At 39.4% G+C, this 72089-nt stretch overlaps 4 protein-coding genes and 1 pseudogene across 4 annotated transcripts in view; all 5 read left to right on the top strand.

The window, feature by feature from the left end:
- Window positions 1-6112, top strand: part of LOC120561751 (CD209 antigen-like protein E) — a 15643-nt gene extending 9531 nt beyond the window's left edge. The window contains exons 5-6 of the mRNA XM_039804985.1: window positions 5219-5322; window positions 5399-6112. Coding sequence (XP_039660919.1) covers window positions 5219-5322; window positions 5399-5537 — 243 coding nt within the window. The 3' untranslated portion in view covers window positions 5538-6112. The remainder of the gene's footprint in view (window positions 1-5218; window positions 5323-5398) is intronic.
- Window positions 6113-6649: 537 nt separating this feature from the next.
- On the top strand, window positions 6650-15085 carry LOC120561746 (C-type lectin domain family 10 member A-like). The gene is made up of 8 exons (XM_039804978.1): window positions 6650-6853; window positions 7286-7357; window positions 12138-12209; window positions 12413-12502; window positions 12650-12844; window positions 12935-13098; window positions 14737-14849; window positions 14926-15085. The coding sequence occupies exons 1-8, from the start codon at window positions 6826-6828 to the stop codon at window positions 15053-15055; spliced, it is 864 nt and encodes a 287-aa protein (XP_039660912.1). The 5' UTR covers window positions 6650-6825; the 3' UTR covers window positions 15056-15085.
- Window positions 15086-21598: 6513 nt separating this feature from the next.
- LOC120561753 lies at window positions 21599-23992 on the top strand (annotated as a pseudogene).
- Window positions 23993-31970: 7978 nt separating this feature from the next.
- Window positions 31971-34706, top strand: LOC120561745 (asialoglycoprotein receptor 2-like). The gene is made up of 7 exons (XM_039804977.1): window positions 31971-32071; window positions 32291-32365; window positions 32569-32658; window positions 33649-33921; window positions 34013-34179; window positions 34322-34434; window positions 34513-34706. Exons 1-7 carry the CDS (start codon window positions 32044-32046, stop codon window positions 34637-34639), a joined length of 873 nt encoding a protein of 290 aa, XP_039660911.1. The 5' UTR covers window positions 31971-32043; the 3' UTR covers window positions 34640-34706.
- An 11741-nt stretch (window positions 34707-46447) lies between these two features.
- LOC120561744 (asialoglycoprotein receptor 2-like) lies at window positions 46448-49342 on the top strand. The gene is made up of 7 exons (XM_039804976.1): window positions 46448-46548; window positions 46768-46842; window positions 47030-47119; window positions 48103-48375; window positions 48467-48633; window positions 48724-48836; window positions 48915-49342. The coding sequence occupies exons 1-7, from the start codon at window positions 46521-46523 to the stop codon at window positions 49045-49047; spliced, it is 879 nt and encodes a 292-aa protein (XP_039660910.1). The 5' UTR covers window positions 46448-46520; the 3' UTR covers window positions 49048-49342.
- The last annotated feature ends 22747 nt before the right edge of the window (window positions 49343-72089 follow it).

The following is a 72089-nucleotide window of genomic DNA, read 5'->3' as shown; positions in this document are numbered from 1 at the left end:
CAAATGGGTTTTAAGTTTAGAAACATGTTGAGTCCCCCCTCCCTTTCCTCACAGTGGTTTGGTCCACTGCTTGGTTTTCTACCTTTACATTAAAGGGGTGATAGAATGATTATATAGGGTATTTCACACTGTTCCTTATGGTCTCCTAATGGGGTATGTAACATTGGTTGGGCTGAAAATGGCCTGGTTGATATTTTATTGGCCCTTATGCATCCCTGTGTTTCGGCCCTATTTGTAACAAGAGCTTTTCTTCCAAATACGGTATGCTTGTGAATATTTAGATGAGCTGGCGGCTGATTGGTTAGCAGTGCCATACGCATGACATTAGAGTTTCGCGCTGATTGGTTGAGCGAATCCCCAATACACACACATTAGAGAAGCGACAGAATCTCATATTCCAGACACTGCAATGTTTCATTACCAAATTCACTTCTGAGACTTTTTTATGTGAGAAATCAACTATATAAAGCTCAAATATGGGCCGTTTTACCAAAATTGATGGCTAATTGCAAATATGGTATGACTGTTTGTCGGACTTCAGTGGCGGTGCTGCTGCCTCGCCGCCCGGCCAGCCTTCCTTCACAGACCCCGGCCTGCTGTGAGCTCCGTTAGGCTGGCAGCCCTGACAGAGCTCCAGGGCCTGTAACTCCCCTCTTCCTGCTAGCTAAATGGCCCGTGTGTGAGAGTGAGAGCGCGGTCAGCAATCTCTTACCACATGTTACACACAATGTCACGCCACTTAGCTATACAACATATACCTAAATGTCTTATAAAGCTAACAACGGTGTCCGATTTCAAGTTAATTAATATTTGTGAAGTTTAGCTAGGTGTTTCGTTAGCTGCGACTGTCCCTTCAATCCTAGTTATGTGTAGCTACAAATCACGGATAGTTAGCTTCATTTTTGGTCGTAATTCGAGTATATTTAGGGCCCGAGCGCCGACAGCGGCGAAGGCCCTATTGAAACTGAAGGAATTATTGTTTCTTTCTTTCTTTCTATTATTATTTTCCCGTCAAATGAATTGGCTTTTTGAGGGGCTTAATATATTCAAAAACTCACCAAATTTGGCGGTCGCATCAAGTCTGGAGAAAATGTACAAAAATGGCTCGCTAGCGCCCCCTAGAAAGTTACGAAAATTGAGCCCCTGCAGTGCGTTTAACGTAGACTCACGAAACTTGGTATACATATGTAACATGTCAAGATGTACAAAAAACTTCATTAGAGCCATACCCTAAACCCAACAGGAAGTCCACCATTTTGAATTAAATGTTCGAAATTAGTGCGATTTTGGCCATTTCCACATGTCGTACTTTAACGAACTCCTCTTAGAGATTTCATCCGATCAACTTCAAACTCGGTCTGTGCCATCTTAAGATGTTAAAGATGAAAAGTTGTTAAAAAACTTTTCGTCATAGGGCATGACCGTGGCGGGGCAGCCATTTTGTGCGTTTCGCCACCAAAACAGGAAGTGGGTGTAACTCGAGTGTACGTTGTCCGATTACCTCGAAACTTTTCAGGATTCATAAGAGTCCAACCCTGAGGACAAATAAAGGCCGCTATTTACTTAAAGTCATAGCGCCCCCTGGTGGCAACAGGAAGTAGGCCTAAAAGTCAAGGTGCTATACTTTAACGAACTCCTCCTAGAGATTTCATCCGATGGACTTCAAACTTGGTCTGTACCATCCCAACACCTTAACAATGAAAAGTTATTCAAAGAAAAACTTTTCGTCAGACGGTGTGGGCGTGGCGTGGCGGCCATTTTGAGTGTTTAGCGATGAACAAAGAAGTTGTTGTAACTTCAGTGTACATTGTCGTATCTGCCCGAAATTTCTCACGATGGACAAGGGTCCAAGCCTGAGAACACCTACAGGCCAAAATTGACTTTTGGTCATAGCACCCCCCCCTGGCCACAGGAAATGCGCCTTATATGACAAACATCATCCGATTTACATGAAACTTAGAATGTGTGGTCTACATGTGATACTGAGCCGCCTCCTATAATATGACCACGCCCACTTACTCAGGCCACGCCCCTTTCATAACATTTGAACCGTTTAAGGTAGAGTCTTGTGTGAGGTGTCATTGAACTCAGCAGAGACTTCTTTCTTCATTGGTGATGGTTTGACCCGCCCCTTATGCTTAAGCCCCGCCCCCTTTCTTAAAATTTGAACCATTTAAGATAAACCCTTGTGTGAGGTATCAATGAACTCAGCAGAGACTTCCTTATTCATTGGTGATGGTTTGGCCCGCCCCCTATGTTGAAGCCACGCCCTTTTTAATAAATGCTGACCCATCTAAGGTAGAGTCTTGTGTGAGGTATCATTGAACTCAGCAGAGACTTCCTTCTTCATTGGTGATGGTTTGACCTGCCCCCTATGCATTAGCCACGCTCCTTTTCACAGGTAATCAACCGTATGACGTAGAGTCTTGTGTGAGGTATCGTTGAACTCGGCGGGGGAGTTCCCTTTTCATTGGTGACAATTTGCGGTGTCTGAGTGCCGCGCAAATGCATGGTCGCTAGGAGCGGAGTCCGCCGGTAACCCCGACGCGCACAGAGGCGCGAGGGCCCGTCCATCGCTGCTCGCAGCTTTAATTACAGTTTGAATTTCGTCACGCCACTTACACAACATCTAACTAAATGTCTTATAAAGCTAACAACGGTGTCCGATTTCAAGTTAATGAATATTTGTGAACTGTAAGGGTTTCGTTAGCTGCGACTGTCCCTTCAATCCTAGCTGTGTGTAGCTACAAATCACGGATAGTTAGCTTCATTTTCGGTGTAATTCCGAGTATATTTACAGTTTGAATTTCATCACGCCACTTATACAACATCTAACTAAATGTCTTTAACAACGGTGTCCGATTTCAAGTTAATGAATTTTTGTGAATTCCAGATTGGAGCTAGCTCCATCCAGCCGCAGGCTCTATCACATCCAGCCGCAGGCTCTATCAATGAGACTCACGGACAAGAGGCGTGTATTTCACCGATCGTTTGTTTAAATAACTCAACACATTATAATTACACACATTATAAGATTAACTGGAACCTGTGGTAAGAGATTGCTGGCGTAACAAGCTCGCTGACCGCGCTCTCACTCACACACACCTGACATTAGGAAGAGGGGAACTGCAGGCCCTGGAGCTCTGTCAGAGCACCGGCGTTTAGTAGTCCATTAGCCCACAAAATGGTGACTTTGCGCGGATATGAAGTGCCGTGGGTTGCCAGCCGAAACGGAGCTCAATCGAGCTCACAGCAGGCCGGGGTCTGTGAAGGAAGGCAGGCCAGGCGGCGAGGCAGTAACCCAGGCAGCACTGGCCGCTGAAGTCCGACACACGGACAAAATTTGCAATTAGACATACATTTTTGTAAAACGGCCCATATTTGAGCTTTAAATAGTTGATTTATCGCATAAAAAAGTTTCAGAAGTGAATTTTGTAATGGAATAGCAGAGATCTGCGTGACCTAGATTCATAAGACTACCTGATCTCAGGTCAGTTGTGTAGCCTATGTAAAGGTTGGGGCGTGACTGCTCTCTTAATACACCCATGGCTGTGACAAAGGTTCCGGATTTTGAGATGCTTACGTAAGCAACAAGCTTTGTTGAGATTCGCCCGTTTTCAGCGGCAGTTTCAAAATATGAGATTTTCATAGTAAAGGGGTGTCAACGGGATTTTGAGCTCATATGTATGTCCTATTTACCCACTGAACTGTCGTTATTCAACTATGACAGGGTAAAATCGGTTTTGCATTCTATCACCCCTTTAAAGCAACACTATGTAACTTTTCCCGCTTCGGTCCCCCTACAGGTTGTCTCATTGGAACTACAGCTGCAGCTAAAACTTACATAGTGTTGCTTTAATGCTAGACAGAAGTCCGAGGGACTCGTGGGATTCTTTTCTCAAAAGTCAAATTCAGCTGCAAAATGTGATGTTTTAAATTCAGTGTTAACATCCGGGAACCCAAGGAAAAGCAATCGATTCTAGATTCAGAGCAGCAGTCAGAAGAGTGGGAGAGCAGCTTCTGAAGGGAGGGATTCGTCCCTACTTGTAAATAATAAATAATGCCATATGTTTCTCTGTGCCCTGTGTGTGTGTGTGTGTGTGTGTGTGTGTGTGTGTGTGTGTGTGTGTGTGTGTGTTTGTGTGTGTGACAGTCGACCAGTGAGGTCATTATGCCCGCAATTGCTTGTGAAGCTTTTTAACTCCCAAAAGGCAGATATTCACAGGTTCACGTTAATTTGTGTTGTGTTATTTAAATAAACGATGGTGGAAATAAACTCCTCTTGTCTCCGAGTCTCTTGAAAGAGCTCCAGCCAGCTGACAGCGGGGTCTGTGAGATTCAGCTGGCTGCCGCGTCCGAGCATATGTGCAAGTCACCATAAATTTTCATAAAACTGCCCATATTCTGACTCTATATAGCAGAGTAATAGCAGACGAAAATTGTAAAAAGTTTTCATGGCAATCCACTATGGCACACTCCTGATCTAGAATCTAGAATTGATTGGATTTCCTTGGGTTCCTGGATGTTAACACTGGATTTTATACATTTCACTTTGCAGCTGAATTTACCATATTTTCTATTGAATTTTAACAAGTTAAAATATATTAGTTGAATTTTATACACTGTATTTTACATTTGAATTTGGTATAATTCATTTATTTATTTGAATTTCATATTCTGAATTTGTGAAACTTAGAAAATTAAAAGTGAAGATGAGTTGTTGAACATTTGAAGACTAAAACTTTGAAGCACAAATTTGAGATGCATAATTTCAATGCATAAATATATTCAGTGCTAGAAATTCAATGGCTTTTTAAATTTAAAAATCCAATGAAACCAATTTACTTCCTTAGGATTATTAACGTTGGCTAGCTTGCTAATTCCACCCACCGTGCTTTCATGCTACACACTGGTTATAGAAAATGATCCGAACAAAGTCAGTCATCTAAATATAAAACAGCTTTGCCAGCCTACTTACTACACACATCTGCTACAAGTACAATGTTGTATGTATTATCTGTGTCCCCTTCAAAAATTGCTCTTAAGAAATTTTTATTTTAGTTTCCTCCCCATCTGTTAGATGAAATTTACACCCATGAACACAATTATTAAATTGAAATGTATTTTCTCCAGGTTTGAATACTGTGAGTCTGTAGAACACAGTGTGATTATTTAGTTATAGTGTTTAAATATCTGATAACTGTTTCTCTGTTGTCAGAATGCACTGAATACATACAGCGTGGGTAGTTCAGGATACTGGTTTGGCCTGAGAGCTGAAGGTGGGAGATGGAAGTGGATTGATGGAAGTGATCTGACTGAAAGGTAAGAAACACATTCCTAAACACTTTAAATCATAAAATCTATCAGCCTTGATCTAAACATCATGTTCTTCCCTCAGCTACTGGACACCAAAACCTCCTCCTCCTCCTGCTACTGATGGTCAGTGTGTAATGTCTGTCCAGAACATAGCATGGATATCAGTGAGCTGTGCTGAGAAAAAACAATGGATTTGCATAATGAAGGCTTTATCTGTTTAAACACTGCAGTCAGACTCTGCATGATAATATCAACTGGCTTATAAATATCAAACTGTAAAAACTTCTAATTCACAATTTAAATGTTTTGTCTTCAGAACTAAAAATGTTCAGGGGATTTATTTTTGTAGAAAAAGAATAAATATTTACAGAGAATTATTTTGTAAAAAAAACAGACACTTAGATTTGAATACATTTAGATATTTGATTATATAGGTATGCTAATGTAAGTCTGTGAAAAATACAGTGACTAGACTGAAGGGACACTGTTATCATTGATACCTGTTGAATGGGCTTTTGTTCTGCTTTGTTAGAGATGTGATGCTTATAATTTGTATATCAGCAGATTGATGACAGGGACAGAGACTGCTCAGTTTCCTGTTTCCTATGTATCATGGAACATATATTGTTGCTACTCATTGGCCGAAATGGGGGCACTGCATCACTTGTTCTCAACAGAATGTCCTCAGAGCTTTTTGCTTCAGCATGTTAGGAATATTAACATGTAAAATGTTTTCTATTTATCTATCTAGAAGCAAATTCATGTTTTATTACATTGAATAAAAAACGCTGCGACACATTGTTGTTATTGTGTTTTTCTTACCTAAAGCTGATTGAAAATATTTTCACCAATGTCAAACAAAAAATATAATTCAGGAAGTTACAGCCTATAGAACAGGATGTGTGTGAGACAAGCATATTGAAAGAAAAAATGACAATCACAACCATAAACTGAATAAAATAGGGCACAACCTCAAATCAGACCATCACAGTGGAGCAGACGGCCTCCTAACAGCTCTCATACAGGACTGCAGCAGGACTTTAAACATTTGTTCAGGATGAACAGAAATACATCACTGTGTCCATCAATGCTGCTCGTCTTAATGTAGATATTTATTCTCACCATGTTTGGTCACAAGACAACACACACCACGATCACGTTATTGATCACGGTTTGACCAAAAAGTAGAAATTAATGTTTGTCAGATGGGTCTTTAGTCTCAGCAGAAAGAAATGATTGACTCTCTTTGATTATGATAAAAGTTATGGTGGGTTGATGAAAGGTCAACTGACTGACTGACTTTGTTCCCCCTGTGGTCGTACCAAAACAGACACTGTGCGTGCAATTCACTTCCCCTTCACAACAACAAGGTTATTTAACCTGTTAATTTGGGAAAACGACAGTCACAACCTGGAAGCAGAAGTCCAGTAAAGAGCATCACAGCAGACCAGACGGCCTCCTAACAGCTCTCATACAGGACTGCAGCAGGACTTTAAACATTTGTTCAGGATGAACAGAAGACCACAGGATACAGCTGGTACTTCTACATATTCTCATGTTTATGTGTGTACCTGTAATACATTATCTACTGTATTTATGTACCAGGATGTTGTCTACATTCTTTGAGTTTTGTAATGTTAGATGCTTTTTATTGAAAAGCACCAAGGTTTATTAAAATGCCCATATTATATATGATTTTTCCACTCTGCTCAACACACTGGGAATGTTAGAATTTAATTTCAGAAATAAAACCATATCTCTACCTGTGTGGTTTTTAGTTCTGCTTTAGTTTGATATCGAGTACTACAGGTGAACAGAACAAAATGAGATCAAAATAGGCTGACTGTTTCTTAGAGAATGTAATGTCTCTTTATCTGCAGGTTGAAACTTTACTCCAGTGTGTTCTACATATTGGCAGTAAAACTGCATATAAACATATGAACATTTGTGTTTGGTGTTGATCTTTCAGAGGAAATCGAGGAAGTAGCTGACTATGTTAATGCACCAGCATGCACTGTGGGTAAAGTAGCAGCCCCTCCAGGTACTACTGTATAGTTATATTTATGTATATTATTTGTGTTTTTTGCAATGTGAGATGCTTCTGATGCTTTACAACATCAGTTTTAAAATTCCCAAATTCATTCTGACTTTTCTACTCTGCTCAACACATAGGGAATAATAAGATGTCATGTATTTGTTTCTCAGAGAAAACAGAGAGGAGCTGTCTTTTAACAGCACTGTGGATAGAATGGCAGCCAGCTCAGCTATATTTTAAATTACGGTGTTCTCATCAGAAAAAAAGATGTATTAATGAGCAGAGGTTTTTTAACCCTTGTGTTGTCTTCCCGTCGACCATGAACTTGTGTTCCTAGCGGGTCAAAATTGAAAATGCACTTTTTTTGGCGCTTTTTTAAACGTTTTTGTCACTTTTTTCAAAACTTTTTTAAATTAATGGTCAATAAACCTAACTTACATGACATTATACCAAATTTTTGAGTTAAAAAAGCAGACATTATAAATTATTTTTTACTATTAGTTAAGCTCAGAGGATATTGTGATGGATCACAGACGATACAGTTTTGAAACCATTTAAATTTTTTTTTAAATGTTATGAAATTGAATAAAACACCAAAATATTATTATTATTTTTGTTTAAATGTTGTATGGGTTCCATACATCGTACATCCATGTTATTGTTGGGCAATTTGGTTCAAGAAACCCATATTTCTGATATTAAAAACTTTGAAAACGGGTCACATTTGACCCCAGGACAACACAAGGGTTAAAGTGTGAGGCGGGCCTCCCCACGTGGACTCCAAACAGTTTCAGGGGAGGGTCAGTGAATGGAAGTGTTAACATATGACTTTTAACAAAAGAAGATCATAAAGAATAGCCTAAATGTGTGTGGTGTTGCTGTTTTCTCCACTTTCCTAGAGTCAGAAACTAATCAATGCCTTATGAGAGACTTATTTGATGTACCTGGTGTAGTCTGAAGTTATGTCAAACAGCAATATGAGGCTGTTTTGGCTCAATTGTTGAGTGTCTATGGGATCAAATAACATTATCAGGATCCTATAGGCATCACAGTCTCAGACTTTGGAAACCCCTGACTTACAGTATTACGGAAAGCAAATTTTGTATTTTTAAACAGATGATTTGATTTTGTCTCATGGGTCTTCAGTCTCAGCAGAAAGATATTTGATTGTGATAAGAAGTCCCAGTTGAAAAGCTGGAGTTGAAAGGTGAACTGCAGCAGTGTGAGGAGATGTTGCAGACAAACAGTGAGGGTTAAATCCTTCACAATGACTCAGCATTAGCTGCTAACCAAACAACAACTCTGTCACAACTTTGAAGAGGAACTGAAACATATCAGCCCCATGTGTGGTTTTTAGTTCTGCTTTAGGTTTGTATCGAGGACTGCAGGCCAACAGAACAAAATGAAAAGAAAAACAGACGATGACTGTTTGTTTTAAAAGTGTAAAGTATTGCCCAATTTCTTACACGATTACTGGACCTGTAATGTTCATAAACTTTTATACTGGATTAACAACTCAGCAGATGAAGAGCGACCAGCATGGGTGGATATGGAACTTGGATCCTCTATAGCCTACTCTAGCCGCTTTCCAACCAGGTAGTTACAGGAACGTATTATAGGAAAAGTCCACTTCTAAGCAGTTCTACTAACTACTCTCCCCCAAAACCGTTTTTTCAATTTGCATTCGCACTGGCCAGGTGGCCATAGGGACTATAGGAGGGGTAAGGGAGTAGCCTAATGCAAGCACGGCAACGGTCTTTATAGCGTTAAAATCAGAAAACAAATACACCAAAAAAGTATGAACTACATACTAAATCTAATGTATATAGCATATTTGTCATAATTTAAACAAGTCTCCGGAAGAGAAACGGGTATCTCTCTCTCCCCCGCCTCTGCCGGCTGCGTTGTGTGTGTGTGTGTGTGTGTGTGTGTGTGTGTGTGTGTGTGTGTGTGTGTGTGTGTGTGTGTGTGTCGGCCGGACAGCGAGGTTGTCAAGCCCGCAGCAGGGCACGCTTGTGGAGTTTAACTCCGAAAAGACAGTTAACCAGAGGTTCCCGTTAATCTTATGATGGACATGTGTGGACATGAGAGACCTCCAGCTGACAGCGTGGTCTCTGAGCCAGTCATGTCCGAGCGGCGAGCTTGCGGCCGGGGCAGGCGCCTGCCGTCTGTCGCCTCACTTCATGGAGCTTCTCACCTCCGAAAACTTTGACGCAAATTGTTAATTCGGCATCAATTTTCGCAAGACTACCGATATTCAAAATGTTAACAATAAATGTTAACGCCTAAAATGTTGTCAGAAGTGAATTTAGTGATGAATAAGATGGTGAAAATTGTTAAAATTGTCCCGTTGTTGGTCTGTCTGTACCGGAAACTCTTTGATCCGACCCTCGTTGACCTAGGTCCCTATGCTGAAAAGGGAACAGCGAAAAGACCCTGCTCTGAAGTACGAGCTGAAAGAGTTACAGGAACTGCAGCCAGAGGGACTTAAAAATCCCCAAGTTGGTCCAGTCGGAGCACGAGTAAAAAAGGGTTCTAGGAATTTTATGTTCTAGGAACTGCAAAAATCCCTCCAGTCGGAAAGCGGCTTCTCTCTTCATTCCCTGATTTGCTCCCAAATCCCTTTGTCTGCCTCCAACTTTACTTTGAACCCGGTGGTGGCTCACTCTTAATTAGGAAAAGCCTAGGCCTCCATAGCTCCTCAGACCTCTCCCCCATTGTAAACAATCACCTATTCCTGCCCTCTTGCACTGATTTGACTTTTCGGACTTGGTCTGACAAAGGGATAACTAAATTTAAGGACCTTTACAACCAGGGAACTTTTATGTCCTTTTCTGAGCTCCAAGAAATTTGACTTGCCTAAATCCCACCTATTTCGTTTTTTTCAGATTAGGCATTTTGTTCAAAGTCAGAACCCCAAATTCCCTAGTCGATCCCCGGAAACTCTGGTTGATTTATTATTGGCTCTTGTTCCAGAACAAAAGTGGCTAATATTATTTTCAACTATTGACACCCCAGCGTCTGGTCCCAAGGACTCTTGGGAGCAAGAACTTGGAACCATTCTAACTGATGATTATCGGAAACGAGTTTTACGGCTAGTTCATTCCTCTTCAATCTGTGCGAGACACAGCCTCTTACAGTGTAAGGTGGTACACAAAGTTCATTATACTAATTTGAGGCTGTCTCGGATTTACCCCAATGTATCTGACTCCTGTAATAGGTGCAAGCATTCCCCAGCCGACCATTCCCATATGTTCTGGTTCTGTCCCAGGCTCGCCACATTCTGGTCGGAAATCTTCAAAACTCTTAGCACAGCATATAACACTGTTATCTCTCCTGAACCTCTCTTGGCTTTGTTTGGTGCCCCTTTGCAGCCTTTTTCTTCCAAAGTCGTGCAGACCGTTCTTGCCTTTGCCACCCTGTTGGCCAGGTGTCTCATACTCCTCATACTCCTCAACTGGAAACACCCTCAACCTCCATCTCAAAGCAGATGGGTGAAAGAGATGTTCCTGTCCATTAGACTTGAAAAACTCAGATTTTCCCTCAATGGCTCCTTAAATTCATTTGAAATAACTTGGAGACCTCTTTTAAATTATATTGAATCTTTAGCATCTCTGCCTGACTGTACGTACACACCGCCGCCGACTTGAGCTTCTAAAGTTACCGGAAGTCATTAATTTTCAATGGAAGCTGGCTTCTCTCAGTTGCAAGGAGCCGCAAATCTGTCGCCGTCACGTTTTGAGCGATCAGAGCGTCAATCAGAAAGTTGAACTTTGGTCAACTTTATGGTAATGAGCTATGACACGGTTCAGCAGCAAACGCCAGCAAACAATCAGAATATAGACGTCCTTCACGCTGGCTGATTCCAGAGAAACATATGATGTAAACTTTCTTTCCTACCAAAACATTAGTTCCAAGAAAATGGAGGAAAAGCTCACAATCGCCGTTGCTGGGTACCCTATCATTTATGATATGACGTTGTTTGCGTATAGGGACCAGTTAACGTTACCTGCCGGTCACATGGTCTGTAAACAGGCCGCTCACAGTGGAGTCCTGCACGGATCAACAGCTGGCGGCTGCTCGCTCTGCCTGCATTCTGCTGCGGTTCAGCGGCTAACGAGCAAGCTAACTGCTAACAGACACGGCTGCGACCAACAAACAATACAAATTCTGTCATTATATATGTAATTTATAAAAGGTTTCTAGTGTCAGGGTATTGACCGTGCAGTGGCTGCTTGTGCTTTCTCTTCAATCGTGTGTTGAACATGATCGAAGAATGCTGCCACGTCGGAGCGGCCAAAGCGTCAATAAGCTTCCCCGTACTTTTTGACAAGATTCCTTGACAGGGCGGCCAGAGCTTCTTTGCAGCTCAAGTCAGCGGCAGTACGTACGGCGACAGTGACGACTGAGCCCCCCCCCTTTCTTTTCTTTTTTTATTTTCTTTTTCTTTTTTTTTAACATTTTATTTCATTTATTTCAGTATTTTCCTTATTTATATATGTTTTGTTTTATGTATGTTATACTGTTCACAGACAACCTTGAGAATTGTTCTCTCTCGGGTGGGGTGGGAGGGATGAATAGATCAAGGGAAAAAAAATGAAAGAATGGAAGCCCTCTCCGTTACGTGGAACTGTAATGCTGTTGCGAGTGAAATTGCTCCCAATAAAGAAAGTTAATTAAAAAAAAGTGTAGTCTCTTCATCTTCATTCAAACTATATTTCATTGTGCTCAAAATGTTGACTGTAAAACTGCATATTAACATTTATTATTAATGTTTATCTTTCAGAGGAAATCATAGAAGAAGCTAGTTATGTGAATGCACCAGCATGCACTGTGGATAAAGTGGCAGCCCCTCCAGGTACATTTTTACACATTCAGAATTGTTAAACATGAGATTTATTTATTAATATTGTTAAAAAATGTGATAGTGATGGAGATTTAAACTTTGAATGTTTAAAAGCTCAGTTTCTTTTTTTCCTGTAGGACTTCAAATGTATTCAGATCACCTTTGACTGTTAAATCAACATCATTAAGTCAACTGAGTTCTTCTTTTTCTCTCAGACCAGAGGTCTCTCTTCTTCACTCAGTCTTTTCCACTGATAGCAGTGTGTTGGCTGATACTGTTAGTCATCATGGGCCTTCGTATCTACTGTGAGTACCACTGTCTTAGCTTGTTGTTGGTAGTCCTTATTTAAAGGACAGGTTCACATTTTGTCAAGTCTGTCAGATGCCCATATGTACATAAAAACAGTTTTCTTGCTGTAATATTTCTCCTTTTCATACTTGCTCTCTGCAAAGATTTTATGATCTTAGAAAGCAAGATCATAAACCTGACTGAAGACGTCCAGAACCTGACAACAGTAAACCAGAAGCTGGAGACACAGAGAGACAACTTAACAGAACGAATACAAGACATGGAGACAAACTTGAATGAGCTCAACGTCAGTCGGGCTCAGTGGAGCATTGATGCCTACTGCCCCAAAAAAACAAACGGTATGTTCAAATCTTATTAATTAGATCCAATAATAATTTTAATATCAAAATGCAGTAATGTTGTATATTGGTTGGTCTCTGTTGTTTCAGGGAGACAGTGTAAAGCTTGTCAGAATGGCTGGTTACTCACCGGGTCTAACTGCTATGTGATTCATGATGCTCCTCCTCCTCATCGGAAAACCTGGGAAGAAGCTCGAGAAGACTGCAGAGGAAAGGGTTCAGATCTGGTTGTTGTACATAATGAAGAGGAAAAGGTAATGAGAAAACTGTGGACATTTTTATGACACACATAGGCAGAAATTGGGGAGGAATTGGGGGGGTCAGGACCCACCCCATCTGAGGGTTATCCCCCCCCCTAACAATTTCATTAAAACCACGCTGTGTATGCTACATAATTAAACACTTCAAATAATTGTGTAAGTAGTAAAATAATACAAATGCAAACAGGGCAACAAATGGGTTTTAAGTTTAGAAACATGTTGAGTCCCCCCTCCCTTTCCTCACAGTGGTTTGGTCCACTGCTTGGTTTTCTGCCTTTACGTTAATGCTAGGCAGAAGTCCCAGGGACTCGTGGGATTCTTTTGTCAAAATTCAGATGCAAAATACAATGTATAAATTTCAACTAATATATTTTTAACTTGGTCAAACTCAATAGGTCAAATTCAGCTGCAAAATGTTTAAAATTCAGTGTTAACGTCCGGGAACCCAAGGAAAAGCAATCGATTCTAGATTCAGAGCAGCAGTCAGATGAGTGGGAGAGCAGCTTCTGAAAGGAGAGATACGTCTCTCTTTAACATACTTGTAAATAATAATTAATGCCATATGTTTCTGTGTGTGTGTGTGTGTGTGTGTCTGTCTGTGTGTGTGTGTGTGTGTGTGTGTATGTGTGTATGTCAGCCGACCAGTGAGGTCATTACGCCCGCAATTGCTTGTGAAGCTTTTTAACTCCGAAAAGGCAGATATTCACAGGTTCACGTTAATCTTATAATGGATATTTGTGTTGTGTTATTTAAATAAACGATGGAGGAAATAAACTCCTCTTGTCCCCGAGTCTCTTGAAAGAGTTCCAGCCAGCTGACAGCGGGCTCTGTGGGCTTCAGCTGGCTGACGCGTCCAAACAAATGTGCAAGTCACCATCGATTTTCATAAAACTGCCCATATTCTAACTCTATATAACAGAGTAATAGCAGACGAAAATTGTAAAAAGCTTTCATGGCAATCCACTATGGCACACTCCTGTGTGCCATAATTCTAGATCTAGAATCTAGAATTGATTACTTTTCCTTGGGTTCCTGGATATTAACACTGAATTTTATACATTACACTTTGCAGCTGAATTTGACATATTCCCTATTGAATTTTAGCAAGTTGAAAATATATTAGTTGAATTTTATTGTATTTTTTATATGAATTTCATATTCTGAATTTGTGAAACTTAGAAAATTAAAGGTGAAAATGAGTTGTTGTGAAAACTAAAATGTTGAAGCAAAAATTTGAGATAAATAATTTCAATGCATAAATATATTCAGTGCTAGAAATTCAATAGCTTTTTAAATTTCAAAATCCATTGAAAGAGATTTACTTCCTTAGGATTGTTAACGTTGGCTAGCTTGCTAATTCCACCCACCGTCATCTAAATATAAAACAGCTTTGCCAGCCTACTTACTACACATATCCTCTACAAGTACAATGTTGTATGTATTGTCTGTCTCGTTCAAAAATTGCTCTTAAGACATTTTTATTTTAGTGTCCTCCCCATCTGTACGCCCATGAACACAATTATTAAATTGAAATGTATTTTCTCCAGGTTTGAACACTGTGAGTCTGTAGTTCACAGTGTGATTATTTAGTTATAGTGTTTAAATATCTGATAACTGTTTCTCTGTTGTCAGAATGCACTCAATACATACAGCTGGCTTAGTTCAGGAACTGATGGATACTGGTTTGGCCTGAGAGCTGAAGGTGGGAGATGGAAGTGGATTGATGGAAGTAATCTGACTGTAAGGTAAGAGACACATTCCTAAACACTTTGAATCATAAAATCTATCAGCCTTGATCTAAACATCATGTTCTTCCCTCAGCTACTGGACACCACAACCACCTCCTGCTGATGGTCAGTGTGTAATGTCTGTCCAGAACGTAGGATGGATATCAGTGAGCTGTGCTGAGAAAAAACAATGGATCTGCATAATGAAGGCTTTATCTGTTTAAACACTGCAGTCAGACTGCATGATAATATCAACTGGCTTATAAATATCAAACTATTAAGAATTCTACTTCACAATTTAAATGTTTTTTTTTTTTTAAAGGGATACTTCACCGATTTAGCATTCAGCTTTGTATCAGTAGAAACCCGATAGTATTTCTGAATGACCGTGCTTCCCTCCCTCATGTCCCCCTGAGACGAGAGATCTCTGCATTTGGGGCCTGGAAAAAATCTTCCGATGACGTAAAATGACGATTTTTGCGTCATCGGAAGATTTTTGGGCCAGAGGCAAGGACTACAGCCAGTAGTAGGATCTACTTCCGTATGTTTTCAACACGCCCACAGGGGGTTGGACTGCCGAGTCTGGCCGAGGTATTCCAAATGAAAACGACTGTCAGCCATCTTGAAGCTTCGCTAAACAGGCTCTCGGTTTTCAGCAGAAAACATTTACAACAATTATCTGCATTCAAACTACCGGACGTGTGTACCACCGGGATACATCGGTACAGATCGGAGAATATGCACGGAGACCAGCGGTGTCGCTCAATGCTGCTAGCCGGCTAGGGGACATCCTCATCGGCTAGGTGGAAAGCTAACGCTAGCTGTCCACCTGTCCCATCCATCCTGCTTGCAAGTGTCTGCTCATTAAACAACAAGCTGGACTACATCCTCCTTCAACGAAACCCCCAACGTGAGTTCAGTGACTGCTGTGTTTTTGTTTTTGTGGAAACATGCCTGAACAACAGTGTACCGGCACCGGGACTATCCAGCTACCAGGCTGCTCTCGCCGGCCCGTGGAGGTGGGCTGTGTTAAACGGACTGGTGTAGAAATAAAATCCAACTAGCTACTGCTAACTGCTGGTGGAGCTTGTGACTGTTAAATGCCGACCATTAGACATTCCACGCTAATTCATGCTCTGTGTTTAGCTACACCAATGCTAGTATGCGTTAGCTGAACTTTACGGATCCTGCTTGCAAGTGTCCGCTCATTTAGACCACAAACTGGACTACATCCAACTTCAATGAAACTCCCAACGTGAGTTCAGAGACTGCTGTGTTTTTGTTGTTGTGGAAACATGCCTGAATAGTGTAACGGACTGTCCAGCTACCAGGCCTGCTAGCCCTCCGAGCTAGAGATGCTCTGTCGCCGGGTAAAAGAGGTGGGCTGTGTTAACACGGAGTGGTGCAGAAATGTGGTGATTTGTATCCATTTAACTGCTAACTGCTGGTGGAGTTTGTGACTGTTAAATGCCGACCATTCTACATTGCACGCTAATTCACGGCTGTGTTTATGCTCGGTGTTTACAGCCCACCAAGCGCTAATGCTAGTATGTGTTAGCTGAACTTCACGGAGCCTATAAAGTGTGTGTACTAAATGTAGCCTGTATCGTATGTCGTTTTTATATTAAATGTGTAACACCACTTGAATCACGATGAAACGTTGTTTCGTGTATATGGTTGAAATGACAATAAAACACGCTTGAGTTGAGTTGAATGCCTCTGTCGGTCTGTCAAGCGGTAGGGAGTGGACTCAAAGCAATGAAGCAGGTGCATTCTGGGATTTGGTGTTTTTCATCCATATAAGACCAAAACACATTTTCTGGCTTTTCTCGGCCTAGAAGGCACAAATTTTTTCACATTTCTACTAGATAAGTGACCCAATTTAAAGATATATTCAGCTTTCCAGCAGTGAAATATTCCTTTAAATAAAAAGGATCAGGGGATTTATTTTTATAGAAAAAGAGAAAATAAATATTTACAGTGAATTAATTTGTAAAGCTGTTTGTGTGTCTCGTTTAAAAAAACAGATTGATGACAGGGACAGACAGACTGCTCAGTTTCCTGTTTCCTATGTATCATGGAACATATATTGTTGCTACTCATTGGTCAAAATGGGGGCACTGCATCACTTGTTCTCAACAGAATGTCCTCAGAGCTTTTTTCTTCAGCATGTTAGGAATATTAACATTTAAAATGTTTTCTATTTATCTATATAGAAACAAATTCATGTTTTATTACATTGAATAAAAATGCTGCGACACATTGTTGTTGTTATTGGCTTTTTCTCACATGATGCTGATTGACAATATTTACCCCAATGTAGAATGAACAACATAATTCAGGAAGTTGCAGCCTATTGAACAGGATATGTGAGACAAGCAGATTGAAAGAAAAAATGACAATCACAACCATAAACTGAATAAAATAGGGCACAACCTCAAATCAGACCATCACAGTGGAGCAGACGGCCTCCTAACAGCTCTCATACAGGACTGCAGCAGGACTTTAAACATTTGTTCAGGATCAACTGGCAAGCTAGCCAATTTAACAGCCAGTTCAGTCCCAGAAGTCTGGATGAATTAGCTGACATTGTCCACTCAAAACAGTATTTTCCTATGTTAGCGTTAGCTAACATTGTTGGTAACTGTTGGCCCTGTAGGGAAACTGAAGAGAGGCAAGTCATTCTAAAGTGTGCATAATTGTCAAATCTTTTGGATTTTTACATGGATGAATTAACTGATAATAGCTGTTTGCTATTTCGGGGAATGTCTCAGTTTTTAATTTAAGTTACAATCCGTTCACACATTGGCAATGCAACGCAATTATTACATTTCTTCACAATGTACCTGAAGTTCTTCTTTTTCTCTCAGACCAGAGGTCTCTCTTCTTCTCTCAGTCTTTTCCACCGATAGCAGTGTGTTGGCTGATACTGTTAGTTATCATGGGCCTTCGTATCTACTGTGAGTACCAGTGGCTTAGCTTGTTGTTGTAGTCCTTATTTAAAGGACAGGTTCACATTTTGTCAAGTCTGTCAGATTCCCATATGTACATAGAAACACTTCTTACTTGGTGTTATCCTTCCTCCTCTTGTAAAGAATATTAAAATGAAGAGGTGACTAATGATTTAGTCCATTACTCCAAATAAAAATGCTGCCGCACATTGTTGGTATTGGTATTGTCTTTTTCGTACATATCGCTTTTTGAAAATATCAGTAGAGTTTCATCAAGTCAAAAGTCAAAAGCATGATAATATCAACTGGAGTATTGTATGTTATAGGTAGCAGTGGAATGTACAGAAGTACATTTACTCCAGTACTGTACTTAAGTACAAATGTTGAGGTATTTGTACTCTACTTGATTCTTTTCATATCACTTTCTACTTCTACTCCACATTTCAGAGAGAAATGTTTTTTCTCCACTACATTAATCTCACAGCTTTAGTTACTTTACACATTAAGATTTTTTTCACACAAAACACATGTAGTTTATAAAATATCATGTTTTATTTTAAATGAAGGGGGGGGGGATGACATGCAGCAAAGAGCTTTAAATGGTCAGGCCCCAGAATACATTGCTGACTTGTTACGCTCATACTCCCCGGCGCGCCCCGGGCCCGGCCAGCAGGCGAAAGCATCTTTAATGGTCCCAAAGACTCGCTATAAAACACGGGGAGACCTGTCCGCCGGAGGCTGTAGCCCCCAGACTCTGGACACATGCCCTTGCCCTTCGCGCCCGCGTGTGGCTGATTCTGTTGATTCTTTTAAAAGACAACTCAAGACACTGTTATTTAAACAAGCTTTTAGTTGAATGGGCTTAATTTATCTTTGATTTTTTAAATGTTTTATCCTCATTTCAATGTATTTCAATGTGGTTGTACCTTGTGAAGCACTTTGTGATTTTTATCTGTGAAAAGCGCTCTATAAATGAACTTTACTTACTTACTTACAAAGGGCTGCAGGTGGGAGTCAAACCCGGCCCGCTGCATCTAGGAGTAAACCTCTATATAGGCGCCCGCTCTACCAACTGATCTATCTGGGAAGCCCTGTTTCTATGTGACATTTTATATTGTTGCCACAGATAAGCCAACAGCCAACGCTGAATGAAAAATCTATCACGTTTTTTTTTTTTTATGTAAATGTCAGCACGCTTTAATCAACAGAGAAGGAACAACCGTATTCAGGATGCTGTAACATGTTTAATCCAGATGAGACAGAAGCAGATCTGGTCTCAGTGTGTTCGCTGCATTTAGAGTTTACATGTTCCCTCATGTTCACATGGGTTTCCTCCCTCAGTCCAAACACGGGCAGGTCAATCTGTTTCTGCCTTTCACGCAGTGCATGCTGGGATATGCTCCTGTTAACAGACATAAGCAGGTACATGGGAGGAGAGATGGATGTTTGTTCTCAGTATGATGAACAATGAACTTCTGGGTGAACTATTATTGATTTGTTCATTCATCATTATTGCTTAAGAATATGTGATAATTAGCTGAAGTTTGAATGTTTAAGAGCTCATCAATACATCACTGTGTCCATCGATGCTGCTCGTCTTGTAGATATTTATTCTCACCATGTTTGGTCACAAAACAACACACACCACCATCACGTTATTGATCACGGTTTGACCAAAAAGTAGAAATGAATGTTTGTCAGATGGGTCTTTAGTCTCAGCAGAAATAAATTATTGATTCTCTTTGATTATGATAAAAGTTATGGTGGGTTGATGAAAGGTCAACTGACTGACTGACTTTGTTCCCCCTGTGGTCGTACCAAAACAGACACTGTGCGTGCAATTCACTTCCCCTTCACAACAACAAGGTTATTTAACCTGTTAATTTGGGAAAACGACAGTCACAACCTGGAAGCAGAAGTCCAGTAAAGAGCATCACAGCAGACCAGACGGCCTCCTAACAGCTCTCATACAGGACTGCAGCAGGACTTTAAACATTTGTTCAGGATCAACAGAAGACCACAGGATACAGCTGGTACTTCTACATATTCTCATGTTTATGTGTGTACCTGTAATACATTATCTACTGTATGTATGTACCAGGATGTTGTCCACTCTGCTCAACACACTGGGAATTTTAGGATTTCCTTTCAGAGCTAAAACCATATCTCTACCTGTGTGGTTTTTAGTTCTGCTTTAGTTTAATATCGAGGACTACAGGTGAACAGAACAAAATGAGATCAAAATAGGCTGACTGTTTCTTAGAGAATGTAATGTCTCTTTATCTGCAGGTTGAAACTTTACTCCAGTGTGTTCAACATATTGGCAGTAAAACTGCATATAAACATATGAACATTTGTGTTTGGTGTTGATCTTTCAGAGGAAATCGAGGAAGAAGCTGACTATGTTAATGTACCAGCGTGCACTGTGGGTAAAGTAGCAGCCCCTCCAGATACTACTGTATATTTATATTTATGTATATTATTTGTGTTTTTTGCAATGTGAGATGCTTCTGATGCTTTACAACAGGTTTTAAAATTCCCAAATTCATTCTGACTGTTGTACTCTGCTCAACACATAGGGAATAATAAAATGTCATGTATTTGTTTCTCAGAGAAAACAGAGAGGAGCTGTCTTTTAACAGCACTGTGGATAGAATGGCAGCCAGCTCAGCTATATTTTAAATGATGATGTTGAGCAAATGGTTTTTTAAAGTGTGAGGCGGGCCTCCCCCCCCCCTGGAATCCAAATAGTTTCAGGTGAGGTTCAGTGAATGGTAGTGTTAAAATATGACTTTTAACAAAAGAAGATCATAAAGAATAGTCTAAATGTGTGTGGTGTTGCTGTTTTCTCCACTTTCCTAGAGTCAGAAACTAATCAATGCCTTATGAGAGACTTATTTGATGTACCTGGTGTAGTCTGAAGTTATGTCAAACAGCAATATGAGGCTGTTTTGGCTCAATTGTTGAGTGTCTATGGGATCAAATAACATTATCAGGATCCTATAGGCATCACAGTCTCAGACTTTGGAAACCCCTGACTTACAGTATTATGGAAAAGCAAAGGTTGTATTTTTAAACGGATGATTTGATTTTGTCTCATGGGTCTTCAGTCTCAGCAGAAAGATATTTGATTGTGATAAGAAGTCCCAGTTGAAAAGCTGGAGTTGAAATGTGAACTGCAGCAGCGTGAGGAGATGTTGCAGACAAACATTGAGGGTTAAATCCTTCACAATGACTCAGCATTAGCTGCTGACCAAACAACAACTCTGTCACAACTTTAAAGAGGAACTAAAAACATATGTTTATCTTTCAGAGGAAAACATAGAAGAAGCTAGCTATTTTAATGTACCAGCATGCACTGTGGATAAAGTGGCAGCCCTCCAGGTACATTTTACACATTCAGAATTGTTAAACATGAGATTTATTTATTAATATTATTATATAAAATTAATATTATGAGGACTCAACCAGAAATGCTGCACTTTAAACTTCTTATGCATGTCATGTATGCAACAGACGGGGGGGGGCATAAAAGTGATAAAACAATCTCCTCTGGCTCTTTTGTCCTTACTCCTTTCCGACCCTTCCAGTTTCAAGTAAACTGATGGACAAATGTCCACACAGCAAAAGGAGACTGAATGTGATTTAGAGCCTAATGTTCAATCAGAATTACAACACCACTATCAATGTGCGGAATATTGAAGTTTAACATATAAACATATACATATTATATAAAGAAATGTGATAGTGATGGAGATTTAAAATATTTGTGTTTAAAAGCTCAGCTCTTTTTTTTCTCTGTAAGACGTCAAATGTATTCACATCACCTTTGACTGTTAAATCAACATCATTAAGTCAACTGAGTTCTTCTTTTTCTCTCAGACCAGAGGTCTCTCTTCTTCTCTCAGTCTTTTCCACTGATAGCAGTGTGTTGGCTGATACTGTTAGTCATCATGGGCCTTCGTATCCACTGTGAGTACCACTGTCTTAGCTTGTTGTTGGTAGTCCTTATTTAAAGGACAGGTTCACATTCTGTCAAGTCTGTCTCATGCCCATATGTACATAGAAACAGTTTTCTTGCTGTAGTACTTCTCCTCTTCATACTTGCTCTGTGCAAAGATGTATTCAAAGGTTTATCAGAAGCTAACATGAGGCTTCAACAGTCTGAGTTAAGCCCTATTCGCACGGGATAAGTATTACCTGGGGACCTCTTGTAGTTTATAAATTACCCCCCACACGTCTGTATTTCGTCTGGCGCATTCACACGGGATAACTGAAGTCTGTATTTTACTCAAATTTACAGACATTATCCCCCGGATATGATGTCAAAACTTTTCATTTATAATTGACAACGCAGCCAGTTAGACCCCAAATCACAGAGATGCCGATTCGCACGGGACTAATATTATCACAGGACCTCCGTTTTCGGCGAAATATGGTAGGTCATTTGCGGGGGAATTATTACTTTACAAATTACAGACATGACCGATTCGCACGGGATTAAGATCACAGACAACCTCTGCGATTATTACAAATGACTGGAGGTCACCAGGTAATACTTATCCCGTGCGAATAGGGCTTTAGAGAAATCAAGTGTGTTTCATTTAAAGTTACAAACTTTTTTGTACAAAGTTCACTCTGTTTTCCCAGACAAGATTTCTGCAGCAGAGTGATAGAAACACATAGAGGACATTTAATGATTAAAAACTTATTTTGACAGACTTAGACTCAAGTAGCACTGTGGACTCTGTCCTCTATCTCTTACATTGGAAGTGCATTAGAAAGGGATTTCTTATTCACCAGAATGAACAGGAGGAATGATCAGAGCAAGAAAACCCAGTTTCAGTGTTCATGTAACACCTAACTGTTTATAAGATAGATTTGAAACACGTGAATCCATCCTGTAATGGATGGATGTATATTATAATAATGTAAACAAGGTGCATGACTAATACAATGAAAACTACATTATCACTATAATTAAGAAGCTAATTTTCATTTTGCAGTTGACACACTAAGTCATCAGAGTGATGAAAGTGAGCTGATGGCTGCCAATCATAACCTGACAAACCTCAACAACAAACTCAGCTTAGATAATGAGAAGTTGAGGAGGGACTACAACAATCTGACAGTCCAGTTGGGCAGCCTGACAAACCTCAACAAACTCAGCTTAGATAATGAGAAGTTGAGGAGGGACAACAACAATCTGAAAGAACAAATAAAAGACATGGAGATCAGTCGAGCTCAGTGGAGCATTGATGCCTACTGCCCCCAAACAAATAATGGTATGTTCAGATCCCATTAATTAGGTTGAAAAATTATCAATAATAATCTTAATATCATATTGCAGTAATGTTGTTTATTGGTTGGTCTCTGTTGTTTCAATGAGACAGTGTAAAGCCTGTCAGGAAGGCTGGTTCCTCATTGGGTCTACCTGCTATGTGTATCATGATGCTCATCCTCCTGATCAGAAAACCTGGGAAGAAGCTCGAGAAGACTGCAGAGGAAAGGGTTCAGATCTGGTTGTTGTACATAGTCCAGAGGATCAGGTAATGAGAAAACTGTGGACATTTTTATGAAACAATTATTAAATTGAAATGTATTTTCTGTATCTGAACACACTGAGTCTGTACACTAAAAAAAAAAAAAAACTGAAAGAAAAGAAACAAAAACCTTAAAACATTACAAAAACACAACAAAGAACATTAAAAACCTGTAACTGTAAATAGACATTTTGAAAAAAAAATGTAATTGTTTTCACAGAAGACCATTTCATATTTATTTTAGGTTCCCAAATATTAATATTTTACGTTCTATGGTAAACTGTTAAATTCAAGTTATACATTTCTTAGATTAGATCAAATATGGTTTTACTGGTGTAACTATCCTTTATTATATATGTAGAAGCAAAACAGGTCACAAGCTACAAACTATTTTCTTTATTGAAAATGACTGTTTTTACAAGAAAGGTATTTTACAGCATTTCTTTGGTGTCCCAGCTGCCAGATTATTAAATTTTTTGCAGGATTTTTTTTAACATTGTAGATCACAGTGTGATTGTTATAGTGTTTAAATATCTGATAACTGTTTCTCTCTTCTCAGAATTCACTCAATAGATTCACCCTGGATAGTTCAGGAACTGATGGATACTGGTTTGGCCTGAGAGCTGAAGGTGGGAGATGGAAGTGGATTGATGGAAGTGATCTGACTGTAAGGTAAGAGACACATTCCTAAACACTTTGAATCATAACATCAGCCTTGATCTAAACATCATTATCTTCCCTCAGCTACTGGACACAACCACCTCCTCCTGCTACTGATGGTCAGTGTGTAATGTCTGTCCAGAACGTAGGATGGATGTCAGTGAACTGTACTGAGAAAAAACAATGGATCTGCAAAATGAAGGCTTTATCCGTTTAAACACTGCAGTCAAAGTCTGCATGATATCAAATGGCTTATTAATACCCAACTATGAAGAACATTTTTCAAAGCCGTTTTTCACTCATTTCAATAGTCACAAGCTTCAGTCTGACGGGACAGCCAGCTGGTGGCAGCCGGGATCGCCACCCTGCTGGCTGCCAGTGATGCTCACAGACACCGCTGTCAGCAGGAAGTCTCTCAATAGAATCATGGACAAGTTGATTTCTTGAAATATGGCTCGTTTTCCATTTGAACATTTTTGTCATCAATATTAACAAGGTTTAAAATTACCCATTTTTCAAATTTGGAAAAATCAGAAATCAAATGAACGAAAAAGTTTAAAAAAAATTATAGAAAATAGTTCGTTTGTTTTTAGCCTACATCAGTTTCTATCATGTGAAATAAAAGGCCAAGCCAGCCTGGTGGCGAAGCTGCAGACAGACTCTCAACACTGTGCTCCCAACAGTCAGCTCCCCCTGCTGTTCATAAGGTGCCTCTGCATCCCTTTCATTTCAGGCCCTCCACCTGTCTTTGGGCCACGCCTCCTCTTTTACATTGACATGTGTCAAGTCCAAATTAAAAGCCAATGTTAAATTGAAATCGAAAAGCCAAATATTAAATCCAAATGGATAAGCCAAATGGAAAATAAAAAATATATATTTTTAATTTGATCTCGCTTTCAATTTGAATTATTAATAAATATTTCCTCCATACATTATGGCTAAGCATGCACCCTTAAAATAGCTTCTGAACTATGCGCCACTGACTTTAGACTAGGTTTTTCCTGGTCTGTGGCGGAATTATTTCTGAAACTGCAAAATAGCATTAGGGAACGTTTGCGCCGGAACACGCCTCCTTTTTTTGCTGAACCGCCCCCGGGAGCGCAAGTTCATTCCCTAATTTGCCGACATAAGTCTGTGGAGGGAAAAGTCCGCTGTGCGTCGGGTGCAAAATATGAATTATACATCCGTCAGTGTATAAAGTAAATTGCGCTGGGTGCAAGATAGGGCCTGTTTAGGAGGGTTCAGGTTTAGAGGTTGATTGCCATCGTCATGGGGCATCGGTCAGAATGCATGAATAAGCCAGAGAGAATTTCAGTCTATTCAATGAAGATTTATTTAGCAAAGGGTGAGGCAAATGATACTGGATAACATAACAGACACACATGGGTTGGAGAATCTGGGAAGAAACAAAATAGAAATTACAACTTAACAAAACAAATATCCTCACATGATAATCATAAAGTAACAAAATAAAGCTGTCATGCAAATATCAAACAGGTTATCAAGAACTAAGGTGCAAAGTAAACTTCATCTTACCAGCTGCCACCCCACGTGAAGGTGTTGAAGAGACTGACTGAGAGTGAGTGCAGTCTTAAATAAGGAGTGACCAGGTGAACTCAATCAGGTAATCAGAGGGGAAGCAAAGCCAGTGATGAAGACAGGGGAGAAAAGGAAGTGAGGTAAGTGTGAAAAGAAAGTGTCAAAATAAGATAAAAATAGGGATCTTTACTACAGGGCCCATGGTGTGTCTGACTGACACCAGCATTTAGGAAAATACAGTGAATGGCCTGAAGGGACACTAAACTGTTTATTATCAATAACTTTAAGGGCCCTATCTTGCACTCAGCGCAATTGCCTTTGTACACCGACGCATGTATCATTCCTATTTTGCACCCGACGCACAGCGGACTTTTCCTTCCACAGACGCAGCTCGGTAAATTAGGGAATATATTTGCGCTCCTGGGGAGCGGTTGCAAAAGAGGAGGCGCTGTTCCGGGCAAAACGTTACTTTGTGCTATTCTGCAGTTTCAGAAAACAATTCCGCCACTGACCAGGAAAAACCTGGTCTAAAGTCAGTGGCGCTAGTCTAAAGTCAGTAGCGCGTTATTCAGATGCTATTTTAGGGCGCATGCTTGGCCATAATGTAGCGTGTGCACAACGCGCATACACTTCTCTCATCTAAATGGATGCAGCAGTTCCCATTTTTGCAAACCATACATAATTACAAAGGAAAATATTACTGAAAATATGCTTCAGGTGTTTGGATAGATCAGGAGGCATTTTACAGTACAGTTCTCAAAAAGTCCCAGCATTCTTTGTGGCTTGTTGTGTTTTACACAACATTTCCATGAATCATGGATGTGTTGATGACATAAATGAGGAAATATTAGAGGACTTAAGGAGACGTGATGTTGAACTACAGTGGGATTGGACACTCCGGCGGAATCTGGTCCGGGAGTGGCAATGCGCGATGTGCTCCTGGTGGAGCGGAGGGACGGAGATGGAGTGGGGGGAGGAGGAAGGGGCACAACAGGAGCAGGTGGTGCGTTTGGAGGCCCACGCTCCATGGCTGCAGCAATCCTCTCCAGACTTGAGGAGATGCGCCCGAGAGGCCGCAGCAACATCGCCACCCGGTCAAGACGGGCATTTATTACTTTGCCGCATCTCGCATCGGCAGCTCCGCTGGCGTGCACCAGGCAAATCCGCCGTCATAATAGCAATCCGCCAGGGAACAAGCGCCCTGCTCTTAAAGGGAATGTGAGATGACGCTCTGATTGGTTTATTGCACGTTACGCCCAAACCACACCTAACTACTTCAGACCAACCCATTTTAGATTTGCGTCGGGCGCAAGACTCATTTATCCCGCCGGTAAAATAGCAACAGCGGCCAAGATCCGCCCACAAAGCTACTTGCGTTTTGCGTTTCATACTTGCGTTTCTGATCGTTAAAATAGGGCCCTAAATCTGCTTTTTTGTTCTTTGTTAGAGATGCAATTCTAGAAGCTAATTCATATTTTAGTCAATTACATTGAATAAAGTTTTTGCCGCATGTTGTTTTTCTCTTTCTATTGATTAAAGCAAGTAAGCATGCTTTAATCAAGTTAGGAGGAAAATGGGCGTTTCTAGGACTTGAGGAGGTTCGGGGCTTGGCTTTGTGATTTCCTGATTAAAAATATATATTATTTAAATAAACTGAATGCAATGCAAAATGGTGATTGGCTTGTCCAGCTTGTGAATAGCCATTGTTTGCTCATTTTAGCAAAGGCCAAAGGCCAAGGTTTCATTTCCAGATGTGTGTGGTGACTTCTGATGCGGGGGGGTCTGGGGTCCTCCGCCAGAACATTTTGAGCATTAAAAACTTCATTTCCTGCATTCTGGTGAGTTTTTATGCACCTATTTCTACCTTTTTCTGAATCAATTTATGCTGGGAATAGCTTCATGTAAAGTGAAACATAGATTACAATTCAAATATAAAAACATAATGGAATATATTGAAGTAAGGCTCTGAGGCATTCTGTAGTGCTTTCAACTATTTATTGTCCTGTAGATCAACTTTTCTAATTATATCTGAGTCAGCACACATGTAGCCTAGGCATCATTTACTCTTCCCTCCTCTTTTGCGTCTTTTGTTGGGAAAGTAGCCTCCTTAAAGGCGCTGACACACCAACCCGATTATCGGCCGTCAGACAGTCTGCCGAGGTCGGTGACTCGAGTCTGTTCGGTGTGTGCCATGCCGTCATCCGTCGGAGGAGCGGTCGGCTTTAATTTAGGCCAATTTGACTAGTTGAATCAGCCAGTGGGCAGTCGGACTCAATGACCAATCTGATTGGTGGAGTGCTAGCCCTTGACTAGCGAATCAGTGCACTTACATTAAAACACTTACCGGAAATGACGAGCAGGATGAGCGTGACGAACGCCTCCAAAAAATCTGACGAAAATCTTTAAAAATGACCTTTGTCGATCAAAAAAGCAGACAGATTCAGCAACTGCATAGCCTATTTATTGCTTAACGTGACGCGTTCGTCATTTCCAGTTTTCATTTTTTTGGGCAACAATACAAATTAGCACCGCCTGCTGTTATGGAGACGTGTTACGCCTCGATGCGCAGAACGTACGCTCAAGTTGGCATCGCTTCGGTGTGTTCCGAGGCACTTTTTGGACTGAGGGGAGTTGAATGATCAGTCCAACTGCCTTTTCTGCCGATGGTCGGGTTGGTGTGTCAGAGCCTTAAATGTGCCTATGACAATTATTCACCTCAATGATACTGTAGCTAGCTACATGGAAGAAGTCAAAGAGCCAGAAATATTAAAATCTACGGAATTTTATTTAACCTCTGCACTCACTCGATACACAAACGTCATCGATCTACCCCAGTGTCTCAGTCATGGTAACCCAAGAAATGTAAATAAACATGAACACTATATCAAGACTAAAACCTAGGTAACGTAAATGCATAACAAAAACACTAACAGAACATAATTTACAAATTTAAACTAGAACAGGAACCATTAACAACCTAGTCCCATGATCCTTTGCACTGCCATGCAGAACAGTCAGCACAACAGTTAGAATACATTACTTAATTTTAATAAATTAATAAACCACTGGACTGTAATATTTCAGATGTGTTTGCGCAAGATTTCTGCTCATGTTCAAAACTTTGTGCACATTCAAAATATAACTAATGCCATCTGTGTTCTCTGAGATTTGGAGGAGTCGTGAAATTTTGAGAAAAATAACATGACTATTACAAGAATAAAGTAACTATATTTCAGAAAATAATCTACCTGCACCATACCCTGCTGTGCATTATGTGATTGCTCTGCTGATATTGTATATCTCAGACCTTCTGATAGACACAGAGCCCAGTTTGAGACTCTGGTCTCTGAATGAGACACAGTCAAGGGAAGGTGGAAAACCGTAAGTAGGCCTACAGACAGTATAACCTGTATGTCCCTTGCCGGCTAACGTATTTCAAGATGGTGCATGAATATGGAGCGTCTACCCCAGTTCATGCAAATGCAAATGTAAAATTTCAAGTCAATGGGAATACTTGGAATTGATGGTGGTGGTAAATATTCATGAAATGGACAAGTTTGTGAATAAATTTAAGGGAAGTGGCTATAAGCTGCTCTACATTGGAGGTGGAAAACCATAAGTAGGCCTACAGACAGAAATACACGGAGCACAAACGAGACACAACTGCTGCAGCAATGCATAATTCGTGTCCATTATAAACTTGAAGCTGCACAGACCACGGAGTGCGACTGCCCATCTCTATTTTTACAGCGAGAGTGGACACTAAGCAATGCACAGGTCTGCTTAAGAGTGTGTTACAGTCTGAACCATAGACTGGAAACATCACGGAACCTTCAAACAAAATCATTAGTATAGCGCTCCTAAACTTTGTGTTGATGGCATCAATGTATTCGACTGATTTGGCTAAGATTCCTCCGAAAATTCAGATTTCACAGCTTTCCTCACTTAGAGGCGGTTGCTAGGTGATAGCAACAAATACGGGGCTGTAGCCGGGGATGTCCAGGCCTAATGACGCCTTTGTGGTTTCACAAAGCTAGTTCAGCATAACTCTGAGTCAGTTGCTATGGCAACATACTCTGTGAACCTAACCTGCTTACTACCAGCTTTTCAACAACTTCAACTATCTTCCACCTTAAAACCCAACATGTTAACCTTCCCATGTGTTAAAAAACAACAATATGCCTTTCTTTTAATGAAGTCTTCTTTATATCCTACAAGTACAAATGCAGTAGCCTGCTGTACTTAGTGTTTGTCATTTTGTTGAAACAAGTAAACTCATCCACCTCACTCACCTTTAACTGATCTATTATAGCTGTTGAATTTTGAAATCTGTCTCTTTATCTGCAGCTTTATGTATTCCATTTCCAGATTTCTTTATAGATTTCTAATCTTATTCTCTAAGTAGACCTTGTACAGCTGTTTCACAGGGAGCTATAGAAACACAACATTACATAACATTTCCACAGTGCCAGGCCTTCTTAATTTCATTGTAAGTCATGGGCTAATGCTGAACATCTTACAGAGCCAAGTTGGGCTGTAGAAGTGGATGGCCTCTCTTCTTCGTACTTGTAATCCCCAGCATTGGTCTGTTTAAGAAATAAAGTTTTATCATGGTACACCATCAGTAAGACTGTTATTTTTAAAGGTGTTAACCTCAATACGCCTCTGTATCTTCCACTGTAGCTGACAGTGTGACTTGATCATCTTCCTGTAAGTAAATTAAAAAAAGTTAATATAAAAAATGTTGTGTTCCACTCTCTAATCCATCTGAGATGATGATGATGATAACTTCCATGCATAATTCAATTTTAATCAGTTAATTTATCGGGCATTTTCAGTCATTTCAACATTGGTTTACTCACATTGACTTATGTACTATAGTACTCAAGTTAGTTACTCGCAAAAAAAATTGAGACAGCCAGTGAAGTGATCCTGACTAGCCCTGGCTAACGCCGCCATGCTAACACCGATAACTGCTAACACCGATAACTGCTAACGTTACTGGCGGACCTGGCAAGCGAGCCACGGCTGTTTGCAACCACCGTGACAGACCTATGACAGAAACCACTAGTTTGACTTCCTCATAATAGAAACATGGAATTTGCAATTGCAATTTTGGCAAAACAACCGTGTAGCCTGTTCAGCGGCCGTAGCCGACAAAGAGTGAGTAATTTTAAGCCAAGAAAGGGTGGCTGTCAGTGAGAGAGGACCGGGAGTTTTAGTGGTTGTTGCTGTAATTTTAAGCAGAGAAAGTGCGTCTATCTGTTAGGGGTGGGAATCACCAGAGGCCTCACGATACGATATCATCACGATACCTATGTCACGATACGATATTATTGCGATTTTAAACATATTGCAATATTCTGCGATATATTGCAATGTACTACCTTTTTTCCAACTTCAAATTTTTCCCAATTTCAAATTATGTCCCCAAAGGACAATTTTGTCAACATCTGTTTTATCTAAAAAGATACATTTCTTGTTTGTTCATCTCACTTCAATTTTATTGCTGCAAAATGGGATTGTCAAGCAGACAGACTGACCAACACATATATCATAAAGGATCGATACTTGGCATCTGTGTATCGATACAGTATTGCCACGAAAAATATCGCGATACTATGCTGTATCGATTTTTTCCCCCACCCCTACTATCTGTCGGGTTGAGAGTACAGCGAGGTAGTGTTGTTTTTAGCGGTTGTTTTAAATTAATACTCACGCATTGACTCGGTCAGCAATTCAGTGCCATGCCTGCTCTCATTCTTTTGCTGTTGCAACTGTATTGCTCTTTTTCGTAAAGAAGACATCTGGACGATGTCTAGGCCTACTGTATATATCAGCAAACGTTGTTAATTTAGGTCATGGAAAGAGCAGCTACACGTGGCTGAAACACTGCAGGGCAACGTCTCCGACGTTGGCCCAGTGAGCAAACAATCCATATGCAACATCCTCCCAACGCATTTTGATTACATCGCCAATAAACCAACGTCGAGGCGATGTGTTTACTGGGAAGTGTGCCAAAATAGCCAGAACATGCGCACATTATAGTTGGGCTACGTTGTTGCCACATAATACTATTTTGTATAAAGAAATTACCATTTTGTGGCCAAAAATTTGTAACAGTATGTTGCTTATTAGTTGCTTGTTATTATTTTTCATAATGATGGTTTTGAAGCATGACAACACAATGACAACACATAGACAGCAAATGCTTTTAATATGACCAAATTCACAGCCATGATATAATCAAACATTTGGGTTAACACATTTTTATTTTAGGCCACTAGAGCCTGTACATTTTTGATTTAGTTTGCCCCTGTTCTTGTATCATAAGAGACAGTATTGCCCAACACTACATTTCCTGTTCACAACAACACGTTCTTATTGGCCGCTGAATTGACGAAAAACCGACCTCACAACCTTGAAGTAGACATCCAGTAAAGAGCATCACAGCAGACCAGACGGCCTCCTAACAGCTCTCATACAGGACTGCAGCAGGACTTTAAACATTTGTTCAGGATGAACAGAAGACCACAGGATAAAGCTGGTACTTCTACATATTCTCATTTTTATGTGTGTACCTGTAATACATTATCTACTGTATTTATGTAACATGTAACATTTGTTCAGGATGAACAGAAATCCACAGGAGGAAATTGGTACTTTAACATATTCTGTTTATGTGTCTACATGTAAGACATTATCTACTATATGTATCTATGTACCACAATGTTGTCTACATTTGTGTTTGATGTTTATTTTTCAGAGGAAATCAAAGAAGAAGAAGATGACTATGTTAATGCACCAGCCTGGACTGTGGATAAAGTGGCAGCCCCTCCAGGTACATTTCACACATTCAATATTGTTAAACATGAGATTTATTTATCAAAAATGTTATAAAAAGTCTGATAATGCTTAAGATTAAAAACATGAGCATTTAAAAGCTCAGCTTCTTTTTTTCTGTAGGACTTCAAATGTATTCAAAGCACCTTTAACTGTTAAATCAACATTATTAACTCAACTGAGTTCTTATTTTTCTCTCAGACCAGAGGTCTTTCTTCTTCACTCAGTGTTTTCTACCGATAGCAGTGTGTTGGCTGATACTGTTAGTCATCATGGGCCTTCTTATCCACTGTGAGTACCACTGTCTTACCCTGTTTTGTTAAGTCTGTCAGATGCCCATATGTACATAGAAACTGTTCTTGCTTGGTTTAATCCATCCTCCTTTTCATACTGGTCCTGTGCAAAAATGTATTCCAAAGTTTATCTGAAGACGTTGGAAGATATTTGGACTACTTGAACCTCATGTTAGGTTCAGGTAAAGTTTGGAATGTATTTTTGCACAGAACGAGGACTGCATACTTTGCCCCCTATATATCTTACTTGGAAGTGCTTTAGAAAGAGATCTCTAATTCACCTGTTGACCAGGAAGAGATCAGAGAAAGAAATCCCAGTTTCAGTGTTCATATTGTGACAGTTTGACTTTATCCATTTAGTCAAGGGGTGCCAGCCAGGGCTCTCTCCTGACATCTAAGATCGGTCTTAGTTAGGTAACGTTTTAAATCAGTTGTATTTTGTTAGGATATAACATTAAACCACACAAGCATGAACATATTAAAATATACACCCTATACACATTGAATGACCTTGAAGTTTAAACCCAGCAAAAATCAACACAAACACCCAATTCAAGGGTCAAATCAGATGTTCATACATTTAACACAAAAGTAATCAAAGTAAAAGTAAAACAAAACGTATTAACCAAAATCCCACAGCCTCAAAGTCGACAAAGCCAAAAAATCCAAAATAAAATTCCACTTTGGGTTTTCTTATGAGTTAAATTGCCCATGGAGAAAATCAAAAAACAGTTCAGTTTGTTGTAACCACAATGTTTAAGTTAGTTCAATATGCAAACAGAATTAAAAGAAAACTTCAGGAAAAAGAAAGTGTTGGTGCACCTGACTATTGTTTTAAGATAGATTTGAAATGTGAATCCATCCTGTATTGTCTTTTATTATAATGTAAAACACATCTTTAATTGGGTATTTGTATGAAATGTGTTATGAAAATAAACTTGCCCTGAAACAAAGTGTTAAAGGCCAGCTCTTCTGCCTGTCGCTGTAGTTACTTCTGTCATATCTGAAAACAATGCCAAGCTGACGGCAGAAATCCAGCAGCTGGAGACACTGATGCAGCATCTGAATTTATCCAAAGACAACGAGACTCTACTGGCTGCCATTCAGCACCTGACAAACCTCAACGACAAACTGAGCTCAGACAATAAGAAGTTGAGGAGGGACTACGACGATCTGACTGCAGTAAACCAGCAGCTGGAGACACAGAGGAACAACTGTGCTCAGTGGAGCGTTGATGTCTACTGCCCCAAAACAAATAATGGTATGTTCAGATCCTATTAATTAGGTCCACTGATAACCAATAATACTAGTATCATAATGCAGTAATGTTGTTTATTGGTTGGTCTCTGTAGTTTCAGAGAGACGGTGTAAAGCTTGTCAGGAGGGCTGGGAACTCACCGGGCCCAGCTGCTATGAGGTTCATGACGTTAAGTATCCTGATCGGAAAACCTGGGAAGAAGCTGAAGAAGACTGCAGAGGAAAGAATTCACATTTGGCTGTTTATACTCAAGAGGAACATGTAATGAGAAAACTGTGGGAATTGTGATAATAAACTTTTGAAAATTGAAATATGTTTTCTGTTGGTTTGAACAATGTGAGTCTGTTGATCACAGTGTGTGTATTTAAGTATAGTGTCTAAATCTCTTTTTCTGTCTTGTCAGGGCGTAATCAGTATATACAGCCCGAATAGTTCAGGAAGTGATGGATACTGGATTGGTGTGAGAGCTGAAAGTGGGAGATGGAAGTGGATTGATGGAAGTGATCCAACTGTAAAGTAAGAGACACATTCCTAAACCATTTGAATCATAAACTCTATCAGCCTTGATCTAAACATCATGTTCTTCCCTTTTAGGGACTGGACACAACCACCTGCTACTGACGGCCAGTGTGTAATGTCTGTCCAGAACAAAGCATTGAGAACATTGAGCTGTGCTGAGAAAAAACGATGGATCTGCAAAATGAAGGCTCTATCTGTTTAAAAACTGCAGTCAGACTCTGCATGATAATATCAACTGGCTTATAAATATCAACTGTGTTTTTGTGCTCTGTGAGTTTCTCTCTGCATCTTGGTTAGAGATGCAGTGATTAAAGGTTTTATACCAGATTGATAAAAGGGAACAACTTCCTTAAAGTTTCCTGTTTCCTCTTGTCATTTTAAATTTTAAATTGTTGCAGCAGGGGGCGCTGCATCACTTGTTATCAACAGGATGTTCCCAACAAACTTTTCTTAAAGCATTTGTTTCCTGATGTAAAGAATATTGAAAATATCAGTAGGCTTTCATCAAATCAAAAGTCAAAAGCATGATAATATCAACTGGAGTATTGTATATGTTAGAGGTAGCGGTGGAATGTAATGAAGTACATTTACTCCAGTACTGTACTTAAAGTGATGGTTCGGAGTAATTTACCCTAGGGTCCTTTGCACCATGACCTCGAGCCAAACACCCCCCCAGAAGCTTTTTTCACCTGGGTCTAACACTGGGCGAGTTAGCGTAGAGTAGCGTTAGCCGCTGAGTAGCTTAGCGCGGGGCTAATGGACCCATGTTTGCATCTCTTAAATGACCCCACTAATAATGCCCGAAGGATACCAAAGGACTACACTAGTATATATAGGTTATACACTCATAAACGATGGATTGGAAAGTTTGTAAGTACACCAGAACGTAGTTTATGAACACTTGCCTGCTGGCTTCTGCTCTCTGTTGCTGCTACTCCTGCAGTTAGACGAGGTGCTTAGGGCCGTCTACAAATTACTACAACAAAAAGAGATACAACAAAAATATGTATTAATTTAATGATTAAATAAGGTAATGTCTCCAAACTTACCTCAATTACTACTTGTCTCCTGCTAGTTATATTACAGCACTTACTTTAAAAAATAAGTTAAATTGAAAAATATTTTTGTTGCATCTCTTCGGTGTTGTAATTTGTAGATGTCCCTAAGCACTCGTCTCACAGCAGCAAACAACAACAGCAGAGAGCAGAAGCCAGCAGGCAAGTGTTATTTACATAAACTTCTGGTGTACTTTACAAACTTTCCAATCCATCGTTTTATGAGTGCATAACCTATATATACTAGTGTAGACCTTGTATCATCTTTCGGCAATATTAGTGGGGTCATTTAAGAGATACAAACGGGGTCCATTTTTCCCGCTAAGCTATTCAGCGGTTAACGCTTCCATACTCTAAGCTTAACTCGCCTAACAGTGTTAACCGAGGTGAAAAAGCCTTTGGGGGTGTTTGGCTCGAGGTCATGGTGCAAAGGACCCTAGGGTGAATTACTCCGAACCATCACTTTAAGTACAAATGTTGAGGTATTTGTACTTGAGTCTTTTTTTTCATATCACTTTCTACTTCTACTCCATATTTCAGAGAGAAATATTGTACTGTTAACTCCATTAATCTGACAGCTTTAGTTACTTTACACATTAATTGATCCTTTCCAGTTTCATTTTTCTGCATTGAGTACTTTTACTTTTAATACTTTAAGTACATTTTCCTGATGATACATACATACTTTAACTTAAGTAACATTTTAATGCAGGACTTTTACTTGTAACTGAGTATTTTCACGGTGTGCTATTAGTACTTTTACTTAAGTAAAGGATCTGAATACGTCTTCCACCACTGATTATAGAGGTATGGTGTGTCTGACTACTGACACCAGCATTTAGGAAAATACAGTGACTGACCTGAAGGGGCACTAAACTGTTAATTATTAATAACTTTAAATGTGCTTTATTTTTCTTTCTTAGAGATGCAATGCTTTTATTTCCTGTTTTTATTATTATTATTGGGCATTTTAAGCCTTTATTTTTATAGGACAGCTGAAGACATGAAAGGGGAGAGAGATGGGGAAATGGCAGCATGCTTTAATCAACGGAGAAGGAACAACCGTATTCAGGATGCTGTAACATGTTTAATCCAGATGAGACAGAAGCAGATCTGGTCTCAGTGTGTTCGCTGCTTTTAGAGTTTACATGTTCCCTCTGCCTTTCACGCAGTGCATTCTGGGATATGCTGCTGTAAACTGACATGAGTAATAGGAGATGAGTGATGGATGTTTGTTCTCAGTATAAGTCCAACAATTATTGATTTGTTCATTGATCAATATTGCTTAAGAATTTGTGATAATTAGCTGTGTTGAAAGTTTGAATGTTTAAGAGCTCATCAATACATCACTGTGTCCATCAATGCTGCTCGTCTTAATGTAGATATTTATTCTCACCATGTTTGGTCACAAAAAAACACACACCACCATCACGTTATTGATCACGGTTTGACCAAAAAGTGGAAATGAATGTTTGTCAGATGGGTCTTTAGTCTCAGCAGAAAGATATGATTGACTCTCTTTGATTATGATAAAAGTTAGGGTGGATTGATGAAAGGTCAACTGACTGACTGACTTTGTTCCCCCTGTGGTCGTACCAAAACAGACACTGTGCGTGCAATTCACTTCCCCTTCACATCAACAAGTAATTATTTAAATCAAAAACACACACACCAGATCTGCCTCCTAACAGCTCTCATACAGGACTGCAGCAGGACTTTAAACATTTGTTCAGGATGAACAGAAGACCACAGGATACAGCTGGTACTTCTCTGGTACTACTTCTCATGTTTATGTGTGTACCTGTAATACATTATCTACTGTATTTATGAAACAGGATGTTGTCTACATTCTTTGGGTTTTGTAATGTTAGATGCTTTTTATTTCAAAACTCTAGCACCAAGGTTTATTAAAATTCCCAAATGAATTATGATTTTTCCACTCTGCTCAACACACTGGGAATGTTAGGATTTCATTTCAGAACTATCTGTACCTGTGTGGTTTTTAGTTGTGCTTTAGTTTGATATCGAGGACTACAGGTGAACAGAACAAAATGAGATCAAAATAGGCTGACTGTTTCTTAGAGAATGTAATGTCTCTTTATCTGCAGGTTGAAACTTTACTCCAGTGGGTTCTACATATTGGCAGTAAAACTGCATATGAACATTTGTGTTTGATGTTGATCTTTCAGAGGAAATCGAGGAAGAAGCTGACTATGTTAATGTACCAGCATGCACTGTGGATAAAGTAGCAGCCCCTCCAGGTATTACTGTATATTTATATTTATGTATATTATTTGTGTTTTTTGTAATGTGAGATGCTTCTGATGCTTTACAACAGCACCAACAGGTTTTAAAATTCCCAAATTGATTCTGACTTTTCTACTCTGATCAACACATAGGGAATAATAAGATGTCATGTATTTGTTTCTCAGAGAAAACAGAGAGGAGCTGTCTTTTAACAGCACTGTGGATAGAATGGCAGCCAGCTCAGCTATATTTTAAATGAAGGTGTTCTCATCAGAAAAAAAGATGTATTAATGAGCAGAGGTTTTTTAACCCTTGTGTTGTCTTCCCATCGACCATGAACTTGTGTTCCTAGCGGGTCAAAATTGAAAATGAACTCTTTTTTTGGCGCTTTTTTTAACGTTTTTGTCACTTTTTTCAACACTTTGCTTCATTAAGGGTCAATAAACCTAACTTACATGACATTATACCAAATGTTTGAGTTAAAAGAAGCAGACATTATGAATTATTTTTAATATTAGTTAAGCTCAGTCAGAGGATATTGTGGTGGATCACAGACTGTCAATGTTTAGTGAGGATATGGTTTTGAAACCATTTAAACATATTTTTAAATTTTATGAAATTGAATACTACATACATCCATGTTATTTTTGGGCAATTTGTTTCAAGAAACCCATATTTCTGATATTGAAAAATTAGAAAACGGAAAAGCAAATTTTGTATTTTTAATATATTTTTTTGTCTCATGGGTCAAAAATCAAAATTGTTAAACATGAGATTTATTTATTAATATTGTTAAAAAATGTGATATTGATGGAGATTTAAAATTTGAATGTTTAAAAGCTCAGCTCTTTTTTTCTGTCGGACTTCAAATGTATCCAGATCACCTTTTGACTGTTAAATCAACATCATTAAGTCAACTGAGTTCTTCTTTTTCTCTCACACCAGAGGTCTCTCTTCTTCTCTCAGTCTTTTCCACAGATAGCAGTGTGTTGGCTGATACTGTTAGTCATCATGGGCCTTCGCATCTACTGTGAGTACCACTGTCTTACTTTGTTGTTGGTAGTCCTTATTTAAAGGACAGGTTCATATTTTTCAACATCATCCTCTGTCTGTCGCTGTAGTTACGTCTGTCATTTCTGAAAACGACGCCAAACTGACGGCAGAAATCCAGCAGCTGACTGCAGACGTCCAGAACCTGACAACACGAAACCAGCAGTTGGAGACACACAGGAAGAACTTTACAGAACAAATACAAGACATGAAGAAAAACTTGAATGAGCTCAACGTCAGTCGAGCTCAGTGGAGCATTGATGCCTACTGCCCCAAAACAACTAACGGTATATTCAGATCCCATTAATTAGATCCAATAATTAACAATAATACTAATATCACAGTGCAGTAATGTTGTTTATTGGTTGGTCTCTGTTGTTTCAGTGAGACAGTGTAAAGCTTGTCAGACTGGCTGGTTACCCACCGGGTCTAACTGCTATGCGATTAATAACGCTCCTCCTCATCAGAAAACCTGGGAAGAAGCTCGAGAAGACTGCAGAGGAAAGGGTTCAGATCTGGTTGTTGTACATAGTCAAGAGGAAAAGGTAATGAGAAAAAAAAACAAATTATTAAAATTATTAAAACAATTATTACATTGAAATGTATTTTCTGTATCTGAACACACTGAGTCTGTACACTGTAAGAAAAAAATAACCTGAAACTGAAAGAAAGGAAACACAAACATTACAACATTACAAAAGTACAACATGGTTAAATGACATTAAAAACCTGTAACTGTAAATATTGGCCATTTTGAAAAAAAATTAAATTGTATTCACAGAAGAAGACCATTTCATATTTATTTAAAGCTACATTGTGTAAGAATTTCTCCCATCGGTGAAATTGTATATGACAACCAACTGAATATCCCCCTGCCATTCCGAGCGCGTTTAAACTACTACGGTGGCCGAACCCGAAATTAGCATTCCTTCCAGTGTAATAATAGTTTTATGTTATTTTGGTACCATTTCATAGCAAACATCAGCTATCTTGTTCCCAAACATATGCAAGCTGATGTTAGTAAAGTATCAGTAAAGTATGTAAAACTTTGAATTTACACAAATAGGCAGAATTACCTTTTGAGAAGAAAGCAGGCAACTTCAGTGTCCCTTTTTAAAATCCTTGCTCCTTATGATCTCTTTCTATCTTGGAAAAGCCACTCCAATATTAACTTTGGTCTCGTTGCTTTGACTGTCGCGTTGTCGTTTTAATTCTCTTTGTAACTCTGTTGTTACATGTCCTAGAGAATAGGCATGATCCTCCATTTTTAACAAGCTTTCAAATCTGCCGGTAGTCACTGAGTAATCTTCTCCCCCTCCCTCCCTGGCATTCGTCACAGTCGGTGCCACTGAGTGAAAAGGGCAAAATGCAGAGGTTTGTCCCTCTTTGGCTGATGTATTTTAAAAATGGAGACGCTACATGGTAGAATACATGCAACTTCGCATATGTATTCTAAATGGCAGATTCTACTATTTAGTTTATGGAAGTAATTACACATGAATAAGCACATATTTGTGAAAGAACAACGTGTTTTTTTGCTAGGAATCACAATACACAATAGAGCTTTAAGTTCCCAAATATAAATTTTTTACATTCTATGGTAAACTGTTAAATTCAAGTTATACTTATTTCCTAGATTAGATCAAATTTGTTTTTACAGGTATAAATATATTTTATTAAACATGTATGAGCAAAAAAGACATAAGATTGTATGTCAAATCAAAGCTACAAACTATATTTTCATATCGAAAATAACTTTTTTTACAAGAAAGTTATTTTACAGCATTTCTTTGGTGTCCCAACTTTCAGATTATTACCATTTTTGAAGGATTTTTTTTAACATTGTAGATAACAGTGTGATTATTTAGTTATAGTGTTTAAATATCTGATAACTGGTTCTCTCTTGTCAGTATGAACTCAATTATTACAGCGTGGGTAGTTCAGGAACTGATGGATACTGGTTTGGCCTGGGAGCTGAAGGTGGGAGATGGAAGTGGATTGATGGAAGTGATCTGACTGTAAGGTAAGAGACACATTCCTAAACACTTTGAATCTTAAAATCTATCAGCCTTGATCTAAACATCATGTTCTTCCCTCAGCTACTGGACACCACAACCTCCTCCTCCTCCTCCTCCTACTGACGGTCAGTGTGTAATGTCTGTCCAGAACGTACGATGGATGTCAGTGAGCTGTGATGAGAAAAAACAATGGATCCGCAAAATGAAGGCTTTATCTGTTTAAACACTGCAGTCAAAGTCTGCATGATATTAACTGGCTTATAAATACCAAACTATGTTTTTTAGAGATGCAATGCTAGAAGCTAATTACTATTTTAGTCCATCAGATTGAATAAAGTTGTGTTTTTCTCTTTCTATTGTAAATGTCAGCACACAGGCATCATTTACTCTTCCCTCCTCTTTTGCGTCTTTTGTTGGGGAAGTAGCCTCCTTAAATGTGCATATGACAATTACTCACCTCAATGATACATTCATTAATTTTAATGAATTAATAAACCACTGGACTGTAATATTTCAGATGTGTTTGAGCAAGATTTCTGCTCATGTTCAAAACTTTGTGCACATTAAAAATATAACTAATCCCATCTGTGTTTTCTGAGATTTGGAGGAGTCGTGACATTTTAATAAAAATAAAGTGATAGTAGGCTATTACAAGAATAAAGTCACTATATACAGTATAATCTACCTGCACCATAGTGTGCTGTGCATTACGTGATTGCTCTGCTGATACGGTAGATCTCAGACCGTCTGATAGACACAGAGCCCCGTTTGAGACTCTGGTCTCTGAATGAGACAAAGTTAAGGGAAGTGGCTGTAAGTTGCTCTACATCAGAGGTGGAGAACTGTAAGTAGGCCTACAGACAGAAATACACGGAGCACAAACGAGACACAACTGCTGCAGCATGCCCACAGCAGGGCGTGTTCATTAGAAACTTGAAGCTGCACAGACCACGGAGGGCGACTTCCCATCTCTATTTTTACAGAGAGAGTGCACACGTCTGCTTCAGAGCTCTGTGTGTTTGAGTCTGAACCATAGACTGGAAATGTCACGTCACAGAAACTTCAAACACAATCATTAGTATAGCGCTCCTAAACTTTGTGTTGATGGCATCAGTGTATTCGACTGATTTATGATTCCTCCGAAAATACACCTTTCACAGCTTTCCTCACTTAGAGGCGGTTGCTAGGTGATAGCAACAAATATGGGGCTGTAGCCGGGGATGTCCAGGCCTAATGACGCCTCTGTGGTTTCACAAAGCTAGTTCAGCATAACGCTGACTCAGTTACTATGGCAACATACTCTGTGAACCTAACCTGCTTACTACCAGCTTTTCAACAACTTCAACTATCTTCCACCTTATAACCCAACGTGTTAACCTTCCCATGTGTAAAAAAAAAATATGCCTTTCTTTTAATGAAGTCTTCTTTATATACTACAAGTACAAATGCAGTAGCCTGCTGTACTTAGTATTTCTCATGTTGTTGAAACAAGTAAGCTCATCCACCTCACTCACCTTTAACTGATCTATTATAGCTGTTGAATTTTGAAATCTGTCTCTTTATCTGCAGCTTTATGTATTCCATTTCCAGATTTCTTTATAGATTTCTGATCTTATTCTCTAAGTAGACCTTGTACCGCTGTTTCACAGGGAGCTATAGAAACACAACATTACATAACATTTCCACAGTGCCAGGCCTTCATAATTTCATTGTAAGTCATGGGCTAATGCTGAACATCTTGCAGAGCCAAGTTGGGCTGTAGAAGTGGATGGCCTCTCTTCTTCGTACTTATAATCCCCAGCATTGGTGTGTTTAAGAAATAAAGTTTTATCATGGTACACCATCAGTAAGACTGTTATTTTTAAAGGTGTTAACCTCAATACGCCTCTGTATCTTCCACTGTAGCTGACAGTGTGACTTGATCATCTTCCTGTAAGTAAATTAAAAAAAGTTAATATAAAACATGTTGTGTTCCACTCTCTAATCCATCTGAGATGATGATGATGATAACTGCCATGCATAATTCAATTTTAATCAGTTAATTTATCGGGCATTTTCAGTCATTTCAACATTGGTTTACTCACATTGACTTATGTACTATAGTACTCGAGTTAGTTACTCGCAAAAAAAATTGAGACAGCCAGTGAAGTGATCCTGACTAGCCCTGGCTAACGCCGCCATGCTAACACCGATAACTGCTAACACCGATAACTGCTAACGTTACTGGCGGACCTGGCAAGCGAGCCATGGCTGTTTACAACCACCATGACAGACCTATGACAGAAACCACTAGTTTGACTTCCTCATAATAGAAACATGGAATTTGCAATTGCAATTTTGGCAAAACAACCGTGTAGCCTGTTCAGCGGCCGTAGCCGACAAAGAGTGAGTAATTTTAAGCCAAGAAAGGGTGGCTGTCAGTGACAGAGGACCGGGAGTTTTAGTGGGTGTTGCTGTAATTTTAAGCAGAGAAAGTGAATCTATCTGTTAGGGGTGGGAATCACCAGAGGCCTCACGATACGATATCATCACGATACCTATGTCACGATACGATATTATTGCGATTTTAAACATATTGCAATATTCTGCGATATATTGCAATGTACTACCTTTCTTCCAACTTCAAATTTTTCCCAATTTTCAAATTATGTCCCCAAGGACAATTTTGTCAACATCTGTTTTATCTAAAAAGATACATTTCTCTGTTTGTTCATCTCACTTCAATTTTATTGCTGCAAAATGGGATTGTCAAGCAGACAGACTGACCAACACATATATCATAAAAGATCGATACTTGGCATCTATTCAATTCAATTCAATTCAATTTTATTTATAGTATCAAATCATAACAAAAGTTATCTCGAGACACTTTACAGATAGAGTAGGTCTAGACCACACTCTATAATTTCCAAAACCCCAACAATTACAGTAATTCCATCAAGAGCAAGCATTAGCAGTGGCTATCGCGACAGTGGCAAGGAAAAACTCCCTTGTAGGAAGAAACCTCGGCAGACCCAGACTCTTGGTAGGCGGTGTCTGACGGGCCGGTTGGGGGTGTGATGAACAGTGTTGATAATAGTCACATTAAAGGTCACAGTGACCTCGAAGGTTATCGTGGAAGTTCATGTCATAGCAGGGCACATCGTGTCATACTGCAGTCCCCTATACCGGATCCAGACTACTCTGTGCATAGGAACATCACAGCAGGGCGTTGCGGGATGTAGCGTGGCGCTACAGAGCATGGGTGGATGCGGCGGATGCAGCAGGACGCAGCAGGATGCAGCAGGACGCAGCAGGACGCGGCCGGGAATTGCAGAGAATCGCAGAGCAAAGCTCTGAGAAGAAGAAACATAAGGACTCCGGGGAGTAAACTCCCCAGAGCTAGATTAGTAACAAGCAATTCTGGGACAGGATGCATACAAAAGTAACAAGTAGAGATGAGAGAGCAGCTCAGTGTGTCACAGGAAGGAAAAAAGCCTCCCCTGCAGTCTAGAATTGTAATAGCATAACTAACTACGAGGAGAAGCAGGTGGGCCGGGTTAGGTGGACGCTGCAACTCCTCACTCCCTAACTATAAGCTTTGTCAAAGAGGAGGGTTTTCAGTTTACTCTTAAATGTGGCGACGGTGTCTGCCCCTCGAACCCAGACTGGAAGCTGGTTCCAGAGAAACGGAGCCTGATAGCTGAATGCCCTGGCCCCCAGTCTACTTCCAGAGACTCTAGGAACCACAAGTAACCCCGCATTCCGGGAGCGCAGTGCCCTAGTGGGACAATAAGGTACTAAGAGCTCTTCTAGGTATGATGGTGCTTGACCATTTAGAGCTTTGTAAGTCAGGAGGAGGATTTTAAATTTGATCCTAGATTTCACAGGAAGCCAATGCAGAGAAGCTAATACAGGAGAAATATGATCTCTTTTCTTAGTTCTCGTCAGAACACGTGCTGCAGCATTCTGGATCAGCTGGAGAGTCTTAAGGCACTTATTTGGGCAACCTGATAATAACGAATTGCAGTAATCTAGTCTAGAAGTAACGAATGCATGGACTAGTTTTTCAGCATCGTTTTGAGACAGGATATTCCTAATTTTGGCAATGTTACGAAGATGGAAAAAGGCTATTCTTGAGGTTTGTTTTAAGTGGGCGTTGAAGGATATATCCTGATCAAAAATAACTCCCAAATTTCTGACAGCAGTGCTGGAGGCCAGGGCAATACCATCCAGAGTAGCTATATCTTTCGAAAACGAAGTTCGGCGGTGCGTTGGTCCTATCACAATAACTTCCGTTTTGTCTGAGTTTAACATCAGGAAGTTGTGGGTCATCCAGGATTTTATATCCTCAATACACGTTTGAAGTCTTGCTAACTGACCACTTTCATCTGGCTTAATTGACAGATATAATTGGGTATCGTCTGCGTAACAGTGATAGTTAATTGAGTGTTTCCTAATAATATGACCTAGAGGAAGCATATATAAGGAAAATAGAATTGGTCCGAGCACTGAGCCTTGAGGAACGCCATGGCTAACTTTGGCGTACTTGGAGGGTTTATCGTTAATGTTAACAAATTGGGATCGCTCAGAGAAATAAGACTTAAACCATCTTAGAGCGATTCCTTTAATTCCGACTAAGTGTTCTAATCTCTGTAATGTATGGTAATGTATGGTCAATAGTGTCAAATGCAGCACTAAGATCTAGTAAAACAAGAATGGAGACAAGTCCTTTGTCTGCAGCTGTTAGAAGGTCAGTAATTTTCACCAGTGCCGTCTCTGTGCTATGATTCTTTCTGTGTATCGATACAGTATTGCCACGAAAAATATTGCGATACTATGCTGTATCGATTTTTTCCCCCACCCCTACTATCTGTCGGGTTGAGAGTACAGCGAGGTAGTGTTGTTTTTAGCAGTTGTTTTAAATTAATACTCACGCATTGACTCGGTCAGCAATTCAGTGCCATGCCTGCTCTCATTCTTTTGCTGTTGCAACTGTATTGCTCTTTTTCGTAAAGAAGACATCTGGACGATGTATAGGCCTACTGTAAATATCAGCAAACGTTAATTTAGGTCATGGAAAGAGCGGCTACACGTGGCTGACACACTGCAGGGCGACGTCTCCGACGTTGGCCCAGTGAGCAAACAATCCATATGCAACATCCTCCCAACGCATTTTGATTACATCGCCAATAAACCAACGTCGAAGTGATGTGTTTACTAGGAAGTGTGCCAAAATAGCCAGAACATGCGCACATTATAGTTGGGCTACGTTGTTAGCACATAATACTATTTTGTATAAAGAAATTACCATTTTGTGGCCAAAAATTTGTAACAGTATGTTGCTTATTAGTTGCTTGTTATTATTTTTCATAATGATGGTTTTGAAGCATGACAACACAATGACAACACATAGACAGCAAATGCTTTTAAAATGACCAAATTCACAGCCATGATATAATCAAATATTTGGGTTAACACATTTTTATTTTAGGCCACTAGAGCCTGTACATTTTTGATTTAGTTTGCCCCTGTTCTTGTATCATAAGAGACAGTATTGCCCAACACTACATTTCCTGTTCACAACAACACGTTCTTATTGGCCGCCGAATTGACGAAGAACCGACCTCACAACCTTGAAGCAGACATCCAGTAAAGAGCATCACAGCAGACCAGACGGCCTCCTAACAGCTCTCATACAGGACTGCAGCAGGACTTTAAACATTTGTTCAGGATGAACAGAAGACCACAGGATAAAGCTGGTACTTATACATATTCTCATGTTTATGTGCGTACCTGTAATACATTATCTACTGTATTTATGTAACATGTAACATTTGTTCAGGATGAACAGAAATTCACAGGAGGAAATTGGTACTTTAACATATTCTGTTTATGTGTCTACATGTAAGACATTATCTACTATATGTATCTATGTACCACAATGTTGTCTACATTTGTGTTTGATGTTTATTTTTCAGAGGAAATCAAAGAAGAAGAAGATGACTATGTTAATGCACCAGCCTGGACTGTGGATAAAGTGGCAGCCCCTCCAGGTACATTTCACACATTCAATATTGTTAAACATGAGATTTATTTATCAAAAATGTTATAAAAAGTCTGATAATGCTTAAGATTAAAAACATGAGCATTTAAAAGCTCAGCTTCTTTAAATGTATTCAAAGCACCTTTGACTGTTAAATCAACATCATTAACTCAACTGAGTTCTTCTTTTTCTCTCAGACCAGAGGTCTTTCTTCTTCACTCAGTGTTTTCTACCGATAGCAGTGTGTTGGCTGATACTGTTAGTCATCATGGGCCTTCTTATCCACTGTGAGTACCACTGTCTTACCCTGTTTTGTCAAGTCTGTCAGATGCCCATATGTACATAGAAACTGTTCTTGCTTGGTTTAATCCATCCTCCTTTTCATACTGGTCCTGTGCAAAAATGTATTCCAAAGTTTATCTGAAGACGTTGGAAGATATTTGGACTACTTGAACCTCATGTTAGGTTCAGGTAAAGTTTGGAATGTATTTTTGCACAGAACGAGGACTGCAGACTTTGCCCCCTATATATCTTACTTGGAAGTGCTTTAGAAAGAGATCTCTAATTCACCAGTATGACCAGAAAGAGATCAGAGAAAGAAAACCCAGTTTCAGTGTTCATATTGTGACAGTTTGACTTTATCCATTTAGTAAAGGGGTGCCAGCCAGGGCTCTCTCCTGACATCTAAGATCGGTCTTAGTTAGGTAACGTTTTAAATCAGTTGTATTTTGTTAGGATATAACATTAAACCACACAAGCATGAACATATTAAAATATACACCCTATACACATTGAATGACCTTGAAGTTTAAACCCAGCAAAAATCAACACAAACACCCAATTCAAGGGTCAAATCAGATGTTCATACATTTAACACAAAAGTAATCAAAGTAAAAGTAAAACAAAACCAAAATCCCACAGTCTCAAAGTCAACAAAGCCAAAAAATCCAAAATAAAATTCCACTTTGGGTTTTCTTATGAGTTAAATTGCCCATGGAGAAAATCAAAAAACAGTTCAGTTTGTTGTAACCACAATGTTTAAGTTAGTTCAATATGCAAACAGAATTAAAAGAAAACTTCAGGAAAAAGAAAGTGTTGGTGCACCTGACTATTGTTTTAAGATAGATTTGAAATGTGAATCCATACTGTAATGTCTTTTATTATAATGTAAAACACATCTTTAATTGGGTATTTGTATGAAATGTGTTATGAAAATAAACTTGCCCTGAAACAAAGTGTTAAAGGCCAGCTCTTCTGTCTGTCGCTGTAGTTACTTCTGTCATATCTGAAAAAGACGCCAAGCTGACGGCAGAAATCCAGCAGCTGGAGACACTGATGCAGCATCTGAATTTATCCAAAGACAACGAGACTCTACTGGCTGCCATTCAGCACCTGACAAACCTCAACGACAAACTGAGCTCAGACAATGAGAAGTTGAGGAGGGACTACGACGATCTGACTGCAGTAAACCAGCAGCTGGAGACACAGAGGAACAACTGTGCTCAGTGGAGCGTTGATGTCTACTGCCCCAAAACAAATAATGGTATGTTCAGATCCTATTAATTAGGTCCACTGATAACCAATAATACTAGTATCATAATGCAGTAATGTTGTTTATTGGTTGGTCTCTGTAGTTTCAGGGAGACAGTGTAAAGCTTGTCAGAAGGGCTGGGGACTCACCGGGCCCAGCTGCTATGAGGTTCATGACGTTAAGTATCCTGATCGGAAAACCTGGGAAGAAGCTGAAGAAGACTGCAGAGGAAAGAATTCACATTTGGCTGTTTATACTCAAGAGGAAGATGTAATGAGAAAACTGTGGGAATTTTTTTGACGCAATTGTGAAAGTTCTGAACAATGTTTTAATATCTGACAACTTTTTCTTTTTTTTCAGGGCGTAATCAGTAAATACAGCCGGGATAGTTCAGGAACTGATGGATACTGGATTGGCCTGAGAGCTGAAGGCGGGAGATGGAAGTGGGTTGATGGAAGTGATCTGACTGTAAGGTAAGAGACACATTCCCAAACACTCTGAATCATAAAATCTATCAGCCTTGATCTAAACATCATGTTCTTCCCTTTTAGGGACTGGACACCACAACCACCTCCTCCTGCTGACGGTCAGTGTGCAATGTCTGTCCAGGGCGTAGCATGGAAATCAGTGAGCTGTGCTGAGAAAAACCGATGGCTCTGCAAAAAGCAGGCTGTATCTGTTTAAACACTGCAGCCTTTTTAGACGCTTACTGGATACTCTGCATGTTAATATCAACTGGCTTCTAAAATGTGTGTGCATTCTCTCTGCATTTCTGCTAGAGTTGCAGTGATTAAATGTTAGCATGATGAAAGGGAACAACCTCCTCAAAGTTTCCTGTTTCTTCTTGAGATGTTTTCTTAAGCATTTTATCCTGATGTAAAGATTATTAATGTGTAGAGATGACAGATACGTGTTATCTATCAGGAAGCAAAATCATGATTGAGTCCAACACATTGAATAAAAATACTGATGCACATTGTTTGCATTGTCTTTGTCTTACATATTGCTCATTGAATATATCCGAAAATGTCATCAAGTCATCCTTTGTTCCAAAGACACTCAGACTCTTTAATATAACATGACATGACATAACATGACATTATATAACATAATATAACATGACATAACATAATGTAAAAGTATTGTTGTCTCTGTCACCAGGGGTGGAGCCAGAAGCTGTTAACATTTAAGCTCAGATACCAAAGCTAGGGGGGGAGCATATTCCCCCAGGAAGATTTTTTTCGACAGTTTTGGCAGCAGACATATGCACTATTTTTCAAGGCATTTCATAATTAAATGCTTTAAAAAAACATGTGCATTATTTAGGAAAATCATGATAGCTGCCAAGGAAAAGAATCATCCTGTTGCTGACATCTTAGGCTGGCTACACACTGGCTGTGTGGCTTGAGCGTGGTGTTTCTGTTGCGTGTCAGCTGCGTGGATTTTTCTGTATTTACACACCAAACGTGTCTGATGCAGCGCTGCTGCTGCTAGCCTTGTCTGTACACATTCATGTTTCCCATTGATTTACTGCACTCAAGCTGTATTATACTTACACTATAATAATGTTAAACATAAATATATACTGATCTGATTACAGCAAAGACAACATCAACAGTATTGACGGCAAAATAGGCTTCTGAATATTTCGTTCTGTATTGACAGGTGCAATATTTGAAAATCGATAATTTATTAGGGACTGTTCGTTATTTATTTAAGGGGCCACCAGAGAAGTTTTGGGACCTTTAGCCCAAAAAGACATGACCCTCCCCTTGCCAGTAAAAAAATTTCTATGACCCTCCAAAACAATTTGGAAAACAAACATGATCCTCCCTCAACAACTTATCAATACCTTCTGCTCTCGTTTGTGCTTGACAAAGACATACAGGTTCCCATTGTTTTTTTACAGCCATGCCATACATTATTAAATCTCTGCATTCTCATCTGACACATCCCACTCCTCTGTTATGGTGTGGGGGCCATTTCAGTAGATTTACTCACTAACGTTGTTGTGGAAACACAATAAGCATGGAAACTAAATGCACACTTCCTGCATTACTGCATTACTTCAAATACTAAGTTACTCCTCTAGTAAACTAGTATTCACATGAAATAAAACAATAAAACATTGAGACCATTCAGCAAGGCACTCTGGGTAACATTCAACACACAAACTGGTTGCTATGGACTCGTCACTAGGCTTCCTCCACTTATCCGTTTAAACCAAGTGGAATAAACATATAAAAGTCCAAATCTACACAAAACCCGCAATCGATTAGTAAGCTGACATCAAATGTGGCATTTAGGAAACCTTTATTGCAACCTTGGCACAGTAAGATGTCCAGACTAGCAACAGTCATTTCGTTTTTTTACGTCCTGCTGCTCCCATCGTCAGCCAGGAAATATTTTCTTTTAGGTATCGTAATGTTCCTTAGCTGCTGATTGGTTAGTAGGCGGGAGAACACTTAGAGAAGGTTAATTAGTGTGTGAGAGCAGTTGGTCACTCTCTCTTGTCAAGCCACCTCGGAGATGAGACCGGAGAGAAGATGGCGAGAAAACCAACACGTAAAGCGTATACCGGAGCGGTTACGTTGTTCACAGACTTGTGTATGTGGGAAACCAGCTGATTTGTGCATGTGGTCATGTGACCTGTTGCCAATCAGGAAGTGATAAAAAGCTCACCAGGGTCAGTCCAAGGGGGTAAGCTTCACTTCAGAACTCGAACCTCCGATGGCGCCATTTTGTTGCTACAAAGGTATCACCTCCTGTTAGCATTCCACTGACCGACTTTTTTTTTTTTTTACGTCACTTGACTGCGAATAACTTTACATCTGAAGCGTTTAAAGACTCTATTTGTCCATTGTTTAGTTCTAAAGAAACACATCAATGTATAAAAGGCTCCATTACCTTGTACCTCACGTTATGGCTCCGTAGCAGACGTTTTTGTAAAAATAGGCTAACGATTGTGTCATAACCACGCGACTTACTGTCGCACAGTAGAGGAATTACCGTATAGTGCAGGAGAAGCTCGCAGGCAGTTTCAACTTACATAAGCTGTTTAGGTTTAATTGCTAATGTTAACTAGCATGTTAGTTAGCAATATTAGCCTGTGCTTATGTTATCTCCTTACATATACCTACGCTCGCCGTCTCTGTAAGATTGGGAATGATTGAGATTTCTCTTGGCACAGCTACCAGAAGACTTCACACTTTCAGACACGTTGCTCATGTCACATTTACGTTGTCTCTGTCAGTTGGAGGCTGCGCAGTAAAGCAAGAGATCACCGGAAAAGTGCTTCTAATAGCCTTCACTGGTCTCCGTCCAGAGCAACGGGATCTATTGGTCCATTATATATATGTCAATGGTTCAGTCATGAGTCCCTTACCTCTCACTGAGCGCACTGCATTTGTGTGGATTCTCCTTATTCTCCAGGTACGACAATGTTTGGCTGTGGTAATTTGGGCAGCAATCACGTACAGCTTAATTTGATTTATGATTTTGGTCCCACTAGGGTGATAGCCGGGCGCAAGTTCCCGTCCTTCACGGAGTGAACTGGGGCAAATTGACGGTAATGCCTATCAGCTGTTTTAGCTGTATGTGGTAGCAATTCATGTTTTGGATAATTGTTATCCTTTTGTGTTGCTTATGCCACCGCAAGCAATGCGCTACTTTTATAGAATGTTTTTCATCTTGTTTCTTTAAAGTTAAGTTTCTTTGTATGTTTCAGTTTACCACTGAGGTGACAAATGAGCTGCTGTGGCTGTAGAGCTCCAGAAAATACTCCTTCTCCCACATTAACTGTGCTATAGGAGTTTGTGTCCTTGCAAAGTAGGCTTATATTTTACTCTTTTTATTTTTTTATTAATGTGCTAATAAATTATTTGCAAGACACTTTGTGACTGGCCACTTATGTGTTGTTTTCTCAAAGGGGGACCAGTCCATTCACTGTTTTCTACGGTTATTTTACCATTTTGTTACTTTTGGTTATTTGCCTTGGTTGATTATTTTCTTGTGATTTCATTTACAAGTGGTCTTAAGATATATTTTTTATGGAAGTTTTGACGTAGGTTTCTCTCCTCAATTCATGTATATTCACAGCTTGATCCTATACAAGGCTGGGTCCGTGTCGACACACTGCCTCCTCGTGGTGAGACTGCACTGGGTGACACTCTGTTGTAGCCTCGACACTGCATGATATTTTGTAGTGACTTGCATGATATTTTGTAGTGAATCGTGTAGAAATAAGTGTGTAGTGCATGTCCTTGTCGGTGCTGGGCCTTCTGTCTCCTCTTTCTGTCTCCCACAGTCATCTCCCGCAGTGGTGTGGGCGTGCTGACCTGACCTTCCTGCTTTGAGGAGAGTAAGACCACATGCATCTGCCATCTAATTTATTATTTTATTAAAAAGCCCTTGCTATTTTAATTGGAATTCTTTTAAAATTTTGTAATAAAACCAAACTTATTTTTGTACAATATTTGCCTCCTGTTAATTGTTCCTGTTAGGGGAGAACTAGAGTTGGTCACACAAATTACTAATTAACATAGTAAGAGTTCAAAGGGTTCCTCCTAACCCTCAATAGGAGGTGGCGTTGTCAGGTCTGAAAGGTTTTATGTTGCTCCGGCACTACATGTAATACTCCTGCTAATGCAGTGAGAGATACAATTAGTTAGTTAGTTATAAGTTACAGTGCAGTGTGGTTGAAGGAGTGTGTAATAGCTGCCATCTTTAGCCACAAGCCACGCTGCCACTAGCATGCGTGAACTTCAGGAACGTTAGCTCAGATGCTAATTTGCGGCTAGTTTCGTAGCTTTGGAGAGGACAGAGAACCAGATGGCGCACTGGGTGAACAGGTAACATCCAGCTGCACCTCTGGTGATGTGGGAGGAGAGAGACTCTTTTCACCGGACTGTTAAAGAACGGCTAAACGCAGACCCGTTGTCTCCGCCGACAAGAGCCTAGTACTGAGGTGACCTAAACGTCAGCAGGGTGACTAACCTTTTTCTGTTATTTTATAGCCATTAACCTGTAGTCTATATTCTTGACATTCCATTTTAGGGATGGTTCCGTTGCCGCCGGAAAATCCGCCAGATTTAACTCATTTAGGCCAGATATCTGTTGCCTTTGGCTTCCTTTGTGTTGGCATTTTAAACTCCGGTGGATTTATGAGGACTATGGCTTGTTAAGGCTGTATATACGACCCAGCACACAGAGATACCACTCAGGACACAGAAACCATTCAAGTATTTATTAGGCGTAAATACTCAGAGGAGATGAACGATCGACGCTGAGCTTGTAGTTTTCTGGGAATGGACTGAAGCTTGAGGGAATCAGGCAGTGGCGGATCCGAAGGAGTTCCACATGAGAAACCGGTGGCTGTGTCTGAGTGGCGTGAGGCAGGCAGCACAGCACAGCAGAGCACAGCAGGTAGGAAGCAGGCAGAAAAAGGGGGGGGTTGGGGAGAGAAGAGTTGATTTAAAAAAAAAAAAAAAAAGAGAGTTGCTAGAATCTGCGACGAGAAGAGAGAAAATAAGGATCCGAGCCCTTACCACATAGTAGTAAGATGTAGCACCAAGAGGATTATAAATACTGCCGGTTAATCTAAAATGCAGTGTAATATGGAATGAGCATCAGCTGTGCCTGCAACAGAGCAGGGATGAATGGCCACGCCTCTTGACCTAGTTCCTCTTGACACGCCCCCTGCCACTTCCAGGTGGAGACAAACAGCACAGACAGACCCGCAGGGGAAAAGGGAGACACAAACACACAGGAAGAGGGGAAAAAAGGCAGCTGACCCACAACATGGTTAACCTTTTCCTCAGATCTCTGCAGGGTAAATCCAGACCGCTACTAAAACATAAATGGAATATATTGATTATTGTATTGCTTTCAACTATTGTCCTGTAGATCAACTTTTCTAATTATATCTGAGTCAGCACACATAGATCTAGACATCATTTACTCTTCCCTCCTCTTTTGCGTCTTTTGTTGGGGATACTTACTTAATGAATTAATTTTAATAAATGATTAAACCACTGGACTGTAATATTTCTGATGTGTTTGAGCAAGATTTCTGCTCATGTTCAAAACTTTGTGCACATTCAAAATATAACTAATCCCATCTGTCGTGAAATTTTTATAAAAATAAAGTGATAGTAGGCTATTACAAGAATAAAGTCACTATATACAGTATAATCTACCTGCACCATAGTCTGCTGTGCATTACGTGATTGCTCTGCTGATACGGTAGATCTCAGACCGTCTGATAGACACAGAGCCCCGTTTGAGACTCTAGTCTCTGAATGAGACAAAGTTAAGGGAAGTGGCTGTTAGCTGCTCTACATCGGAGGTGGAAAACTGCAAGTAGGCCTACAGACAGAAATACACGGAGCACAAGTGAGACACAACTGCTGCAGCATGCCCACAGCAGGGCGTGTCCATTAGAAACTTGAAGCTGCACAGACCACGGAAGGTGTGCTGCCCATCTCTATTTTTACAGCGAGAGTGGACACTAAGCGACTCACAGGTCTGCTTCAGAGCTCCGTGTGTTTGAGTCTGAACCATAGACTGGAAATGTCACGTCACGGAAACTTCAAACACAATCAGTAGAATTGTGCTCCTAAACTTTGTGTTGATGGCATCAATGTATTCGACCTATTTGGCTAGGATTCCTCCGAAAATACACCTTTCACAGCTTTCCTCACTTAGAGACGGTTGCTAGGTGATAGCAACAAATACGGGGCTGTAGCCAGGGATGTCCAGGCCTAATGACGTGTAGTATCTGAATGTTTATAACTTTAAGCTTTAAGGGGTTCAGATGGACCTTTGGACACTTTTGCTTTTGCATCTGGAAAGTGTTACCATTGGGGCCCCCTAAAACAGAGGTAACTTTGTTGGACCAGTTCCATGTGGATCGTATCCATTGGTCAGTTCCTTGCTCCTACCCCTACATCACCACGTCTTATGTTACACAATGCACAGAATATATACCATGTTTCAACAGCAGAATATTTTGGGATTGACTGAGGTGCTCTCCAGATTTCCATGAAGTCTGTAAATTGATGCTGAATTCTTTGATGTAATAAACTTTTATAATCAAGAAGAGTGTCAGCGGATTTCTTATAAACACATCGCAGCATTGTTAGATCGGATACCACAGAATTCTGGCGACGAGGATGCTTTGGGGCGTGTTGTAGGCCTATTGTCTCATTGTTTCATCACGGGCATCGTCGGACTGACTCCCGCTCCTAATAGCTGGTTTGATTTGCATTGAGAGATGATTTTATGGAAAGTACCCAATGCCAATCTCTAGGTATGGTGAAGGGTATGTGATGATGTGGGGGGGCTATTTTAATTTCAATTTTTAGTCAACTTTAGCATGGGTGTCCTAATTTTTTCACATGACTGTAGGTATACTAATGTAAGTTTGTGAAACATACAGTGACTAGACTGAAGGGGCACTGTTATCATTGATACCTGTTGAATGGGCTGTTGTTCTGCTTTGTTGGAGATGTGATGCTTATAATTTGTATATCAGCAGATTGATGACAGGGACAGACAGACTGCTCAGTTTCCTGTTTCCTATGTATCATGGAACATATATTGTTGCTACTCATTGGCCAAAATGGGGGCACTGCATCACTTTTTCTCAACAGAATGTCCTCAGAGCTTTTTGCTTCTGCATGTTAGGAATATTAAACTGTAAAATATTTTCTATTTATCTATCTAGAAGCAAGTTCATGTTTTATTACATTAAATAAAAACGCTGCGACACATTGTTATTGTCTTTTTCTTACATAATGCTGATTGAAAATATTTTCACCAATCTAGAACAAACAACATAATTCAGGAAGTTGCAACATCATTGAACAGGATGTGTGTGAGACAAGCAGATTGAAAGAAAAAATGACAATCACAACCATAACCTGAATAAAATAGGGCACAACCTCAAATCAGACCATCACAGTGGAGCAGACAGCCTCCTAACAGCTCTCATACAGGACTGCAGCAGGACTTTAAACATTTGTTCAGGATGAACAGAAAACCACAGGAGGAAATTGGTACTTTAAAGTGCCCATATTATGAAAAAAACACTTTTTCTGGGATTTGGGGTGTTCTTTTGTGTCTCTGGTGCTTCCACACACATACAAACTTTGAAAAAAATCCATCCATGCTGTTTTGAGTGAGATACGGTTTCTGAATGTGTCCTGCCTTCAGTCTCCTAGTGAGCTGTTCAAAATCGGCTCGGACTGTGACGTCACAGTCCGAAATGAGCTGGCTAACCACAACCGTTAGCTCGTAGCGTTAGCATGCTAACGCTAATGCTAACGCTAGCATGCTACGTCGTTCTCAATAGCAAAGCACTGCTACAACACACATAAGTTCACCATAATCTACAAAAGAACTACTTACATGTGCGCCCTCATTTAGAAGTCTCCCAGCTGATCCTGCCTTGTAAATGACCAAAGTTGGAGAAACAGGCTTTCTTTTACTGTCTCTAGAGTTAGCTAGCTGACATGATCTACATCTGAGCTACTGCGCATAACGAAGTGCAATCAAAGATAGTACAGAAGAAGAAGATGAAAAGAGGTCTCACTCTGTAGCTAAAACAGAAACCAGGTGAAAAGAGGATCTGCAGCAGTGAGAGAGAGCTGTGCAGTACAACAAAAATATGGTGTTTTTTGAAAATTAAACCATGTAAACCTATTCTGGTACAACCTTAAAATACAGTTATGAACCTGAAAATGAGCATAATATGGGCGCTTTAAAATATTTTAATTTTTATATTTTTATATCTTATCTACTAGATATTTATATGTACCAGGATGTTCTCTACTTTCTTTGTGTGTTTTCAAATGTGAGATGTTTTTGATGCTTTACAACAGCACCAACGGGTTTTAAAATGTCCAAATATATCTCCAATTCCGTCTTTTGCATTATGAGTTTTCCACTCCGCTCAACACATTGGGAATGATTTCATGTGTTTTGTTGTTTGTTGAGTAAATCATGGAAAAAAGCAAATAATGTATTTTAAAAAGGAGGATTTTAGGATTGTTGATTATTGATCTTGATTCTTTGAATGAAACTGATTTTACAATGTTAACATTGATCATATAATCCATCTTTTCTCAACATATTTGCCATAAAACTGCATATAAACATATAAACATTTGTTTGATGTTGATCTTTCAGAGGAAATCGAGGAAGAAGGTAGCTATGTTAATGTACCAGTATGTACTGTGGATAAAGTGGCAGCCCCTCCAGGTACATTTCACACATTTATTATTATTAAGCATGAGATCTATTTACACATCTTTATTTATCTGTCACAACATTTTGTCTGTGATGAATTTTGGAAATGTGAATGTTTAAAAGCTTAATGTTTTCAAAGCACTTTTGACTCTATTAAAGGAAATATGTGGAATTTTCAGAAAGTCCTTGGTACTAATGACACAGTTGGCTGTTAAGTGAACTGCAGTCAACATCCTGTTGCTCGCACTCCATCGACGTGAGCATCCTGGGCATCATCTGCCAAAACAGTGACGTGACGTACACAAGACTGAACATTGTTTGCACTCACATCTTTCGTTACTGTATTAGAGCTACACTTATGTCAACAACCAGGCAAGAAACCAATATGTTAACAAGTAAAAAGTGACAGACATATCCTCTTCTTCCATTTGTACTCTGTTCCTTCTGTCTTATCCTTTAAGATAAAACAAAACCCTGATTCTAATTTCATGACTTCGAAATGCAAATTGGTCACATGAAACAACATCCAAAATGTCCAAAAACAGAGAAACAGAGGCCAGACAGCTAAGAAGTTGGTAAGTTAAACTAATATGACAAATAGCAGTACAAGAAAAATAAAATAATAGGCATCACTGCATACTTTATCATGTAAGATATTAAGACGGCTTTCTGTATATACTGTATGTACTGTATGTAGGATTGCTTTCATTTTATTTTCATATGTGTATCTGTGGGCATGTGCTCATCTTTAGCCTAGCCTACATTTAGGCAACATCTACAAATTTATTTATCACAGCCAATGAATGAAGAAAGTTAAATTGTTTAGAATATAGCTAGCATTTATAATAAATATAATGAAATAATTTAGCTATGCATAGTACCTAGACCTGCCAACAAATGCTTATTGTTAGAAGAAAACCAAACAATCCTTAAACCTATAGACCACTACTGACCTCAATCACACCGGCTCCCTCAGAATCAACTGCTCTGCCAATCTCCTGCTTCTCTTTCTCTCTGCTGAAATATCTTCCAATATCCATCTCATCTGCTCAATGAATTGAAGGATACAACGGTACAATAGCATTTACAGGGACCCTATGGCATTTAGTTTTCAGTGACAACAACATTCTATGGGGATTGATATTGTTTTAGAATAGGCCTACTATAGAGATAGAATATGTTATTGGCAATGAATAAAGAGTTGTGATTAGCTTGCTAAGTTAACCATTTCTTGTATTTTGCTCGTTCACTCTAGCCAGACTTTAGTTTTCCATAGCAAACCAAAATATCCCCTTTCCTTTACCTGAAGAAAACATAGCTAAAGGTAAGCAGGTCATTAAAAACAACTTTTCATTTCACTCTGTATCTTCCTTTCACCATTAACGTGTGTATCGGTGTGTGTATGTGTGGGGGGGGGGTAGGGTGCATAGCGAGTTTAGACCAAAGAGTAGCGACGAGACTAGATGAATCCTCCAGTTACTCACAAAGCTCTGAAAGCTGCCGGTTCACACCAATGCAACGAGACGGTGCGGTGCATCATCTTGATAGCACAACGACTCTTTGTACTTCTGTCTAACTTCTGACTTTTCAGCTATTTTTTTGTAGCTGGATATATATAATTTGTTGCGTCTAAATATGAATGAGGATAAATCAAATTGTTATTGTTGTTCTTATAATTATTTAGGGGGGCTTAGGAACATTTCGGGGTAGCTTCAGCCCCCCTAAAACAGGCCTAACGACGTCCCTGTAGCCAATTTCCCAGCCAGTTCAGTCCCAGAAGTCTGCATGAATTAGCTGACGTTGTCCACTCAAAACTAAAGTTGCATTAGCAAACAAGCTAACTTTGTTGGTAACTGTTGGCCCTGTAGGAAAAGCTGACGAGAGGCAAGTCATTCTAAAGTGTGCATAAATGTCACATTCTTTGGATTTTTAAATGGATGAATTAGCTGATTAGCTGTTAGCTGTTTGCTGTTTGCTATTTGCTATTTCGGGGAATGTCTCAGTTTTTAAGTTAAGTTACAATCCGTTCACACATTGGCAATGCAACGCAATTATTACATTTCTTCACAATGTACCTTTAATTCAACATAAATTTAATTGAATCCTTATTGTTCCCTCAGACCAGAGGTCTCTCTTCTTCACTCAGTCTTTTCCACCGATAGCAGTGTGTTGGCTGATACTGTTAGTCATCATGGGCCTTCGTATCCACTGTGAGTACCACTGTCTTAGCTTGTTGTTGGTAGTCCTTATTTAAAGGACAGGTTCACATTTGTCAAGTTTGTCAGATGCCCATAAGTACATAGAAACAGTTCTTGCTTGGTGTTATCCTTCCTCCTCTTCATACTGGTCCTGTACAGCGATGCAGACGTGACCTTGGAAAATATTAAATCAATGTTCATATGGACACCTGACTATTGTTTAAAGATATATGTCAGTCTATCTTTTAATATCTAATATGATCATGTAAATTGCTTCTTTCGTTGTGTATTTCTATAATATAACAACACTCTGTCACTATAGTTACCTCTGTCATTTCTGAAAATGACGCCAAGCTGAGGGCAGAAAACCAGCAGCTGACATCCCAAAACCAGCAGCTTAAGGCACAAAACCAGGAGCTGGAGACACAAATACAAAACATGACGACAGTTGATGATTACTGCCCCAAAGAAAACAAGGGTTTGTTAGGATCCAATTAATAAAGTCAAACAATATGCAATAGAAATAATATCACAATGCAGTTGTTTATGGTTGGTGTCTGTCGTTTCAGAGAGACAGTGTAAAGCTTGTCAGGAGGACTGGTTACTCAACGAGTCTAACTGCTATGAGATTCATGACGCTGATCCTTCTAATCAGAAAACCTGGGAAGAAGCTCGAGCAAACTGCAGCGGATATAACGCAGATTTTGTTATTATACATAGTCAAAAGGAAAAGGTAATGAGAAATCTGTGGAAACTTATGATGAAATTGTGAAAGTGAAATGTAGATCATGATTAAATACCTGATAACCGTTTCTCTCTTGTCAGGATATGATCAATGGTTACAGCTGGGGTAACCAAGATGAGAGTGGATACTGGATTGGCCTGAGAGTTGAAAATGGGAGATGGAAGTGGATTGATGGAAGTGATCTGGCTGTAGAGTAAGAGACACATTCCTAACACTTTGAATCATAAACTTTTATCAGCCTTGATCTAAACGTCTTGTTCTTCCCTCAGCTTCTGGATAGGACCTCCCTTTGACGGTCAGTGTGCAGTTTCTGTCCAGGACGTAGGATGGAGATCAGCGAGCTGTGCTGACAGAAAACGATGGATCTGCAAAAAGAAGGCTTTATGTGTTTAAACACTGCAGTCATATTCAGCATGATAATATCAACTGGCTTATAAATATGAAACTATGAAAACTTTCAAAGCTGTTTGTGTTTGTCTAAAACAACAGACACTTAGATTAAATGTAACTGAGTTAGATATTGGATTATAGAGGTATGGTGTGTCAGACTACTGACACCAACATTTAAGAAACTACAGTGACTGGCCTGAAGGGGCACTTAACTGTTAATTATCAATAACTTTAAATGTGATTTTCTTCTTCTTTGTTAGAGATGTGTAGTGTAATCGGTAGCGATGGTGCGTTGCTGTATGGAGACTGTTTCTTGATTATAAAGGTTTATTTACATCAAAGGAATTCAGCATCAATTTACAAGCCCTGCAGAGCTCGGAGAGCGACAGCTACCCAGATTCTCAAAAGTCACTCTAAAGTTCTTTGTGTGTGGACCACATATCTATATTCCATAGATTGGGGTGGAATCGTTAACTGACCAATGGCTTCAAGCCAACTGGCTCTGTCTAAGGGTCCATTGATAATGCATCCCAGATGTCTTCAGAGAAGTGTCCAACGAATGTAGGCTAAAGTTCATCTGGGTTTCTTTGTTTCCCAAAACTTAAATACAAATCATATAGAATATGCAGATACAATAAGATGACCATATACCTCAGATGCAATGCCAGAGACCGGTTAGTAGAGGATCTTTGGTTATGCTTATATTTCCTGTTTCTATATTTTATTTTGTTGCTCCTGATTGGCCAACAGAGGGCGCTGCATCACTTGTTCTCAACAGAATGTTCCAGAGTCTGTTTCAATATTTCCTTGTACAGCTGATGGTTAAGTGTTATCTTTCTATCTAGAAGCAGGTTCATATTTTAGTCTATTACATTGAATAAAGTGTATGCCAGATATTGTTGCTTTTCTCCTTTTTTTCTCGAAAATGTCAGCACGTGTTAATCGTGTTAAAGAGAAGGAACAACCTTATTTAGGATGTTGTAACATGTTTAATCCAGATGAGACAGAAGCAGATCTGGCCTTCAATTCAATTCAATTCAATTCAATTCAATTCAATTCAATTCAATTAACTTTATTTATCCATCTGGAAGTTCATTTGTGCAGAGCATCAGTGCATGTCCATTCCATATACCAACAACACAACACAGTTCACATTCACACAGTCACAAGGGCATAACTTTGGGTTCAACATTGGGGGGGGGGGGGAGCAGTTGAGATCTCCATTTTGAAATTTTGAGCACAACAAACACTTCATTTTCTGCATTCTGGTGATTTTTTTCTGCATCAACTTATGGTGCACATGTCTTTATTTATGTAATGGAAATTATAATAGGTTTTTGGTTACACTGGCCAGTTTTGATTATTGGGGGTTGCAACCCCCCATCCCCTCTGTAAATTATGCCTATGCACAGTCACACGGTTTGCATGTACAGTTCACATACTCAGCAACACAGTACGATATACCACACACATCACATACCTGCAATCCAGCAGTCAGAAGGTAAAAAACTGGCAAAGCACAACACACAAAGAATGAAGAATAGGCAATAAAAACATTAAAAGAATGTAAAAAAAAAAAACATTTAGATATGTATAGGCTATATAAATTAATGAATAATTAGGATTGGAAGAACCTCAACACCTGAGTGGCGACCAAGCACGTTTACATGAGACCCTAAAGGAGACTTTTAATGTCAAATAAGAACGAGAAAGGCTCCTGATCGAACGTCCTTATTTTACGAGTTGGGTGTGAGAATGTGTTGGTGTGTGTGGTGTGTGGGTAGGTTTGTGTTAACACAGTGGTTTAATAGGGTTTGAGTAAGTTTTACACTGAAATGCTGTAGGGGAGGAATCATTTTGTGTAGCTAGAGTGTTTTAAGTGGAAACTGATAGAGAAACTGGTAAAGGGGTAGTTGTGTGTAATATCATTTGAAGAAATATTGCAGTTAGCCTATTTGAAGGGTGTGATTTGGGTTATGTTTTTTTTTGTTATTCAATCTAATGCTAAATGTTATTTATACATTTAAGTTATTGTTCAGTAAGCAGTACCTTTTTTGTTAAAGAGTTGTCTGAGGTCAGTTATTCCAAAACACCTCAATAGATTTGCTGGTTAAAAGTAGGGTGGTATATGACTAATCCAAAATAGGTCAACCTTCGTGGTAGCTACCTTAAAGAAATCAAGGGACATTTAGAATAGATAAAAATGTGTGATTAATTGCGATTAATCGCGAGTTAACTATGACATTAATGCGATTAATCGCGATTAAATATTTTAATCGTTTGACAGCACTAGTTTTAACATTTATTTTATATATTATTATAATACATGATGCTTTAAAAGCATGACAACACATTGGCAGCAGTGAGCTGTGATGAAAAAAACAATGGATCTGCAGAAAGAAGGCTTTATCTGTTTAAACACTGCAGTCAGACTCTGTATGATGATATCAAGTGTGTGACGAGGCGCAGGGAATTAGAGGACCCAAAAGCAGAGATACGGCAGGTAGGCAGGAGAAGGTTTGAGCTTGTGGGATTATTAACACAAAACAGGGAGGAAAACGAAGGAGATCCAAAAAGCCAAAAACTCACAAGAACAAAAGATCTCCAGGAAAACTCTAAATAAAAGCACATGGGTGAAACACACTGACAAAAACAAACTGACCAGGCCAGACACGAACACAAAGAACAATCTGACAATAGACAAAGGAAACACAGAGGCTAAATAAAGAAGCAGATCTGGCCTCAGTGTGTTCGCTGATGTTCCCTCTGCCTTTCACGCAGTGCATTCTGGGATACGCTCCTGTAAACTGACATGAGTATAGGGGATGAGTTATGGATGTTTATTCTCATTATTATGAAGAATGAACTTGTTGATGTTCATTCATTATTATTGCTTGTGAATATGTAATATATGTGTAATTCATGACTAGTAATCAGGTCATTGATTAGAAAAGACTTAGATAGTGATCTTACATTGAGCAGTTGCTTTTATGGTTTTAGTTACAGTACAGATATAAGATATAGATAACAGATCGAAGGCTGGTTTTGTTAACAGAGCATGTTAAGTACTAAAGAAAACACTGTATATGGTTTGGAAGATCATATTCAGATTGCAAATACCTTTCTCAACCAAAAACAGAAGTTGTTCTTGTCACGCTTACAGATGCGCTGAGGTTTAATTTCAGCAGTACTTCTCTGTCGGTAAGTCAGACAGAACCCAACAGAGTGACTGTAACCATGGCAGAGGAAGAGGTTAACTACGCTTCGGTTGTATTCAAAAGTAAAAATCATCCTCAAACCCAAGGTAAGTTTAGTATTTTTAGTATATTTTTTTTGTATATCAATAAGAGATATCTTCGAACTTATGCTGTTGCTATGGATCAGATAATGAATCTTTGTTCATGTGATCAATGTGGATTTCTTGTACTAGTATTTTCTTCACTAATACTGGATAGAAAATACAGTTCTGATCAGAATAAATCCAAATAGCTGCATAATTTTGGTGGTACAGGTAGAATAAAGTCTAACTATTTAGGATCTGATATGATGATCTGATATTTAATATAATCAAGAAAAATAGTGTCTAACAGTGTATTAAGATCTTTTTTCTGCTTAAAGCATATTTTGGTATAATAGTGTCATAAGTATATTTTGGGTCCAATAGTCCTACGGCATTATATGTGGTTTCTAATAAGGCAATATTTTAGGTATATGGTGTGTAATTAGGGTATAACTGTTTGTTTACTATCTAAAGAAGAACATATTGGGTGGTGGTAGTGCAGTGGATATGACACATTCCTTTGGTGTGGGAGATCTGGGTTCAACTCCCACTGTGATTCATCAACCAATGTGCCCCTGAGCAAGACACTTAGCCCATAGTTCCTCCAGAGGCGTGCGGCCTCTGACATATAGCACATATAGCAATTGTAAGTCGCTTTGGAAAAAAGCCTCAGCTAAATGACATGTAATATTTGTAGTTTTTGTCTAATTTGCTATAATGTATGTCTTGTTAAATGAACCAAGTAAACACATACAATTCAAATCATGCAAAGTGTTCAACTGTTAAGATTGACTCTGTCCTCAAACTTGAATCCTACCAACTAATCCACTGGAATGGCCCATGTCCATTTCATTTCAATGTAAATTAACTTCAGTTAATGTGTTTGCTTTGCAACTTTTGGACCCATCATTTTTTGTTTAAGCTTGATCTCGTTAGCTACAGCTAGAGCTTTCTAAAGATTCCTTCGGTGTCTTCGTAGCCCTTCCAGAAGTTTAGAAATCCGGCCTGGAAGACAGTGACTTTTCGAAGATTTTGCACAATAATTCCAGAGTGATAAATCCACAATTGAAGAGTTATTTACTTTATTTAGTCATCTTTTTGTACCAAACACGATGTACTCGCATTAGCTGGGTGTTATCTTTAATAGTGATGTCTTGACTGACAGCTGGCTCGACCAATCACATTAAGTCATTTGGGGGATCGAGTTTGCTCAGCCAATAGAGAGGCCTTACATGATGGCCTTATTTACAGAGGATCAGCGATCAATGGTGTTTTAAACCCCCAACGTTTCCTTCCAGACAGCGCTGCGATCGTTGACTTCAAGGCACCTAACCCTAACCTTAACCTTAACCTTAACCTTAACCCTAACCCTAACCCTAACCATAACCATAACCATTGCCTAATTTTAGTGCCTCGCAGGCAGCGCTGCCTGGAAGGAGACGTTGGGGGCTTAAAACACTGATAAACAGGATCAGAAGATACGGTTTTAAAGTGTTTTAAGTATTTCCCCTTAAAAGGCAGAGTTTCCCTTTTTTGTCTAGGATCCGCTCAGTGTGAGACAAGTTCAACATCTGTGGTTTTAGCTGACTGTTCCCTGTGTGACATTTTTTTATTACTTATGAAACATACTACATTATAGGACAAAAGCATGGAGCACCTAAAGTCTCAAATAATCTTCTTCTTCTGAAAATGATATATTGACTGTGTGCAACATTATTATCACATAAGAAGAACAGATGCATTATACCTGATTTAGCTACTCGATACTTTCAATCTGTAGTCCCTGGGCAGGTCGACGTAAAGACTAATACAGCTAATACAATTAATAATACAAGTTTAAAATACAGAAAATACTAAAATCCAATCCATATATACAAATATACACACAAATATCAACCATTACACCCAACAGTATGCATTATTTCTAAGATAATTAACTTGTTCTCATGAGTTATTATCTTGTGCTTACAAGATAAAAAAAATATTACTTACTTACTTAATATTACTTTAGGGCCTCCCTTTTTTTTTATTTCACCAAAACGCAGTAATTAACTATGAGATTGTGTCCTTCAACCTTTCAGCTAGAAAGGAGGAGGAAACTGTGGACGATAAAGTGAAGGTGCAAAGCGAAACAAACAAACCAACTGCTAACACAAACGGTAAGTTGTTAATGTAAAATCATTTTATAATAATTTTACTACTATTACTTACTTGGCAATAAATCCTTTTCTGATTCATAGCAGGAGTTTTGCTCAACAAGAAAGCAAACAACAGACGTCTCCAGTATCAGCGGCTGGCCTGTTGTTTGGGGATTCTTTGTGTTATTCTGCTGTTGGGCATCATAGCAGTCGTCATCCTCTACCACCGTAAGTATACTGAACAGGCAGTCCATGCATGAACTCACACTTAGACATGAGACAAACCTTAAAGAATAACAGTATTAGTTATCATCTGTAACCAATATTTGATATCAGTCATGTATTTGTCACATTTAGAATGAGACAGAAGCCCCAATGAGAAAACACATGCATTGTATGCATAAAAGGAATTAAAGGTTACGGTTGCTTTCACACCTCCCACGTTTGGTCCATATAAAACAAACCCTGGAGCGTTTGGTCTGATAGCCTGGTTTGTTTGGGGTGGTGTGAAAGCTCATCTGAACTCTGGTGATGATCAAACAACCGAACTCTGGTCCTCTTAAAAAAGAGAGTCTCAGTTCACTTCCAAGTGAACTAGAGTTCAGTTCACTTCAGGTGAGAACGCGATCCAACCCAAATACAGGAAGTGAACCAAAACAGCATTTACTAGCCTGCAACTTCAACCTTGCACACAATGTATAGACTTATATATGACTTAAGGGACGATAACTTTCAGATCCATAAGGTGTTCTGAGCACACATGGCTGGTCGTCTGGGTGACATCATCATCATCTCTTTCCTTCACTCGCTGTCTGTCAGCTGCTCATTGTTCGCCTTCTTCTGAAATATTACAAACTCTAAAGCAGAACCAGAAAACCTGAGTTGTTATAAATGTGGTGTTGCTCTATTATTTCTGAGACCATAAGTGTCGGCGAGTTTTGGATATTCTGTCCAATAAACAAGCGACCGTCTCAATTGCGTGACGTGTGTTTACAGTGTTTGGTGTGTTTGACAAAGTCCAGTGTGAAAGCAAACCAAACCAAATGAAAAATGCAACAATGTTGCAACTTCAGCCATGAATCACACCGAGTCCATCGAACTATAGGTGTGATAGCGCCCTAAGTCAAGTGATGATCTTTGTTTGTTCTTCAACAAATCCCATGATCAGACCCAAACCAACAATGGATGTGTCCACAAACAAGTATACAGTGTGTGTATCAAAGTCAATTCAATTCAATTTCAATTCAATTTTATTTATAGTATCAAATCATAACACGAGTTATCTCGAGACACTTTACAGATAGAGTAGGTCTAGACCACACTCTATAATTTACAAAGCCCCAACAATTACAGTAATTCCCTCAAGAGCAAGCATTAGCAGTAGCTATTGCGACAGTGGCGAGGAAAAACTCCCTTTTAGGAAGAAACCTCGGCAGACCCAGACTCTTGGTAGGCGGTGTCTGACGGGGCCGGTTGGGGGTGTGATGAAGAGTGGCAAATAATAGTCACATTAAAGATAATGGAACAGTGACTTCGAAGGTAGTCGTTGTAGTTCATGTCATAGCAGGGCACATCGTGTCATACTGAGTAGTGCAGTCTCCTATACTGGATCCTGACTACTCTGTGCGTATGAACATCACAGCTGATGAAACGTGGCGCTGCAGAGCACAGGTGGATGCTCCGGATGCAGCAGGACGCGGCTGGACATTGCAGGGAATTGCAGAGCATAGCTCTGCGAAGAAGAAACATAAGGACTCCGGGGAGTAAACTCCCCAGAGCTATGTTAGTAACAAGCATTCTGGGACAGGATGCATACAAAAGGAAACAAATGAAAACATTGATGAGAGGCTGTACTGGCCTGCCTCCGTCTACTCTCACTATATTATTGATTATATGATAAATAAATCTGATGACTACGAAGAGAAGCAGGTGGGCCGGGTTAGGCGGACGCTGCAACTCCTCACTCCTTAACTATAAGCTTTATCAAAGAGGAGAGTTTTCAGTTTACTCTTAAATGTGGTGACGGTGTCTGCCCCCTGACCCAGACTGGGAGCTGGTTCCACAGGAAAGGAGCCTGATAGCTAAAGGCTCTGGCTCCCATTCTACTTTTAGAGACTCTAGGAACCACAAGTAACTCTGCATTCTGGGAGCGCAATGCTCTAGTGGGACAATAAGGTACTAAGATCTGTTCTAGATAGGATGGTGCTTGACCATTTAGGGCTTTGTAGGTCAGGAGAAGGACTTTAAAGTCAATCCTGAATTTTACAGGAAGCCAATGCAGCGAAGCTAATACAGGAGAAATATGATCTCTTTTCTTAGTTGTCGTCAGAACACGCGCTGCAGCATTCTGGATCAGCTGGAGAGTCTTAAGGGACTTATTTGAGCAACCTGACAGTATGGAATTACAATAGTCCAGCCTGGAAGTAACGAATGCATGGACTAGTTTTTCAGCATCGTTTTGAGACAGGATATTCCTAATTTTGGCAATGTTACGAAGATGAAAAAAGGCTGTTCTCGATGTTTGTTTTAGATGGGCGTTAAAGGATATATCCTGATCAAAAATAACTCCTAGATTTCTGACAGTAGTGCTTGAGGCCAGGACAATACCATCCAGAGTAGCTATATCTTTAGATAATGAGGTTCGGCGGTGTTTAGGGCCCAGCACAATAACTTCAGTTTTGTTAGAGACATCAGAAAATTATAGGTCATCCAGGATTTTATATCTTTAATGCATGCTTGAAGTTTAGCTAACTGACTGGTTTCGTCTGGTTTGATTGACAAGTATAATTGGGTTGGCAGTGATAGTTAATTGAGTGTTTCCTAATGATATTACCAAGAGGAAGCATATATAAGGAGAACAGAATTGGTCCAAGCACTGAGCCTTGTGGAACGCCATGGTTAACTTTCGCGTACTTAGAGGATTTATCATTAACATTAACAAATTGAGATCGATCAGAGAAATAAGACTTAAACCAGCTTAGTGCGATTCCTTTAATTCCAACTAAGTGTTCCAATCTCTGTAACAGGATTATATGGTCAATAGTGTCAAATGCTGCACTAAGATCTAGTAAAACAAGTATGGAGACAAGTCCTTTGTCTGCAGCAGTTAGAACGTCGTTAGTAATTTTCACCAGTGCCATCTCTGTGCTATGATGCTTTCTAAATCCTGATTGAAAGTCTTCAAATAAACTGTTGCTATGGAGAAAATCACATATATCTTTTGTAATGGAGCTCTGAGACACAGTGAGCCACACTGTAGCACTGGGTGACTTGTTCCTTCATAACAATAAAGATGGCCACTGTAGCTTTGGAGTCAATCCCACATCACCGTCCACACCACATACAGCGGTTGGTTTGAGTCTTTTCAAGGGATTTGTTGAAATATTCTAAAAGGTGAGACAGGCAGAAAATAGCTTCCAAAAGTGGCAAAATTGCAAATTCAAAATTGCATCATGACTATGATTAAGAAGCTAATTTTCAATTTGCAGTTGCTTAAAGAGTTTCTGTATCTTGGGGTATACAGTCATTTAACAATCTGTAGGGGGAGGAGCTATGGGGGAGGGGCATTATGTGGTTGCAGTTGATGAGAAACACTGATGGGATGATGGGTCATGTAATCAGGTCATGTGACTTTAGGCCAACATTCCAAACATTTGTATCAAAATCCAAAATGGCAGCATATTTGGACAAAGACACTGGCCATGAGGTAAGGTTTTTCACGTTTATGATATTTTAGAGTGATTTTGTTTAGAAAATAGTTTTTTAAGGATAGTTTTACATGTTCTTGTGGATATTTTTAAAATTATCTTCTCACAACTTCGATAATCAGGCATTGAATGCATGTATCCTGGGGGATACATTGCCCATATAAGGGTATTTAACAGGGCTCATCACTCACAGATATACTTATGTTTTGAGGCCTGTTCTCTACATATATTGAATAGGATAAAGGTGTGCAACATTGATTGACATTTATTTTACTCATTATTATTGATGAATTCACCAGTATATATGTTTTCAGGGAATTTCTGTCAGCCATTTCTACAGTACAAGAAACAGCTTCCATTGCCCATAGAATATATCTGGTGTGGGGCACCACAGGGAATATGGTAGAAATAAAAAAAAAAACAGGAAAAAGGTGTTATAAAAATCAGCACATGAACTGTTTAAAAAGTTATGAAATTTTAAATTGATATCCTACATGGGCAATACATCTTGGGGGATAAAGTTCTGTTTTTTTCCAATTTGATCTAATGTTGTCTAGATAACATGAAATAATGAAGCTAATTAATTGTTTATAAAATATTTTAAAAGTTGGCATATGAACTATAATAAAAAGAATACAATGCTAAATGTTACCCTAAATGGGCAATGTATCTCGGGAGATACTTTAGAAAATAAAGATAATATTTTTGAAAAAAAACATGAACTTGTGTCATTTTAGTCTAGATACATTAAAAAATAGCAATGAATAATTTTTCCATCAAATGTATTTATGCTTGTCCCTTTAAGGGTTAAGTGATGGAAGTGAGCTGATGGCTGCCAATCACAACCTGACAAACCTCAACAAAAATATCATCTTAGTCAATGAAAACTGGAGGAGGGACAACAACAATCTGACAGTCCAGTTGAGCAACCTGACACAAAACTATACTGTCTCAGAAAGCAACATGACAAACCTGAATGCAGAGGTCCAGAACCTGAGAGCAGTAAACCAGGAGCTGGAGACACAGAGGAACAACTTAACAGAACAAATACAAAACATGGAGACAGACTGGAATAAACTCAACGTCATTCAAGCTCAGTGGAGCATTGATGCCTACTGCCCCAAAACAAAAGACGGTATGTTCAGATCCCATTAATTAGGTTGACAAATAATCAATAATAATATTAATATCATATTGCAGTAATGTTGTTTATTGGTTGGTCTCTGTAGTTTCAGTGAGAGTGTGTAAAGCTTGTCAGAATGGCTGGTTACCCAAAGAGTCCAAGGCGACCAACTGCTATGCGTATAATAACGCTAAAGCTCCTGATCAGAAAACCTGGGAAGAAGCTCGAGAAGACTGCAGAGGAAAGGGTTCAGATTTGGCTGTTGTTCATAATGAACAGGAAAAGGTCATGAGAAAACTGTGGACATTTTTATGAAACAATGATTACATTGAAATGTATTTTTTCTTGGTCTGAACACACTGAGTCTCTAAATAAAATCACATTGTGTTTATTATGTACAGTGTTTAAATATCTGATAACTGTTTCTCTCTTGTCAGGTTGAACTCAATAAATACAGCGAGGGTAGTTCAGGAACTGATGGATACTGGTTTGGCCTGAGAGCTGAAGGTGGGAGATGGAAGTGGATTGATGGAAGTGATCTGACTGTAAGGTAAGAGACACATTCCTAAACACTTTGAATCATAAAAATCTATCAGCCGTGATCTAAACATCATGTTCTTCCCTCAGCTACTGGACACCACAACATCCTCCTCCTACTGACGGTCAGTGTGCAATGTCTGTCAAGAACGTAGGATGGAGATCAGTGAGCTGTGCTGAGAAAAAAAAATGGATCTGCGAAATGAAGGCTTTATCTGTTTGAACACTGCAGTCAGACTCTGCATGATAATATCAACTGGCTTATAAATACCAAACTGTGAAGTCTTAAGTCTTCTACTTCACAATTTAAATGTTTTTGTTTTTTAATAAAAAGGATCAGGCGTTTCATTTTTATAGAA

The sequence above is a fragment of the Perca fluviatilis genome, chromosome 7 (genome assembly GCF_010015445.1).
Source record: "Perca fluviatilis chromosome 7, GENO_Pfluv_1.0, whole genome shotgun sequence".
Taxonomy (NCBI): domain Eukaryota; kingdom Metazoa; phylum Chordata; class Actinopteri; order Perciformes; family Percidae; genus Perca; species Perca fluviatilis.
This window is presented reverse-complemented; position numbering and strand designations above follow the sequence as displayed.

Excerpts from the sequence above, each read along its gene's own strand:
- LOC120561745 (XM_039804977.1), top strand. The coding sequence starts at position 32,044 with ATGAACAGAAGACCACAGGATAAAGCTG. Across the intron at positions 32,366-32,568 it reads TAAAGTGGCAGCCCCTCCAG|ACCAGAGGTCTTTCTTCTTC; the intron begins GTACATTTCACA and ends TTTTTCTCTCAG. Across the intron at positions 34,180-34,321 it reads TTTATACTCAAGAGGAACAT|GGCGTAATCAGTATATACAG; the intron begins GTAATGAGAAAA and ends CTGTCTTGTCAG.
- LOC120561746 (XM_039804978.1), top strand. The coding sequence starts at position 6,826 with ATGAACAGAAGACCACAGGATACAGCTG. Across the intron at positions 13,099-14,736 it reads TACATAATGAAGAGGAAAAG|AATGCACTCAATACATACAG; the intron begins GTAATGAGAAAA and ends CTCTGTTGTCAG. Across the intron at positions 14,850-14,925 it reads GGAAGTAATCTGACTGTAAG|CTACTGGACACCACAACCAC; the intron begins GTAAGAGACACA and ends TTCTTCCCTCAG.
- LOC120561744 (XM_039804976.1), top strand. The coding sequence starts at position 46,521 with ATGAACAGAAGACCACAGGATAAAGCTG. Across the intron at positions 46,843-47,029 it reads TAAAGTGGCAGCCCCTCCAG|ACCAGAGGTCTTTCTTCTTC; the intron begins GTACATTTCACA and ends TTTTTCTCTCAG. Across the intron at positions 48,376-48,466 it reads CTGCCCCAAAACAAATAATG|TTTCAGGGAGACAGTGTAAA; the intron begins GTATGTTCAGAT and ends TGGTCTCTGTAG.